The sequence below is a fragment of the Amblyomma maculatum genome, unplaced genomic scaffold (genome assembly GCF_055883805.1).
Source record: "Amblyomma maculatum isolate TAMU_Amacu unplaced genomic scaffold, ASM5588380v1 scaffold_20, whole genome shotgun sequence".
NCBI lineage: Eukaryota > Metazoa > Arthropoda > Arachnida > Ixodida > Ixodidae > Amblyomma > Amblyomma maculatum.
This window is the reverse complement of record NW_028146745.1, coordinates 1,762,772-1,834,627: the sequence shown is the minus strand read 5'-3', so window position 1 is coordinate 1,834,627 and position 71,856 is coordinate 1,762,772. Positions and strand designations below refer to the sequence as shown.

At 46.2% G+C, this 71,856-nt stretch overlaps 10 non-coding genes across 10 annotated transcripts; 3 read left to right on the top strand and 7 right to left on the bottom strand.

Annotated features, from left to right (window-relative positions):
- Positions 1-48,490: 48,490 nt before the first annotated feature.
- On the bottom strand, positions 48,491-48,563 carry TRNAS-CGA (transfer RNA serine (anticodon CGA)). The gene has a single exon. It is a non-coding gene; the product is annotated as a tRNA-Ser (tRNA).
- A 429-nt stretch (positions 48,564-48,992) lies between these two features.
- TRNAS-CGA (transfer RNA serine (anticodon CGA)) lies at positions 48,993-49,065 on the bottom strand. The gene has a single exon. It is a non-coding gene; the product is annotated as a tRNA-Ser (tRNA).
- A 927-nt stretch (positions 49,066-49,992) lies between these two features.
- TRNAS-CGA (transfer RNA serine (anticodon CGA)) lies at positions 49,993-50,065 on the bottom strand. Its single transcript has one exon. It is a non-coding gene; the product is annotated as a tRNA-Ser (tRNA).
- Positions 50,066-50,493: 428 nt separating this feature from the next.
- On the bottom strand, positions 50,494-50,566 carry TRNAS-CGA (transfer RNA serine (anticodon CGA)). Its single transcript has one exon. It is a non-coding gene; the product is annotated as a tRNA-Ser (tRNA).
- Positions 50,567-50,993: 427 nt separating this feature from the next.
- TRNAS-CGA (transfer RNA serine (anticodon CGA)) lies at positions 50,994-51,066 on the bottom strand. The gene has a single exon. It is a non-coding gene; the product is annotated as a tRNA-Ser (tRNA).
- A 1,427-nt stretch (positions 51,067-52,493) lies between these two features.
- TRNAS-CGA (transfer RNA serine (anticodon CGA)) lies at positions 52,494-52,566 on the bottom strand. The gene has a single exon. It is a non-coding gene; the product is annotated as a tRNA-Ser (tRNA).
- Positions 52,567-53,495: 929 nt separating this feature from the next.
- On the bottom strand, positions 53,496-53,568 carry TRNAS-CGA (transfer RNA serine (anticodon CGA)). Its single transcript has one exon. It is a non-coding gene; the product is annotated as a tRNA-Ser (tRNA).
- Positions 53,569-54,388: 820 nt separating this feature from the next.
- Positions 54,389-54,461, top strand: TRNAS-CGA (transfer RNA serine (anticodon CGA)). The gene has a single exon. It is a non-coding gene; the product is annotated as a tRNA-Ser (tRNA).
- A 429-nt stretch (positions 54,462-54,890) lies between these two features.
- Positions 54,891-54,963, top strand: TRNAS-CGA (transfer RNA serine (anticodon CGA)). Its single transcript has one exon. It is a non-coding gene; the product is annotated as a tRNA-Ser (tRNA).
- A 428-nt stretch (positions 54,964-55,391) lies between these two features.
- Positions 55,392-55,464, top strand: TRNAS-CGA (transfer RNA serine (anticodon CGA)). Its single transcript has one exon. It is a non-coding gene; the product is annotated as a tRNA-Ser (tRNA).
- Positions 55,465-71,856: the final 16,392 nt, after the last annotated feature.

Here is a 71,856-nt window from a genome sequence, read left to right as displayed (position 1 = left end):
CTGCTGGGCGAGTATGGCACCAATACCGTGACCACTGGCGTCGGTGCGTACCTCCGTTGGTGCCGAAGGATTGAAGTGTGCCAGGACGGGCAGGATGGTGAGGGCTGCAATTAGCGCAGAAAAGGCTTGGGATTGTTCTTGGTCCCAGCAAAATGGAGCGTCGTTCTTCAAAAGATTGGTGAGTGGACGAGCCGTCTCCGCAAAGTTAGGTACAAACCGCCGAAAATAGGAGCAATGCCCAAGAAAGCTACGCACGTCATTAGTACAACGGGGTGTAGGAAATGCACTTACAGCACGTATTTTGTCTGGATCTGGTTGAACGCCACGGGCGTCGACCACGTGACCGAGCACCTTGAGTTCACGTCGGCCGAAGCTACATGTCTTCGAGTTCAGCTGAAGGCCAGCTCTTCGGAAGACGCCAAGAATGGCATCAAGGCGATGGAAATGGCTCTCGAATGTAGAAGAAAATACAATGACGCCATCGAGATAGCAGAAGCACGTCGTCCATTTCAAGCCGCGCAGGAGAGAGTCCATCATGCGTTCGAATGTTGCGGGCGCATTACAAAAGCCGAAAGACGTCACCTTGAATTGATACAGGCCGTCAGGAGTGACAAAGGCGGTCTTCTGCCGGTTCCGTTCGTCGACTGCGATCTGCCAATAACCGGAATGAAGATCAATGGAAGAGAAATAGCTAGCACAGTGCAAGCAGTCGAGGGCATCATCTATCCTGGGGAGTGGGTAAACGTCTTTATTTGTAATTTTGTTGAGGTGTCGGTAATCAACGCAGAATCCCCAGGTATTGTTCTTCTGTTTGACAAGCGCGACAGGGGACGCCCAGGGTCTGCTCGAAGGCTCTATAATGTTTTTTGCTAACATCTTGTATGACGCGTCGTTCAGAAATGGCGACTCGATAAGGTCTTCTGTGAATTGGGCGGGCGTCTCCAGTGTGGATACGATGTGTAATGAGGGACGTTTGTCCTAACGGGCGGTCACCAAAATCGAAAATATTGCTGTACGAATTCAGAAGACTCGTAAGTGCCGTAGCACGGTTAGGGCGCAAATTAGGTGCGACCATTCGTGATATGCGAGCCTCCGGACATGGGGTCGGTGCAGGTCGTGTCGACACTTTAGCAGTAGGGTCAGGCAAAGAGCGGCAACGGTGACATCAGACAGGGGGGTCAGTTCGGCGAGAGTAATGCCCTCAGGTAGAGCGTGCACAAAAAGGCCGAAGTTCAAGATTGGAATATAAGCGTTGTTATTTTCTACGTGCACGATGTTATGAGGGAGAGCGATTCTACGCTGCAGTGTCACGTCGGTTATGGGGCAAACAACGTAGTCGCCGTCAGGAAAGGAGGGAAAAAGCGACATGAGCACATACACTGCAGCTTCTGGTGGCAGACGAGTAAATGTAGAGGAGCGGAGACGGAGCGTTGAAGTATCAGAGGCCTGTTTGTCAGGACAGAGTGGCAGGTCCAGATGAAGCAGTCCAGAACAGTCAATGAGCGCGGAATGTGCAGTTAAAAAGTCGAGTCCTAATATAACGTCGTGAGGGCAACTGGTGAGGACTGTAAATAGGACAGGAATATGGCGGTCGGCAATGGTAATTCTTGCAGTACACATACCAATCACAGTAGCTGTATTGCCATCAGCAACACGAACGGTAGATGAGAAAGCGGGTGTGGGGACTTTGTTGAGGCGTTGACGGAGCGAGGAACTGAGGACGGAAATGTGGGCGCCAGTGTCAATAAAGGCAGAAACTGAGACTCGGTCCACAAAAATGTCAATGAGGTTATGCCTGGGTGCGAGGGTCAGTTCCGAGTTGACAGTCCGGGTCGGTAATGCAGCGTCACTCCCGGGCGCTGCACTCGCTAGTTTCCCGAGTGGGCGCCGGCGTATGATGTGGAGGAGTTGTGACGAGACAGCGGTGAACGAGATCGACGAAACCGTGGAGATGGAGATCGGCTGGAGTGACGGACACTTGAGACGGCTTCGGTGTGAGGCTCATCTGGGTGACCAGGGAAATGTCCAGGTTCATCATATACGGGGCGGATCTGTTCAGGTTGGGCAGGGAAGCGTCGAAGTCCTTAGTAGTACCGGTAGTCAGCGTTGTAATAAGAACGATGTGTGGGGAAGGTGCGACTGCGGCAATAACGGGAAGTGTGGCCGGCTCGACAGCAAATAAAACAAATTGGCCTGTCATCTGAGGTGCGCCACTCTGCAGGATTACGATTAACGTAGCGACGTGGGGGGGCTTGGCTAGTGGTTGCAGCAGGCGCTACAGGGACAGGATGCGATGGTGACGAGAGCGATACGGGGTTGGAGGAAAGACCGACGTTGGCAAGTTCCTGTCGGACAACAGCCTGTATCATGGCCATGGTGTCAGGCACTGGAGATGGGAATGGTGCAGGAGCTAATGCCTCGAGTTCTCGCCTAACGATCCGAGTCATTGCTGCGGACTTAGAAGGCTATTGCAGAGGAGCCATATCATCACAGGCTGATGTAACTGCCGTGTTCGGAAGGCGCTCAAAGCGATTTAACATTCGTCGTTGCTTAGCCTGCTCGAATCTTCGGCAAACTTGAAGCACCAACTCGACGGTAGAGCAAGCCATGCAGATGAGGATGTTAAACGCGTCATCTGCGATGCCCTTGAGGATGTGCCCTACCTTTTCACTTTCCAGCATGGAGCTGTTCGCCTTGCGACACGACGCGAGCACGTCTTAGATGTAGGCCAGGTAGGACTCCGTGGTGGATTTGGCGCCAGACGAAAGTTCGATTTTGGCTGCGAGAGCCCGTCCAATGGGCTTCCCGAACAAGTCGTGAAATTTCCCAGGTTACCAGCTCATGCTTGTGATTTTGAAACCATGTGCGAGCGGTTCCCTCCAAATAGAATGTCAGATTGGCCAGCATGACGGTCGCGTCCCAATTATTGTTCCGGCTGCATCGCTCGTATTCATCCAGCCAGTCGTCCACATCTGTCTTGTCTTCGCCATTGAAGATGGGAGGGTGGTGGATTTTTGTGAGGACGAGTGGTTGCGCCGATGTGGTTGTGGTGGTAGGAGCTGCCTCAGAGGTCATAGTGGCCGTTGTTGACGTTGTGATCCCAGGTAGGTGGCGGCCACTGCGCAAATCCAGCTTTCGGCTGCCTAAATGGATTTATGTGTGCACACGGGGACCTTTTGTCACCTCCACCAAGATGATACGTGGCAAGAATAGTGCACGAAGGTTAGTCCAGGTTGACGCAGCACACAAATCACAGAATCACAACAGCGTTAACCTTGTTCTAGCACTAAACGTGGCTACCACTTTGTCGTCTTCTGTGTCACTGTTTCTGATCGTTATCTTCTTTAACGTCCAGCGATGCAGGGTATATATTTCACAATATACACACAGATACCATGCTCAAAAGTACTGCAAGCGATTCTGCAAGCGATTTCCCTCTTCACAGAAAATCAGGCTTTAGCAGCACCCGTTATTTACCTTCTAGAATGCTGCTTCTGTTATAAACAATACATTGGGGAGAGGATAATCAAGAAATATAAGGCTAAATGACGATCAGGCAGACATGGGCTAAAACCTCCTGAAAGCAGTTTCGCAGGCAGCATTGCAGCCAGAATGACCATAAGTGTGATGAAATTAATAGATTTATCCTCAGGGACAGAAAATATAGGGAGGCATACTTAATTCATGAGTTTAGAACTCTGGAACCAACAGGAATAAATATTTCGAAATGACCATTAGAATCCCTTAAATATATTCCCTCTGTGTAATAGTCGGGAAAAACCATTGCATATAGCGTAACATGTACAGTTTATTCACTGCACAGGTAACCCCCCCCCCCCCGCCTCAGAAAGAGCATAAACTGAATGTGTTCTTTGAAACATGCGCAATTCTTATAACTTTACTTTGACCTGCCATGATGGTGCAGTGGTTAGAGCACTCGGCTTCTGTGTCCAAAGATACGGGAGCAAATTCTGGCTGCAGCGGCCGCTTTTTCAGGGAGACAAAAAGCCAGTCCCTGTGTTCTTTGTGATGCAAGTGCACATTGAAGGACCCCAGTTGGTCGAAATTTCTTTACAATGTGCAGTTTAAAATAAGGTGACTGTTTTACAACTGATGTGATCATAAAATCGCAACATTATGGATAAAAAAGTAGTACGAATCAATGACAGCACTGTGAATTCTAATTTTACAATTATGACACAAAATAAATAATGTTATGCTGCATCTACTCGTTAATTGTAGCTAAATTTAAATTCGTTAATTAAATTCCAATTCCCCCTTACTCAGACGAAGCCCTCTGGGCGTGCTCGTGAGTCGTGCGAGGCTGACACGGCTTCAAGCGGGCAACATGACATAGTTCGGTTTTGGCAAACCGGCGACCCGATGCTGTCAGGCGGGCTATTCCATAAGTTAAATCGCTAATGCGTTTGACAACCACATATGGGCCGTCATAGTGGGCCAAGAGTTTTTGATGTAGGCCACGGCGCCGAATTGGACGCCATAGCCAGACTAAATCACCTACAGAGTACGTGACCAGCCGGTGAATGGCATCGTATCGCATTTTCGAACGTTCTTGTGAAGCACCAGACCGTAATCGGGCGATTCTCCGAGCTTCTTCGGCGAGACAGAGGGTCTCAGCCAGGCAGAAGTCTTCACGGCTTGTGAAGGGCAGGATAGTACCTACAGAGTAGCGTGGCGGTCTGGCATAGAGCAGAAAAAATGGACTGTACCCAGTCGTCTCATGCGTGGCGGTATTAAACGCATATGTGATGAAGGGCAGTATGGTGTCCCATTTCTTATGCCCTGCGTCCACATACATGGCTAGCATGTTGATAAACGTTCTGTTGATGCGCTCAGTCAAGCCATTTGTCTGGGTATGGTATGGCGTCGAGTGTCGGAAAGTTACGGCGCATAAACGCATGAGCTCTTCAGCAACATCAGCAGTGAGTTGTCGGCCCCGATCAGTGACGACAATTCGTGGCGGCCCGTGTCGTAGGATGACTGAGTGCAGCAAGAAAAGCGACACCTGATGTGCCGTAGCAGATGGAAGAGCGGCGGTTTAACAGCAGCGTGTGGGATAGTCCACGCAGATTACAATCCAGCGATTTTCATCCACGGACTTCGCAAACGGACCTACGAGGTCAATGCCTACTTGATCAAACGGAGCTGTCGGGGTCTTCACAGGGTGCAGCAAGCCAGACGGAGCTGCAGGTGGACGTTTGTGGCGCTGACATTGCTTGCAACTGGCAATGTATTGTTCAATCGTCGAGCGCATTCTGGGCCAGTGAAATCTTTCTTGAGCACGGTGGAATGTTCAAACCGATCCCAAATGCCCAGAAGTTGGATCACCATGCATAGCACGCAATACGTCTGTGCACAACGTCTTGGGAACTACCAGTAGGTATCGCTGGCTGACAGGCGAATAACTCTTTTTCCATAGGAGGCCATCATGCACACAAAAACGGCTTGTAGGTACGTTGGCTTGGGCAAAGATAGGCTGCAAACTGCTATCATTTTGCTGTTTCGTTTTGAAAACATTCGTGTCGGGGAACGCTGGCTCGAGAGTCGATATATAATTGTCGAAATCGTCGCTTTCAGGTCCAGTCGTGGCCATTGGCATCCTAGAAAGACAACCTGCGTCTGCATGACGCCTCCCGCTTTTGTACACCACGGCAAAGTCATATTCCTGTAACCGGAGGGCCCAGCGTGCGAGGCGACCACATGGGTCTCGAAGGTTCCGCAGCCAACAGAGTGAATGATGGTCAGTTACGATAGTAAACGAACGTCCGTACAAATATGAACGGAAACGCTGTACAGCGAAAACTACAGCTAGGCATTCCTGTTCGGTGACTGTGTAGTTCCGCTCCGGCTTGCTCAGGGTACGACTTGCGTACGCGATAACATGCTCTCGTTCATCATGCCGTTGGACAAGGACTGCACCGAGACTGATTCCACTAACGTCCGTGTGTACTTCTGTCAATGCAGTAGAATCGAAGTGACGTAGGATGGGTTTCGATATTAAAAGAAACTTCAGTTGACGGAATGACGCGCCGCCGTTTGGTGTCCAGTCAAAAGTAGAGTTTTTGTGGAGAAGGCACGTCAATGAATAAGCAACGTCAGCAAAGCGATGTATAAAGCGTCTAAAATAGGAACACAATCCTAGAAAACTGCGCAACTCCTTCACTGTCTGCGGGGGTTTAAAAGACTCAACAGCGGCAGTTTTCTGGGCATCCGGCATTACACCATCACCATTGACAAGGTGTCCTAGCACCAGCGCTTGGCGCTCTCCAAAGCGGCACTTTTTAGAGTTCAGAAGTAGGGCGGCGTTGTGCAGACAATTCAAGACACGTACTAGACGGTCATTGTGTTCTTGGAAGGATTTCCCAGATATGACGACATCGTCCAGATAGCAAAGACAAATGTCCCATTTTAAGCCACGCAAAAATGTGTGCATAAAGCGTTCAAATGTGGCTGGCGCATTACACAGCCCGAATGGCATAACATTAAACTCATAAAGGTCATCTGGCGTTACGAAGGCTGTTTTTTTCTTATCCGCAAGGTCCATTGGAATTTGCCAGTAGCCAGATCTGAGATCAAGGCAAGAAAAATAGGATGCACCAGAGAGGCAGTCGAGGGCATCGTCTATGCGAGGAAGAGGATAGACGTCCTTTTTCGTAACAGAATTTAGACGCCGATAATCGACGCAGAATCGCCACAAACCGTCTTTCTTACGTACAAGAATAACAGGGGCAGCCTAGGGGCTAGATGACTCCTGTATCACCTTCTTCCGTAGCATGTCCTCCACTTGCTCATGAATGACTTTGCGCTCAGATGGGGACATGCGATATGGCTTTTGACGAATGGGACGAGCCGAACCAGTGTCGATGCTATGATGGGTCCGACGTGCAGGGCGAGAGGTTGGTCCATCTGTTTGAGAAAAGTCAAACATAGGCGAAAAAGGCAGAAGAATATCCACAAGAGTACGGTGTTCAGGTGAGCTGAGATCGGCGCTGATCATGCGGATGATCGAAGTTTCATCAGTAGGCAGAGGTGCGGTGGCACTCGTAGCATCTGTGACCAAAGCAACGACGTGGGGCGCATCGGGTCCACAGGAGGCAAGCTTCAATCCCGTTGGTAAAACAGCGGGCTCGGATGATGGATTGATGGTCCATAACGAGGCACTACCGTGATACACGGAGATCATACAGAGAGGGATAATTACATTTTTCTTCAGGCATGCTGAGTGAACTGGGTGCACCACGGCCTGAAATGAAACCTTCTCAAGAAGTGGAACGGATACGGGGACGAACATGGCAGACAAGGGTGGAACTACGGTGCCTTCGGTAATACTAAAAACTGTTTCTTCATCACGGCCACTTTCAAAAAGTGTCGGCAGATGCGAGCCATCAAAATGAACCTCTTGACTTCGGCAGTCCACGGTAGCGCCACAAAATTTCAAGAAAACCATTCCTAAAATGATGTGATGCGTAGAGTGGGGCAAGACTACGAATTCGGCTTGAAAACTTGCACCACCCACAGACACTTGCGCACTACACACACCCAGTGGTCGCAACGCATCTCCACTCACACCACAAAACGTTGAAGCACGGTCATATTCAAACATCACTTTGCGTCCCAACAAGCGCCTAAACAATCACAGACACAGTCGCACCCGTATCTGCCAAGGCTAATGTACACACACCATCAATGAACACACGAATTTTGTTTTTGAGCATTGCAGTTGGAGGGATGCTGGCACACAGCACATTTCCAGCGGCCTCACCCCCATCGGTCGCGCTAGTTAGTTTTCCGGATGGGGCGACATGGGGCGCCGCCGCGGTGATGGAGAACGACGTGCACGGAAGGCGGGTGGAGGAGTAACACTTCGCTCAGATGCTGGGGAATGGTCGCGGAGATTCCCGTTCTGGATGTTGCCGAAGTACCCACGGGGAGTATTGGATTGCTGGAAAACGGGGCTGTATTGCCGATTGTTGGGTACTGCTGGAGGCACCGGGCGGTTATAGCGTGGCGGGAACCTACTGCGGCGGTACCTGGCGATGTGACCTTCAACGCCGCAGCGGTAGCATATCGGTGGGGAATATATAAAATGCTGTTGTGGATACGAGCCAGGCACACCAGGCCGCATCGCAGGTCTGGCTGAATGCTCACACTGCACAGGAATCCTTGTAGATCGAATAGAAGATCTAGGTGCACTTCAGGTGGCGTCATACCTTGGGGCTTCAAGCATCGACGCAGTCGGGTTGGCAAAATGCATTGGCGGATAGTCAATAGAAGCTGCAATTTCAGGAGCTTGAGAGAAAGGCAGCACTTGAATCGCTTGTGGTGGTGAAGCCGGTCGTCTAGAGGCCCTCTGGACTGAAACCTCAGCAGATTCATGGAGGGGCAGCGTGTTGATCCGTAGAAGTTCTTCGCGCACGATTTGCCGGATAGTTGACGGAAGATCTAGTTGGGCATGGTCATCAAGACTGGCCACGGTAGGCACGTTGGCCAGCCGCCCAAATTTCGGCGCAATACGACGTGTTTTAAAAGCTTGAAACGCGCGGATGTGTCTAATGACATCGGAGACAGTGTCAAGGCTGTCTTTGGCGATTAAGAAGTTGTACACGTCCGCCGCGATACCCTTCAAAATGTGACCGACTCTGTCTTCCTCGGGCATGTTGGAATTGACACATTTGCATAACTTGAGGATCTCTTCTGTGTAAGTTGTACAAGTTTCATCGGGCAATTGAGCTCTTTGTGCAAGGGTCTGCTCAGCCCGCTTTTTGCTGGGAATAGAGTCGCCAAAGTCGTTAAGTTATCCTCGTTATTCTCAAACCAGGTCATAGCCGTGTTAGTGAGATAGAAAACGACGTTTGTTAGCATGGTAAGAGGGTCCCACCGGTTGTACCGACTAACTCGTTGATAATCAAGTAGCCACTTCTCAACATCCTCACCTTCTTCTCCGGCAAAGGTCGTGGTTCCCGGTAAGGCTGGGACGGAATTGGGTTGGAGTGGGCATCGTCGTCATTAGCGTCATCATCGTCGTCATTAGCGTGACAATATGTTTTTCTGGGATAAATCACAAAATAAACGCGTTAAGATAGTGTACCAGGATAAGAGAGTAGATCAGCAGGACAAAGCATGACGAGAAGTGCAAGATCAGAACAAACGTTAGCGCATAATAAACATCAACTCACGTAGTTTAGTTAATAAGACAGACATGTTCGAATTAGAGCTGTTACACCATGATCCGCACGTTGCAGTAATTACTGAGACCTGGCTTCACTGTGATGTGAATGATGAGGACGTTTTCCCTCCCTCTTATACTGTATTTCGAAAAGACAGGGAATCTAGGGGTGGTGGAGTGGCTGTCCTAATTAAGAAACAAATTGAAGCTGTTTTCCAAGATGACGTACATGATATTAAATGCCTGTGTGTGAAACTGTCCTGTTGGGGACAAAACTTTGTTTTATATGCTGTTTATAGACCCCCTAGTTCTGGAACTGACTACTTAACTAAACTAGAAAATCATCTCTTACAGTACCAAAACAGTAAAATTTTATTGATTGGTGACTTCAACCTACCAGGTGTGGATTGGGAACTTCTTGAGTGTCTGGGTGCTTGCACAAAGCAAGCTAGCATATTGTTTAAAATAATGCTTACCCACAGCCTGACGCAAATAGTTCATGAACTAACCTGTATTGTCGGTCCCACGAATTCATTGTTAGATTTGCTGTTCGTCCCTCGCGGCATTGTGAATTTTACGGTTTCTGTGGAACAAGGCCTGTCTGAGCACCACTTGGTTAGTGCTTGCTTTCTTCTAGTACGGCAAACAAAAAAGAAACGCTTATCTTCACGTTACTTTAAAGATTATTCGCGTGCAAATGACGCGTCTATCATTGAACATCTCGAAACTTCCCTTGTTGATTTCGATGACGCCGATGTCTGCGCACTCTGGGACAGTTTCAAAAAAATCTGTTTGTATTGTATCAATACTTTTGTACCTAACAGGCACAAAAAAGGAAGAAAGGAAACGCCATGGATGACACGCAGTATAATTCAAATGAGGCGAAGGGTAAAGCGGTACAAGAAAAAACGCGCAGATCCTGATGTGCTAAAGGAATTACTGGACAATCTAGCACGTGCCTTACGTGATTCAAAAGATTATTTCTACAACACATTCCTTCAAAACTTTATAAAAACCGAGCCAAGTAAGTTTTGGAATTACATTAGTGAAAAAAAGAAAGCAGTCACACAAGTATTGGTGGACAACACTACAGTATGTGATCCAAAGGCTATTACTGAACATTTTAATAGTTATTTTCAAAGTGTATTTTCTGCCCCGAGCACAGGTACCGACAATAGCCGAGTGTATTACCCCGCCGAAGTGAATTTTATTACTTATCCTGGTATCCTTTCAATGTTGCTGAACTTGAAAACCAAAACGTCATGTGGCCCTGACAACGTTCCAAACGCATTTCTGTGGCGCTATGCCGAAACTCTGGCTCAATTCTTCGTAATAATGTTTCGCGCCTCAATATCATTGGGTAAAATACCCGATGACTGGAAGACAGCCCGAATTTTTCCCGTTTATAAAAAAGGAGACCGTCTTCTCTTGCAGAACTACCGTCCCATATCACTGACGTCCCCATGCTGTAAACTATTAGAACATATAGTTGCAGAAAAAAATCGCGTGCTATCTAGCTTCCAGCACGGGTTCAGAAAAGGACTTTTGACGGTAACACAGCTAATTACAGTAATAAATTCATTTGCTTCCTCTATAGATAATAAAGGCCAAATCGATGCAATATTTTTGGATTTTAGCAAGGCATTTGACAAAGTTCCTCATGATAAACTAATTTTTAAAATGAAAGAAATTGGCATTCCTGATATTTTAGTAACATGGATTAATGCATACTTAAAAGATCTCAAACAGTATGTTGAAGTAGGGGGACAACGTTCGGGCTCTCTCCCAGTTTCATCCGGTCTTCCCCAAGGAAGTGTTCTGTGCCCTCTGCTTTTCCTTTTGTATGTCAATGATATTGTTGAAGTTGTTAACCCACCAGTGCAAATTCGATTGTTTGCTGACGATTGTATTCTATACAGAGAACTTACAAATAGGGAAGATCAATGTGACCTGGACAGTGCCTTGAACAACGTTTTCGAATGGTGCGACCGATGGGGCATGATTCTGAATGCTAATAAAGGTGTTTATATGCCGATAACCCAAAAAAACCATACGTCATAGCTACACATATAAATTAGGCTCTCTCCCTCTTCAACAAGTATCCAACTACAAATACCTAGGAGTAACCATAAGTAGCAATCTCTCGTGGAACTTGCACATAAACAATATCTGCTCTGCTGCATTTAGAAAATTGTGCTGCTTAAGACATAAACTAAAAAATGCTCCTTCTAACATTAAGCTACTTTGTTATTCTTCATTAACTAGACCTAAACTCGAATATGCATGCATAGTGTGGGACCCGTATACTAAATCTAACGTAAAAAATCTGGAAAGAATACAGAGAAGAGCTGTCAGGTTTATTTTTAATAAATATGCAAGGTCTGACTCCCCAACCACTTTAATGGAGACAAATAAAATTGAACCCCTTGAACACCGAAGAAGAAAGCTTAGATTAAAGTTTATTTATCAGTTATTACATAACAAACTCGGTTTGGATCCGTCATCATACCTAACGCCGGCACCAACCAGACAAACTCGTCAACACCATCCCAGTCCTCTAACCCCTATATTCGCTAGAACAGACACTTACAAATTTTCGTTCTTTCCACGCACAATAACAGATTGGAATCAGCTAGTTAATCCATTGTCCCATGAGTTTTAACCAATTCCTGCTATACTGTATTGTCTTTTTTTTGAAGTGTTGTGTTTTCTTTTGTACCTTGATTGACTTGTTCACCCACCCTGCTTGGACTCAGCGTCTGAAGTATTTTTTAAAAAAATAAATAAAATAAAAAATTATTAAAAGAAACCATAGCATATGGTGTAAACTACAGGGAACATACTGATTGCACTGAAACATTTTTCACACTTCAAATAATTGCCAAGAGGCTTCAGTTCTGCCTATTATGTCTGTGAATGAGCTACATATAAGCAGGGTTTGCACTGATGCCATGTACCAGTCTGCTGCAATTAGTTTACATAGGATGAAAAGTCCAGTTGTTAGCAGCCCATTCAAGTGACTGTGGTCATAATGCTGACACATGGTAACACTAGACAACATTACAGGCTGAGCAAAGTTTGGCAAGCACATTGTCTGAACTAAGAAACCGAGGTTCATATGAATCTGGCACATCATGCCTTGAAAGTTATAGTATTTTATTCCATTTTGGCATCATTACCTAAACACAATTTTCCAACATGTATAACTTGATGGCCATGAAATTAATTTTCTGAATTCGTGTTAACACCCCCAAACTGGATATTAGTCTTTTGATAAACCTCTAAATTTAAATGGAATTTTTTACAGCATTTTACCAAAGAATCAAGGCAGGGGCTTCGATGTTATGCATGACTACTCACTTCGTATGAGTATAAAACTTGGATTCGTCTCAATTTTAGCTGTAGAACTCACATTGAATTCTGTTCAGAATTACTGTTCATACACAACTAATCAGCCACACAGTGAAACTAAGTACCCATTTAAACATGCTGCTTTGGCCGAGCAGGGGCGGATTATAAAGAATGAATGCTCGAGGCTTATGTGCATAGCCCCCCCCCCCCTTCTCCCCCCTTTTTATTTGGTGGTCCCTCCACACGCGTAATGCCCAAGGCTTTCATTTGAACTTACACCAAATTAAAAAAAAAAAGTTAAATCGATGAGATTCCTGCAACAGAAATGCAACAGGGTTACTTTTAGAACAGAGAACACAAATGCAGCCATGAATCCACAGTTGAGATTACGAGGGACATTTGCATAAGGCAATGTGGTATGGATGTTTTTTCCCTCTCCCTCAGTGGGAGATATGGATCATTTAACTATTGGAGAGATGGAGAAGAATTGAAGAGACATTTTACTTTTCACACCATATATTGTCCACATTGCAATCTCTTGATGCCTCCCCCCCCCCCTTGGCTGGGTGGACAAGAAAAAAAAACTTCCACAAACTGTAAGCAAATGCATATCACTTCGCAAAGTAGCCCTGAAGTTGATGGGGAACACATGCTCGCAGAGCAAGGTCTTCCTGGTCAGCTAGCCATGCTAAACAAAGTCACATCAGGCAGGCCCCCACATCCCCATTCTGGTTGTCTTGTTTCAGATGTTGCCATTTGTCTCGAGAATTTCATAATCTGTTGTTCTATAATGAAGCAGGTTAGAATAAATGGGCCCATTCTCACGCTCTCAGAGATAAGGCTCTGGGCTAGTAACCCTTAGCCCTACCCTTAATCCAGCGCTGTGGCCGAGTAAAACAATAACAAAAAGCTGCGGTCCTCGTCTAGGGGGGCACTGGATGCATTTGGAGCAAATGGCATCGAGGACAACCACAAAAAAGTAAATAACTTTGTTCAAGGCCTGAAAATGCCAGAAACACCTTGCGGTATGCCTGAAAGTAAATGAGAAGAAATTCGAACTAATGGAAACTCTGAGTACTTTCACATCCATACCAGAGTACAGCTGAAAAATAAAAGTGATAGGGTGTTTGTTATTGAGCTTCAGTATAAGGCATTTCCAACATATGTACAAAGCTGAACTGCACATTGACAGACGCACTTAATAGTGCAATTAGTGGCAGTGCTGTCTAGCAGTAGTGCCTAACTGAGAAAACCTGCGCCCTAGACAGCTTTAAAGACTACAAGAATCGAAGTGGTGAAACTGAATGTAGGTAGGGTGTGTTGCTGGGCTAGTTGGTGCTTGTCGAACATCTTGGAATCGCAGCGCTTGTAGACGAGGGCAAAGAGAGGATACATAAACACACTTTGAACTTTATTTTCGGGCATGTTTTGATTTCTACTTTATATTTAGCATAACAGCATCAACGAACAAGTGCACCCTACGAGACAGATATAACAACCTCACAATCTCAGTAGCCAAAAAACCAGCCCCAAAAAAGCAGGAAGCAATGGCAAAGGCTGGGCCCGCAATACCAATGCCGCACAAAACACTAATGAGGCTAAAAACCACACATAAGACAAGAAAAAAAGACAAGGCATGATAACCAGTGAAGAAAGGCATGGATGAGCTAACAACCGACAAGGCGAAATTCATGAAGAGGTGAAGACGCGTAAAAAGAATGTAGGCGAACAAACAGCATGCCAAAAAACTTCAATAGCCAATACATAAAAGCAGGTAAAAGAAAATATTAAATGAGGCAATAATTAACAGCTAAAGCTCAATGAGTACAGCTAAAATCAGGTAGAGGGATGACGTAAGTAACGCAACAATAAACAGGTCAAAATGAATGACAGGGGCACAGAAATGGTTCTTTAACATAGCTTGCAATGTAGAGCAATCATATTGGCCCAGACAAGAATGTGATCGCTTTTTCCAGGCGAGCGACTTAAGGCATGCTGACGCAATCTGCTTTCAGGTTGTCACCATGCTTCAATTATTTCCAGCGTCAGCTGGTTCATGTTTTTTGCCAAAGTTTTGGTATTCGCAAAGTTTGAAGGTTGGCACTCGCAGAGTGAGCAGCAAAAGAATGGATGGACAAGTTGCTCGATTTTTCTCTTTTATGCTTAAGTTATCCTCCTGTAGTCTTGTTTATACCTGTCTGCCCAACGTAATCTTTGCCGAAAGAAAGAGGAATAGAATGCACGGCTCCTGTAGTGTATAAAGCAAACAGTTTTTTATGCCTTGTTATGCATTCTCTACTTCGCTGAGCTTTATTGTTCCATTTACACAGTCTGAAAAGGCGGTGAAGAGCAGAAAAAACTGATTTAACTCCTTTTTTTATATTGTATATAAATTGTGGGATACGACAGATACGCATTAGACAGTTGCTTTTTTTGCATGTAACCGAGTATTTTCTCGGATATGAAGAGGCAAGTGTTGCCGAGTGTCTGGATTGAGGGCATGATTCCGAAAACTTGTCTCTAAAGAGTGCTCACACGACTTGATTAACCTTGTGGGGGCCCACAGCCCCTTTTAGCGTTTCATACCGCACGCGCTTTTTTCTGTTTGTGTTGGTGTCCGCCCGGGCAGCGCGAGTACGCATGAGCGAGCTGCCCGTAGCGGGGGCGGCATGTTATCGGTGCGAGGCAGAGGGTAGATAAGCGCGTCGGAAGCATGGCTCGTGGCTTTTCCGCCGGGCGGCCGGCCACAGAAGGGGGGCGTGGCAGCGTCCCAAGCCGGCGGGATGTACACGGACGACGGAGCGGAGTCCTGCGAGGCAAAGACGGAAGCGGCGCCTACAAGAAAGCCTTAGGAGTGTTGGCGTGAGTGCTGTCACGCGAGTAGCAATGCTTTTGTACCGTAATCAACGCTTTGGCCCTATTACTCGCCCTATCTGCGCCGCACTGTGTTTTGTGTTGTCGCGGTAAAGCCCTGACCCATGTTCCGTTTTATTCTGCATAGTCCATTGTCGCGCACTATGACGGCATGTTTCCAGCGCAGTTTTGACCTGGCGGGGAATTCTGTAACGCTCTCAATACAAAACCAGTCTCAAACCGCTCAACTTGCCCTGCTCCTATTGGTCGGCGGCCATATTGAAATTTTGCGTCATCACTGATCTCACCGGTGACTGCGCTTACGTCATCAACAAGACTAAAGTGGTGACGTTGCCCATGAGCTGAATATTGACTGAAATTGTGAGCGAAACGAGGTAACACCAAAACCAGTCAACTGAGTAGAGCGAAAATGGCGGCTGTGTTCCTTGCGTTGCGCTGGCTGTGTGACAGTTGTGTCGGTGCGATCCACGGCGTAGAAGGGAGGACGAAGATACGTTTGACGTACCGGTCTAGTTGTTCCGACTGTGTTCAACTCGGAGAGCAGTAGAAAGTGGAGTGACTGTGCGGCGATTGCCGACGAACATCGATGAACGGGGGCTCACGCAGCTCACGGACGAGTGCGCAGCCACTGCGGCTGCATGCGCACCGCGTTTTTTTGCTATCGGGGGCTACCAGCTTGCGTCGGGAACGTAACATCGTTTGCATCGCATAGGCATCGATCAGCAGGTGCGTGCGCTGATAGCGGAAGCCATCGGGCGGAACGCTGATTGTCGTCAAGATGCCGCGGTGCGATATGGAAAGAAGTCGCTAGGCAAGGGGTTCTACGTTGTGAACATCACAGTAGTGGGTAAATGTTGGTTTTGACTGTGTGTGTTTGGCTACGACTTCGAAACGTCATTGTAAACTTGTATTGTGCCTATTTTATTACAGATCTGCGACGCGAACATACGCGCTTTTGACCCTCGTTGCCCCGTGGGACCAAGGACTCCAAACAACGCATTCGTCTAGCGGTACTCCTGCACGCCGAAATGTGAACGAAGGCCTGCTAAACGCCTGCGGCTTTTCTTGGGTAAGCTGTAAAAAACCCGCGTCGGTTATCGAACGATATTGATTATATGCATTAATATGTGCAATCGACCACTTGCTGTAAGTTGGCTTCTCTGCAAGTCTTGTTTTCTAACCAAAAGGACTCGTTCCCCCTCGCAATGTTAAAAAACGAACAGAGGAAAGATCTCTTTTCTTTCCAGCTGTTGTCTTCGAGATTACCCAGCGACACCTGACGAAAGTTCAATACCTGTATATACCTCAAAATACAGAACGAAGGGACTAGGGATTGTAGTGCCTTGCCCCCATTCGTTACGCTCCCTCCCTACGACACGTTCGCTACTCGAAAGTGTGAGTACGCTGCAAAAAGCGCCTGCTTCTTTTCATTTCAGCAAGAACTAGAAGTCTGTTGTGTGACAACGAGACCCTTTGGGTGGATTACGAGCCTTACAGAGAAGCTGACTTGTATTTCGGCGAGTGATCGATTGTCTGAATTCGCTGAAGCTGCATGCATAAGACGGACTATAGTTATGCATATGAATGCTTGTTAATGTACAAATTTAGTGTTATGGCACCAGGAACCAAATATTCAATGTTTTTAATCTCTTTACTGCCTAAGAAACCGTAGCGCTTGTGTTGTGCAGGTAATCTTAACACATTTTTGTTTATATCACTGTGAAGCTACAAGGCTATCCTTACAATGATGCTTGCTTGGACAGCCCTGTGACACGTTGCCAACATTCCTGTGAATGTTTACCACCTCACTGCGGGCTAGTTGGTATGGATCTTTGATTGTATACTAGAACATGCAAAAGGCGAACTTAAGTGGATGTCATTGTTTGGTTATGCAGGAGACAGTGACTACCCACTGGAGTCATGGCTGCTTACACCAATGCCAAGTCATCCCAGACCCAACTTGCTGTCCCTTCTCTGCTATCACCTTGCAGCCTGGCACAGTTGGCTGTGGTCACTAGCTGTGTGGTAAACATGCTTAAACCGAAAAGCGTAGCGTTACAGCAAGGTAATAAATATCCATGACGCTTATTGGAATCAGAAAATGGCACCAAAGATTTTTTACTGCCACATATACTCAGTAGAAGCACTTATTTCTTGGCCGCTGTATTTCACTCGAGTGTTTTTATTGAGAAAGAGACATCATACATACCAGCACACTTACCTTGATGTACAATGACCATACAACATTGACATGTATATTGCAGAATAATTATCGGGCTCAAAGAAGCCGCTCCCTTTCAACATATTGAAGCTACCTATACAAATAGGTACTGTATGCATGGTGCAGTGTGCAAAACGCTTACATATCAGAGGTAAAAATGCCAGCTGGATGGTATACTACTAGAGATCTTGCTCGCAGTGCTAAATGCTGTAACAGCTGTTAGGAGAATGGTGTACAAATACTAGGCTGCAGTGCCCACAATGATTGCTGAAGGATTACAAAATTCTAGTGAAAATAAAATAAGCATCACACATACATTGTTAAGGCAATGTGTGAGCAGATGTTATGTACACTAATAAAACGTGTAAAACTGCAAGGGGACTGCTGAGCAGCTTTAAGACAGTAGAGGCAGCTAAGACATGAGCGTTCAAAAATATTTTACACCATAAACATGGTAGAACGAGGGAAATAAGATGGCTACTCAATACAAAACAGCACTAAACAAGGGTAGAGGAGGAACCTTGGTTTGCTAGCCAAAATGCCTCGGCGGCAGCTTTTCGATGGAGGCGAAAAGCAAGACGCCCGTGTGCTGTGCGATGTCAGTGCACGTTAAAGAACCCCAGGTGGTCGAAATTTCCGGAGTCCTCACTACGGCGTCTCTCATAGCCTGAGTTGCTTTGGGACGTTAAACCCCACAAACCAACCAACCAACCAAAATCGAAATGTGGGCTCGGCTTTCAAACTGAGGCTCCCCTCAACCCGTGTTCAGCGCTCTTTCATACACCATAACCATGTGATAAGCACCTCTTTACTTAATTGTCACCTACTTTTGACCTTGGAATTTATTTTCCAAGTTGTTTTCACCAAATAATCAGAAAAAGCATCTTTTGTGCAAACTGGCTTTTCAATTGAAATGGTTTGTACATAATGCACACAACATGGAAAGGTAATAGAATGAGGAATGTATGTAAAATGAACATCTTTTTGAAACACTGCACAGACTCCATGATGACACTTCAAAACTAGCACACATTCTTCGCCTTCGAGGTAATCTGCACACCTCACTGGTGGGCCCCTTGTTTATAAGACTAGGGAAATTTAGCAGATTCACCAGCTCGCCTCCGGCATCGCGCACCAAGCTTGCGTGATGTGTTTGTCTTTCCCGTCGAAAAGGGGGGGGGGGGATACCGTTCATTATGAACAGACACTGACAACGTTTCAACAATGTGCCACTAACAAACACAGCCTGCAGCGCGAAATACAACATACTGCACATCCCTGTCCAGACCTGGCTGAACAAGCTCGTCCTCTCCTCGGTCACTATATCAAATTTCTGAATAAAGTATTTTATTTCTCTGAACACACCAAAGGAAGCATTAACATCACAGTTTGTGTACCTTATAGAGACTAAACAATCAACATCAAAACATCAACGGAATATCGGGAACGGAGCCCGATGTGGCCGAAGTCAACTGGCTGCGAAGCACAGGAGTGACTGTCACCGTGGCTTGCATGAGGAGTCCGCGGTGGAGGGTCGTGTGTCGGATCTCGTTTCCCGTACTGCAATTGCTAACTCTTGCATAGTAGCTGCCACCTGCCTTACTGTAAGTGCAAACGTTCCTCTGTCGGCAAACACAGTAATGCAGCCTTCATGATCTTCTTGTATTTTCTTTTAAACAAACAGAACAGCAGACCACATACCTCCCACTCGGCGCTCTTGCCATCGATAGTAAACACTGTTTGACAACGCTGACACTCTTCAATAAACTGATGACTTCGTCGATTTTCATGCCCAACGCTTTCACCACGCTGATCACTGCAGGTTCGTAGCCTTCATTGTTTTCAATCGGATTTTTCCAGCTGCTCACGACATCCGCACAGGACCTCGATTTCAGGCGACGCACGGAAAATAGCAACTAGCCGAGGAATCAGCTGTTTTCTGGCAAGCCGCCATGTGCCCTCTTTGACACCGTCAGCGTGCCCTCGCGGAGACAAAAAGTTACTAAAGAGCGAATTTAATTGCGAAGCATAAAACGTATCTCCTTATGCTTCATGTTAGTTGTAAATACAGTTCCTCAGCAGAATAAATATTTATTAATTTTATTTACTGCGTATTAACTGCGCCCTTTCATAAAAACTTAGGAGACGGTCCCTCGTCGGCCTCGGCTAGCGTTGCGACAAATGTGTAGCAGTAGGCACGACCGCGGAACGGGGACCTCAGGGGCGGAGTCATGCTACGAGTCGCTGGCAATTGGTCGATTCCGTAATCCGTCACGATTGACGTCTTAAGGTCACGTGAAAGCCGCGTCAATTTGACGTTACGCTCTACAACTTGAGAGCGAAATTGAGAGCGTTACAGAATTCCCCCCCCCCCAGTGCTGTTTCTTTTCTATTTTATACTTTTCTGTTGATCCGGAATAAACCGGTGTTTTTAAGAAAGACTTGGTTTTCACTCGTTGGGCGAGACCATCGCTCGCGGACCCGTATTCTAGAAGGCGGAGCCTTCAACCTGCATTTGAAAGCGCCTTGCGCAATGTTTCTCTTTATTAGCTTGGAATGTGCAGAGTCGTAAGGTAAGACTGACTTCTTGGCTCTTGGCTCAAAAAAACAGAAAACGTGTTCTGGAGAAAACCACAACCTAAGCTCAAGAAAGTGAACGAAGCCATCCTCCATGATCTCGTGTGTTAAAATCGGGGGTGATAAGCATTGATTGTAGACGTAGACGGTCAAAACACTGTCAACCTGGTGCAGGAAATCATCCATCGTGGCTGTCTAAAAGAACTACATAATCATCCACGTATCTGAAGATTTTGAGAACTGATGAACTATTCAGCTTTGTGTTGAGGGCTCAATCATGCCTGGCTAGGTGGAAGTTGCTCAAGATGGGGTGGTACATGACCCTATACAGATACCGTGTTTTTGGATGACGAGTGAGCCATTCCACTCTGTGTGGCTGGATTTGAGATAAGTAGATAGCATTTCCCAAAAGGTTGCAGTTTTCTTTAGAACATGTTTACTCGGCTTTAGGTCCAAGAGCCAACAAGCCTCTCTTATCTTATGACTCCACGTATTACAAGCAGGGCCAGATTATGAAGAATAAATACTAGAAGCTGATGTGCATGCACCGTCTGCTGGTTGATCCTCCCCACTCCTAAGCCCAAGGCTTCATTTGAACTACACCGTTGTGCAAGCCGCCTTCAGTAACGCGTTAGCGAACTCTTGTGAGCACTCCTCAGAGGCAAGATTTCGGAATCATGCCCTCAATCTAGACACTCGGCAACACTTGTCTCTTCAATAGCAGAGAAAATACTCAGTGCCATGCAAAAAAAAGCAACTGTCGAATGAAAGAGATCGGAACAAAAACTTACCATCATTCCATACATTCACCACGTAACCCACAGTATTAAAACAAATGGAAAAAAAGTTGGAGTTGAATCAGTTTTTTTCCGTTCTTCACTGCTTTTCCAGGCTGTTTAAATGCGACAATAAACGAGCCGAACAAAGTAAAAAATGCACAACAAGGTATAAAGAACTGTTTGCCTCATACACCACAGGAGCAGTCTATTCTATTCCTCTTTCCTGAGGCAAAGGTTATGTTGGGCAGACAGGTCACTGTGTAAACAAAAGACTACAGGAGCATAACTTGAACGTAAAAGAGAAAAATCAAGCAACTTGGCCATCCACACGTTTGACTGCTCACCCTGCGAGAGCCACCCTTCAAACTTTGTGAATACCAGAATCTTGGCAAAAAGCATAAACCAGCTGATGCTGGAAATAATTGAAGCATATTGATAACCTGAAAGGAGGTTGCATCAGCATGCCTCAAGTCACCCCCTTGGAAAAAGAGATCACATTCTTGCCCAGGCCAATATGATTGCTCTGCATTGCAAGCTATATTAAAAATATTTCTGTACCCCTCTCATTCTTTTTGAACTGTTTATTGTTGCCTGACTTACGTCATCCCTTGAACTGAGTTTAGCTATACCCATTGTGTTTTTCGGCTGTTAATCATTGCCTCATTTATTAATTTCTTCTACCTGCTTTTATTGAAGTTTTTTGGCGTGTTGTTTGTTGGCCTACATTCTTTTTATGCGTCTTCAGCTCTTCATGAATTTTGCCTTGTCAATTGTTGGCTCATCCTTGCCTTTCCTCACTGGTTATCATGCCTTGTCTTTTTTCTTGTTTTATGCATTGTTTTTAGCCTCATTAATGTTTTGTGCGGCATTGGTGTTGTGGACTCAGCCTTTGGCATTTCTTCCTGCTTTTTTCGGGCTGACTTTTGTGGCTACTAAGATTGTCATATCTGCCTTGGAGGTGTGCTTGTGTGTTGATGCCTTTATGCTAAATATAAAGTGTAAATAAAAACATGCCCAAAAATAAAGTTCAAAGTTCAGCGCAGTTGTGTTTGTGTATTCTTTCTTTGGCCTCTTCTGCCAGCCCTGCCATTCCGTGATGAATGTAGGCAAACAGCAAAAAAAGACCATTTAGACCTAACTTTTTCTGAACCAAAGAAAGCACCTGCAAAGTACGCCACATACAAGGAGAATCAAATAAAAGAGCTAAATGGCCAGAAAGTACAAATCAAAGCCAGGAGGCAAATTTGGGAGCAGCCATCAGTAGAAATAAAGATCATGTGTATGCTGCAGATCTGGCAATTACAGACCTCTCGTATGCAAGCACATCAACACAACGTATTAAAAGTGCACTAGAACAGGGTATTTGAAAAACTTGTTTTGCAGTGACAATGGAAAGAAGTAGTGCAGTCAACTGGTAAGCCACGTTAGTACCTGCACTTTTGTAGTCTCCCCTGAACCAAGCACCACACAGAGGAAAACACTGTACGCTGTTCCTGTGGGCACCTGGTGATCAAACATAGCACCTCTCAAATTCAAGGCAGATGCTTTGTTGGGTGCAATGATTGTGCAACGATCTCATGCCTCTCTTCTTAACACATCAGATGCGACCCATGTGCCTGATGGCTGTATATGTTATTAGCTCACTGTACGGTTCTCAAGGTATCCTCTATAAAGCCACTGGTTTGCTCGACAGTTACAAGAAAGTTATGAAGAAAAACGTCTGCATTAGTTTAGCCATAATCAGGTATCTGTTAGCATTATAATATAATTTATTATTGACTAAATGATAAAACATAAATTATTACAAGTAATTGATTGCTTGCAATGCATTAGGTAAACCTACTGACATGAGCAAGTTTTTAGTGTTACATGCTTCACAGACTACTTGCTGTGTTAAAGCTTTGTCCCAATCATAGGTGACAAGCACTGGCAAGCATATATTTAGTGAAGAGAAAGGAGTCCTTGCCCTGACTGCTTCAGCATTGCTCAGTCGAACTTAAAGCTAAAGTTTACTAATTGGAGTAAACTGCTCACTGAACACCAGCCAGGATCCTTTAAAAGAAATGCAGGTGCCATGAGCAAGTTAAACTGAAAGTAGCCTCACAAATCGAGCAAAGCCATAGGAATTGTTCAAGTCAATCTCAATCTGCAAAGGCTAGCAATGTCTAAAGCAAATGCGAAAGAACATAAAGGCAAAAAGGAAAGGCATAAAGGAAAGAGCATAAAGAGAAGTGCGGCAGTGGATAAAAGATGGATGGCCATTGAGTTTACGAGACAATGCTTTCCAGCCATTCTGGTAAAAAGATGATGAGCTCAGGATGGACAAGAATTGTCTGTAATGGAGAAACTGAATCGCTGTAGCACATCCTGCTCAGAATATCTCAGATCATTCACATGAAATGCTCTAGGTGGATGGTTGCTGTTAAATGTATGGCAAGGATTTTGGTTTGCAGCACAATAATCATGCTTGCTTACATTGTAGTAGTGTTGAAGGACAGGTCAGGAGTAGGCTGTGAAGTGCCGGAGGCCATGGACAAGGTTTCCTGAAAAGTAAATTTACTCTGAGACAGTTAGCTTATGATGTTATGTCCTGCACAGCCAAAGTCATGAATAGCAGTAAACACTACTTATTTGAGTTTCATAATGGTTTAGCACAAAATTTAATACACAAGAGAATTGAGGACACAGAACCCTGTTTTGCCCTGTTTCATTATGAATTCATATGAACCCCAAATCACATATAACTGCGGGGGCATAGAGGACTATATTTCCTTATAATGAGAACTTCGCACTGCGTTTCGTCTCCAGATTAAAGCTCCTCAGTACAGCACGTTTTGCCGACGAGATAAGAAAATGTACCCTGATGACGGTGGCTGAGAGAAGCCTTAATAGTCGCATGGCATAGACCAATTACAAAGCACTGAGCAGACAAGTTCAAAAATATCAAACTGCCAGCAAGCATACAAGTGGTTTGTCAAGACTATTCGCCTAAATGAGTGGCAAGATTCACCATATTTCACGTTGAAAAACAACTTTTGAACATCAAATTATTGAATACCAAATTGTTAAATTTGAAAGCCTCATTTTGTTCCAACATTGCTATACAAAACTTTGTACTTATGCATTACAAGGCGAGACCAACAGTATAAGCAAATTTCAGTAATAGCAACATGAATACAGCCTCAGTTAATATTGAATAACCACAAAGAGAATAAAGCTCAACCGACAGGCCCTATGTTTACGGCTAATTATGCAGGAAGAGTGCAAAAAGGACCATGACATAAGGAAGGACTATCATCACTTTAGGGTACTTTTCTGTTCCTGCTTCCTTCATATATTGGCAAAATAGTGTAGGTATAAATTCTGTTTTCTTATGCTGTAATTTCTTCAATAGGTGAACCTGCAGTCTTTGCTCATATTGCAATGTTCTAACATGGTCTACCAATATCAACTTGACTCCTCTTCTTATTCTGCTATATTGATCTCTCCTTTCATGCCATTGTATATTTCGCTCCCTTTAGTTATAATACAGAGATGCCGCTTTTTGTCATGTTCACAAGAATTCATCGGTAACAAGTGTATAGCAATGCATAAGCCTTCAGACACCATCTGAAGATCGGAAGAAAACATTGATACTGTGGCAACATATTATCACATGCAGCACTATGAGTACGGGATATTAAATACTTTAACAAGTAAGAAAAACACAATGCATTAGCACACTTTTTACCAGCACAGCAGGAAATATTCCACACCTGCAAGTCGTCAGTTGACGGAAAGCATGACCGCTTTAGAACACGATTTACAGACATGTCTGGGATGTCATCGCCATCTAACACATCTATATATTCCTTGAAGTCATTGTCCAGAATCTGCACAAAATAAAAAAGAAAAGATTAAGCACAATCTAAAATTTCATAACGTACAGCACAGGCAGGGTTGTGAACAGTATTAAAACAAGGGCTAGACTAACAAATAAATAGGTTATTTCATAAATTTTTCTCTGTTACACAAGCCACTTAAAAATAATTATAATGCTCAATCATTTAGTCACCTGCACGCATTTAAAGCAGATCGCTGTGCAGACGGGATCAATAAAAGGCACTGCAATGAGGTGGTTGAAAAGCCATGGCGCCAATATTTAACCTGTCCTCTCCAGCCGTTTTATCGGAGTTTGGCGCGTAGCCTTCCCAGCCGTCACCTTGAGGGCGCAGAGACAGCCGCGTGCATTTTGCGTCGCATATATCCATTGGCCTTTTGCCGCTAATCGGTTTGCTTATTGCCCGACAGCAAGTGCTTCGGATCTATTGCGTTACTTGAGCGCGAACTGGCATTCACAGATCCTAAGCTGGCCTCACACATGTACGCGTGGTACGCGAAGCGCCGAGCCGCCTGATGCGCGCAGCCCGCATTCTTTTCTCCACTTGCTCGCTGCTGCTCCAGCAGCGCTAATCTCCTCACTCTCAACTCTCCTCCCTCTTTGCCATTTATGCCAACAATAGCTTTCTCTCCCGCCTTCTCGCCGCATTCAACGTGCAGCTACTCCTTCGCTCTTTGTTCTCCCTCTCACTTTTTGGGGTTCCAGACACACATGAAAAGCCCGCTCGGTTTAAATACGGACCTTCAGCACACTGTGTGCCCACTTGTCAGTTCGTTCACCAAATTACTACGGACCCGAATGCTCATGCAGTTTGCACCTGATTAAAAAAAAGAAACAGGACGGGACGGGATTGACTGTCATTTTAGTGTAATAGCAAAGCTTTTACTAAGCATCTGCTTTTTCCCCAACAACCTGACACGAGAACAAACTAAACTAAGAAATGTTGCAGTGCCATGATTATTTCATTTCAGAATTTTTGCAAGCATGAAGTACGAGGCAAAGTGCTATCATGTGTGGAAAGGACACATATAGTGTCCCCAGGCTTAATTCCCACTCAGCTTATCGTAGCGTCATTAGCATACGTGAATGACTCTGCGCACCCAGAATTTCAGACCCACTGAAAGTGTGTTGGCAGGGGAGACTGCACGGCAAAACACATCTGAAATATTTAAGGTCTTGAAAATTCACCCATGCCAACTAACCGATGGACGCGCGTGAACCAAGCTGCGAACAGAACCTCCAAGTGCTAAAAATAAAGTCAATATTCCATATCTTTGCACTGAACCCTGTCTAAAAATTTGACGGCACTATCCGCGACATTATGTCGAACAGGAGGACCATTCACAGCACGTCGTGCTGATAAAAGGACGCGACGCAACAATCCTTAGGCGAAATTTACTACGATATATACAATTCCCAGCAGAAAGTTCAGTTTTTATTGTTTAGCGCCAAGCAGACATGCATTGGTCTGCAATTTTGCAATTTTTTTTAATTGGGGTCTACAATACGTAGTCTTTAAAGATAATTTCTTTACAATGGTTCAGTTCCGAAGATATTCTCAGGAAGACGAATCACAAAAATTATTGCCAGTGATGAAATTTTTTTGCGAAAGCAGATTAAGAATCTCATTGAAATTGTTCAGCGTGACCTTAGTGAGACGAAAAGTTGCCGTCTGCAGCAATGACTTGACTTAGTCGTCTTTGCATAGAGTCGTATAGTGCCGCCACTCGGTCTGGACGTCGGCGCAGGGCTTCCCATTCCTCTCTGACGGCATGCCAGAGCTGGTCAGCTGTGCCACCACAAAGGCGCCGTGAGGAAAGATCCTTCTTCATGAGTCCCCAGATGTTTGCGATGGGGTTGAGGTCAGCCCCGTTAGGTGGCCACGGGAGCTGACGCACGGCGACTTGCTCCCCCGAAAAGTCGGAGTTGCTGGTACTACACAGCTCCCGCCAACGCAGACCCACTGTTGAAGTCAACCTCAAAGGAAACCCAATACCACAGAAGGACACCATCAGGGTTCTAGGGCTTTACATCAACGACAAGGGCAGAAATGTGTACGCCCTCACTCGGCTCAAAAACACCAGTCTGCAGGTTGCGCGTATAATAGCCAGGGTCACTACCAACGACAGGGGTATGCTCGAACAAGACACACTGCGCCTGGTTCAAGCATTCATCATTAATAGAATTGTATATTCGACACCGTATCTGCACCTCAAAACGGGAGACTATAAGCAAATCGACTTCATTATACGAAACGCAGTTAAAAAGGCGCTAGGCCTGCCCCAAAGCAGAACGTCTTTTGCAATTAGGGGTGCACAATACAGCCGAAGAACTCCTTGCCGCCCAACGCGCCACCCAGATAAATCGACTAGCAGCAACCCGCACGGGCCAGACCGTTCTTATGGACCTTAACCTCAATAGCCCGCAAGGTCGCGTACAAAAACAGGCTATACCGCCCGGGTGGTCAGACTCGTTCATAGCCAATCCCCTACCCCGCAATATGCATCCTCTGTTCCACCAAGGGCGCCGGAAGGCGCGGGCCAAATATATCCAGGAAAAGTACGGGACGGACACTGAATCCTACTACGTAGACGCAGCAAATTCAGAAGCGGGGTACACGGTACCGGTTGTGATTCAGCAACGACAACTGGTTGATGCCCTTACCATCTGCGATGACAATATAGAAATGGCGGAGGAGGTGGCCATTGCTTTAGCCGCCACGCATACCACCTGCGCCTATATAATAACAGACTCTATGGCTGCCTACCGCAACTACATCAAAGGGCAAATATGTCCCCCGGCTGCCAGAATATTGAAAAATTATGGACACCCCGAACAAGACAAATGCCTCGTCTGGACACCGGGACATCAAGGCGTGGAAGGGGACGAGTGCGCCCATGCCGCTGCCCGAGCTCTCCTCCCCCGGGACTCGACCCTTCCATCTTCCTCACCGCCCTATCCCGGCCCTCTGGCGACGTATGCGGAGAGGTTACAGCACTGCAGCCTCTCTCGCAGAAAATATTCCCCCCCAGCCAAGGGGCTCTCCAAAGCGGAGGAAGTTAGATGGCGACGCCTACAGACAGGTACATATAACACACCAGCCCATTTAAACACAATACACCCCGGATTCTGCGACCCCAAATGCAAATATTGCGGGGAAAAGGCAGGCCTGCACCACATGGTGTAGACCTGCCCACACAATCCTCCAGTGATCCGAATGCAGTCCCAACAATTGAGGGGTGGGAGGCTGCCCTATCCAGCTCTGGACTAGAGGCACAACGGGCCCTCGTGACACGTGCGCGGGTAGCAGCGGCAGCTGCTGGAGTCCCGGACTAGGGTCCCCACCTACACATCGTGGGCTGAGGCCGTCCCTACTGATGGCGCCCCAGACGCTGCCTGAACACCGGCCACTGCTGAGTACGTTGTGGGTGTAGTCAGGGAGATACCTGTGCATAGGATAGCAAAGATGTTCCAACAAATATTAGCATATGTCGTCTCCCAAACTTAATTCAATTAGCGCTAACATAACAAATCCAACACTCTGCTGAAGCTTCTGCTCGGCAGGAGAGAATAACCTACTTCGTATTCGATACTGAATCTACGTCAAATCAAACAGAAGGGAAAAACGAGGCTGCACTATATTCTCAATACTACGATGTGTTGCAAAGCATACTTCATTAGCTGTAAGAATTACAGGTCATACCTGCTGTTGAGCGGGCGCCACACACGTTGTTGCTGGTCCCAGCGAGTGCAGAATGTGGACTCATCCGAGAAAATCACTTCCCGCCACTCCTCTGGGGACCACTGCTGAAAGGTTCTGGCAAAACCGAGTCTTTCTTCTCTTTGGTTTCTTGTGAGGTGCAGCTTTTGAGCTGCAACTTCGTTCATTAGACCTGCTTCTCGCCACCTTGATTTAATAGTGTCGTAGGAGCAACTCATCCCAAGTTCGTCACGAACCTCCAGGGCGTTCAAGAAGGGGTCTACAGCTACTGCAGCAACGATTAACTCTTCTTCAAGCGTAGTACTCCTTGGCCGTCCACTGGGCTCAGCATCGAAAATTCTGCCGTGTACGTCCCTGTATGCTCTAAGAATACGGCTCACTAATTCTCTCAAATAAATGCAAAACGAGTATTTAGTTACGAATGAGTTGAGTAAGGCGTGTCGTAGAAAACGTCTTTGGATTCTCGCTCAACAACGACTCATCTTACGTTAGCCATTCAAGACAAAGGAAGAGAACATCAATCGCATTATAACATCTTGCATATTACTGCACAACGTCATGGTGTCTGAAGAGAAACCAGCTTCCCATGCAATCTACAGCCCCCCCCCCCCTTCCAGCACCACATACTATGCAGAATGGCAAGGGCAGCTGATCCAGGGAACATGGAGGCAGGAGAAAGAAGGAAACGCAAGGCTAACTCCTCTTCCAGCCTTAGGTTGTCACCCCGCCATGTAATCATACTGTTGGCAAATAAGCTTAGAGAAACTGATTGCTGGTTACTTTAACTCATCGAAATAGCTTATAACTAGGAGTCAATGCTGTCTGGTTGATGATTTGGAAAAAGAGCCCTTTCTCTCTGATATTCCATGTTCTCTCCTTTCAGGCTTGCACATGCTACCAGGGACAAGTTGTGCGAGTACTTCATCAGAAGCAGTCAAGCAAAGTTTCATGGCAGGAGAAAATGATCAGAGACAACCAAATGAAGACAATGTAGCATTTATTTTTACTTAGCACTTACTGCATACTTTGTAGTTCACAGATAATATTGTCCTGAAAACGTGCTTGCTGTCCTGTATGCAGATAAGAAAAAAAAAATAGACATGACATATAGTATTGCCTTAGGTATTTCCTGTCAGTAATTTGAAAATTGCATGGCAATGTCGTCAATTTGTTGGAGCTTTTCTTTGGCCTTGGCCTTTAAGAAAATAGAATGCTTGTGAAGAGAAAATAAATTCACTTCAGAAGCAAGCACCGCAGTCACTAGCTGGGTTCAATTAAACATGCATTACAAGAGAGATGAACGACGGGATATCATAATGCAGATTTATCTTTCGACATCAGAATCGCAGTCCTCTGCTCTGTTTTCTAGTTGGCTGCAAATATTAGGCAGACGACGTGCACTAAATTTCAATGACTTAAAGTACACACCTTACTTTTTCAGATAGCTACATTTCAGTTGTAGCTGTGTGTAGAGTGGATGGCCCATCTGACTGAAAAGGACAATCCAGATATTCCTGGCGCTGCAGGCTCTGGAATGGCCACTTGAGTGGGGGCATCTGGCTGATCTTTAGATCTATTTCCAATCAATAAATAACCAATACCATGAATTGAACAGGATTTTTTTTATCATTTTATCTCAATCCTCACATGAGTTCTTTGAACCAGGGCCCGCTTGCACAAAACAATCGTAAGACTGTCTTAGCTAAGTCCAGACATAACTGGAGTCTAAAAAATAGGCCACTAGCATGGCTGCTTAAGACTGGAGTCAAGACTGGGCAACAGTCCTGACTTGAATAAGTCGCTTGTATGATTACGACTCTAGTGCTGTTTTGGTTAAGACACAAGGACGCCAGGTGTCGAAGTAGAGAAATTAGGGAAATACAGGGATGCGCTGGCACTGTCCCTGCTGTAAGATGTACACATTCCGTCAATTTTGCATTGTGTAAAATCCGTGCCATTGCTTTTTGCGGCTTAAGATTGTGTTACGAGGAAAAATGCCCCAAGTGGTTGCTGACGCCGTTCTAGAAGCCACTCTGGTGAACATGAACCCGAAGAGTTTGACGTTCGGAACACGAGCCGTCTTAAATAAGCTTGGTCTTTCTAAAGACACCATTTAAGTCTGGACTTAGCTCGGACTTTATCGTGCAAGCCGGCCCAGGTTTTCTAGGCATGGATCATGGGCAGTGAACTTAAAACCTGTGAAGAATGAAAAGATGCACACTGTTTTAAAACTTACTCTTGAGACGGGGGGCTATGAACGCTTAAAAAACCTTTATTTATTTATTTATTTATTAAATTATTTATTTATTTATTTATTGTACCCTCAGGGCCAAAGGCATTACAGAGGGGAGTGGATTAATTAGGATACAGAACAATGAATGTAATACAGTGAAAACAAGTAGTACAAAATAAAAGTCCTCCAGAATAAAACAAACAACATTCACAAAGCGTAAATAACATAAAATCAATGTACACAACACAGTGGAAACAGATATAACATATGACCAAATTCTTTCAGAATAAACATTGTTAGCTATTGCGTCGTGAAAGGTTTTGTTATCTGAAATGGCTGCAATATCGGGGGGAAGGCGGTTCCATTCCACAGATGTGCGGGGAAGATATGACTGAAAAGAAGATTTGGTGTGGCATGTTCGGATGCCAACCTTGTGGCGGTGATCGATGCGATGTGAAATGTATTCTGGAGGTGATATGAAACTTTAGTGAAGCGCAACGTGATTATATAGCTTGTGAAATAGCGTTAGGCGGCCAATTTTACGGCGAGATTGTAACGGTGGGAGTGAAACGTTAGATTTCATGGCTGTGATGCTTGCCGTAGAATTGTAATTTGAAAGAACGAAGCGGACGGAATTATTTTGGACTAGTTCTAAGAAATATATGAGGTTTTCATGTGTAGGGTCCCATATTGATGCTGCGTATTCAAGTTTAGGACGTATAGGCGTTTTGTACAGTAAGAACTTGAGAGATGAGGGAGCGGCAGAGAAATTCCGAAGTAACTATCTGTTGGAAAGGCGCAGTCAATGGGAACGAGACTGTTGGAAAGGCGTAGTCAATGGGAACGCCGCTCCCGAGTGATGCATCTGACAGCGTAGCCAGGCCAGAAGTACGCCGCTTTATTTCCAGATCAAGGGGTATTATATAGTCAGAGAGGTGAGGGTAAAGAAGGAAAGAAACAATGAAAGATTGGTGCCGTTGCCGGTTCATAGATGGCGATAGCACAATCCTAACATGCGGTTAGCTTTATTAATAACGTAGTCAATATGAATAGACCACGTTAAATTTTGAGTGATATGAATACCTAGATACTTGTATGTTTTTACCCAGTCAAGAGGAGTGCCATTAAGATAATATGAAGGAAGAGCGTTAGATGCACGGGAAACGCGCAAAGCTTTACATTGATTAATGTTTAATACCACATTCCATGCATTGCACCAGTCTGACACCAAATTGAGGTCTGACTGGAGAGTGTCAGTATCGTTAACATTATTTCCCGAAATATTAATCGTCAGCAAAAAGGTCAATGTTAGAGGATATGGCAGAAGGAAGGTCATTAATATAGGTTAAGAATAGGAGGGGTCCAATTACGATCCCTGTGGAACACCAGATAGCACGTTAGTAATCGGTGAATTAGTGTCAGTAGCATGTACAAATTGCCGACGGTTAAGAAGGAAAGATTTAATCCAGTCGAAGACGTTAGGATTGAAGTTAAGATTGCTCAATTTGTGTGGCAGCTATTTATGACATACCTTATCAAAAGCTTTGAAAAAATAAAAAAAAATGCAGTCAGCAAACGGTGAGTTGTCAAGTATGCGGTATAGCTTATCAGTAAAGTCAAGTAATGGAGTTGCACATGAGTATGTTTGACGAAAACCATGTTGCGCAGGTGTGAAAATGAATTCTCATCGAGAAAGGTAACGACATGCTTGAAAATGATATGTTCTAGTAATTTGCAGCATGTCCTTGAGAGCGAAATGGGACGAAAGTTTTAGGGAAGTGCTTACCACCGGACTTGTGAATTGGAACCACCTTCCCATTTTCTAGTCTTTAGGAAGGCTTGCTGTGTCGAGTGACTGTTGAAAAAGTTTGGTTAGTATAACTGAAATAAAAGCACAAGTATGTTTTAGGAATTTAGCGCTTATCGCATCAAAACCAGGTGAAGAATCATTTTTAAAGAGCCAAATAATTTGGCTACGCCAGGTGGATCGATTGTTATAGGGGGCATTGTTGGGAACCTGTGGTGCTGTATGTAAGGCAGATTAACGCTTGAAGGGGAGGAAAAGATTTCAACGAATGTGTCATTCAGCACGGAAGCAAAACGATTACTGGGGATAAGTTTACCGGAGGAATCTTGTAGTCTAATTATTGGGTCATTCGCCGGGTGCATAACGCACAAGAATTTCTTAACACTCGTTTTCAAAATAGTTGGTAATGTGGTAAACAAAACGTTATTTTTTGTTAGTTTAATCGCGTTGACGTAAGCGTCCGAAGCAGGCTTGTACTTCGTCCATCGCGTGTTAGATGGTGAAAGCTTCGCGCGGCGGTATAAACGTTTCTTTTTGTTAGATAGTCGTCTGATGTAAGAGTTGTGCCAAGGTGATTGTGGATTAGAGGTGACGATGCGCTTAGGAATGTACTTATCAGTTAGTTCATGAACCTTCGTTTTGAATGATATCCAGTTTTCCTCGAAAGAGCAGTAGTCAAATTTTGCAATAAAGTAAGCAACAAATATGCCCAGTTCATGGTTAATAGCGGCAAAGTTGGCACGATTGTAATCTAGGATGGATATTTTTAATTTTTTTCGCTTTTGGACGTGGTATATTAATGAGAAAATTAAGCGGAACATGATCACTGATGCCTGGAAGATATGTTATATACGTAGCTAACTCTGGATTAGTTGCTAGAATTAGATCAAGAATGTTCGAAGCGTTAATTAGCATCCTAGTGGCTTTTGTTACTGAGTTAGTAAAAATATGGTGCATAGTTTAAGAATTCTTTAGCTTGATACGAGGGGGGAGATGAAGAAGGCGGCTGAGCAGTCCATAAAATAGTTGGAAAATTAAAGTCCCCAAGTAGAAAAAGTGGTGGTGAAGGAAATCGTGCGCGAACAAGATTTAGATCATCGTGAAGGTCGTTAGTAAATGTAGAGGAATAAGTGAGAGAACAGTAACAGACGCCAATAACCAATTTAAGATTATCACTATTGACGCAAAAATTAGTTCTAATTCGCTGAAGACTGGGATACATGAAGATGGAATGTCTTTAGAAATCGCAAGTAAATCACCGCCGCCACGTTTGGCTGTTCTATCGCAACGATATACCGAGTAGCTATGAGCGTTGTGGAAAATTTCGGAATCTGAAACATGCGTTGGGAGCCAGGTTTCCGTTAGCGCTATGATGTCAGCTGAGCATGTGTCTATGGCAGAGGATAAAGAAGTATGCTCGTTAAGTAGGCTGCGGACGTTAGTATAAAGAACAGATATCGACTGTCCACTAACCCTCGCGATTCCCTACTGTGAAGCGAAAGATCGAGCCACAAGATCCGATCCGGACGATTCGCCACGTGCCACGATTTCTTCATTTTCTTCACGATTCTTCGTGATTTCTTCAACGGTGTCCGTGGTAGGGTTATACATGAAGCATTTTTTATTGATGTGAAGCTTGTTATAGCGTATATTAACAGAGCGAGGGCCAGCATGATAATTTCCGAAATCAAAAAGTTTTTTCCGAGCATGGCGCATAGCCGGTGAGAAATCTTCACTGATAGTGATGTTATCCGTTTTAAACTGGTTACGAAGGGTTAATATTCAAAATATTCAGCCACATATAAAAAACAACACTATATCGCATTTTTATTATTACACCTAAAAGTTTATATTGTGCTTGATACTACAATCATGGAATGAGCACTCTGAAAGTGCACTCTAATACATACTGAGAAAATATGCAACTTACATTGGTTCTCTCGACACATGCTTCATTATGCGCTGCATTTGATTGAAGTGTTTCCGCTCCACAGTAGGAACGTTGGCAGCTCCAGCTTCACTAATCATGCAGGACCTAATTTGGTTTTTAATTTTGAATAAAATGTGTCTTTTAAGTTCTTAAAATATTTTTCTGATAGATGGCTCCTACAAGAAAAACAAGACCGGTTATCGAGTAGATTAAACAAGAATTTGCGTTTGCTTATTTTCTGATCACATAATCTATCGGTCTCTTCAGCGTTGCCACTGTAAACTATTTAATCTTACTTGCACGGCTTTCCAGCACAGCAGAGCCACTCCAATATTAGTTTTTAAATGCGCGAAATATGTAGGCCACTATTGTAAGAGGTGAAACATTCGGCATTAGCAATTCGCCACACGAAAACACGAAATAAGTCTCTAAAAACGCATCACGCTCACGGTCCGCCCTAGAGCTTGTCACAAAGCACACAGCGCCGCTACCGTGATACTATACGCTCCAACATATTCGTATGAGCTGAATATTCACAGCAGAGGAACCCGCAGCGGCACATGTAAATTAAAAGAAGTATGTAGTGCATACTCGCTCTAGCTGCACTGCATGCGATAGGTGAAAATAGCGAGAATGAGCGAGATCATTAGTGTCATCACTTCGCAGCACGTAATACATGTGTCGTACACGATCGCGCGAAGTCCGCTTGCATGGGATATAAGAAATTTAGCAGCAGCGTGAACACAGCCAACCGTCCCGTTTCAGGCTAGATACGCGAAGCATACCGCACTGGGACTGAAAAATGAAAAAAAAAAAGAACAGTTCTCAAACAGCGGCATGAGCCAAATGGTCGTCAATGCGGTGGTTTCGAAGTACGTTGCATCGTACCCGATCGCGCGAGGTACGCATGTATACGATAAAGCTAACAGCGGCGCGAGAACAGAGCGAAACGTACTCTACCGGTATCTGAAAAGTTCTCGCAAAGAGTTTTATTAGTCTGGACCTCCATATTAGCGCTTTCGCACTGATGACAAAATAATGCAGATACCATGTTACCCAAAACGTTTACCATTAACACAGTATCGACTGTTATGAAGCAGCTTATTTGCTGCACATTAGACAAGACGCGAGCTACAAGAGAGCTATATCTTTGGTATCTAAGCATTAGGTCTGCCTGATCTTTCACTATGTCGCATGCACTCTCGAATATGTCGTTTTAATAGAATAAACTACCTCAATCATTTCCTGAAAGAAAATCTTTTCACCAGTATACGTTACATCTCATCTCTCATCGATCGTCAACACATAGTTGAAATGCAATCTTGCTGCACTAATTTATACCGTTTTACCTTCTTACCAAGAACCGCCTTCCTTCCTCCGCAGTCATCATCTGTGGCAGCACCAATTTTAGGCTCGCTGTTCAAAGTGCCTTATCAGTTCAGTTCAGTTCAGGCGTTCAGTCGTGTCCGACTCTTCGTGACCCTATGGACCATGTCACGCCACGCTTTCCGGTCTCTCACTATCTTCTTAACATCATATAGCTTCATCTGCAATGCCTCGAGAATGCCATCTAACCATCGCGTTCGCTGCCTACTCCTTCTCCGGCGACCCTCAACCTTTCCCAACATCAAATCTTTCTCCAGCGACTCCTCTCTTCTCATCAGATGACCAAAGTAGCTGAGCTTTAACTTTAGAATTTGACCCTCAAATGAGCAGTCAGGGTTTATGGTCGACAATATCGACTGATTTGATCTTCTGGCAGTCCAAGGAACTCTTAAGAGTCTTCGCCAGCACCACAATTCAAACGCGTCAATTCTTCGGCGGTCAGCCTTTTTCACAGTCCAACTCTCGCATCCATACATCACAACTGGAAAGACCATAGCACGGGTTATACGGATCTTGGTTGGCAGACTAATGTCTCTGCTCTTTACTAGGCGGTAAAGGCTAACCATTCCTCTCTTTCCCAGAAGCAGGCGTCTCCTAATTTCATGGCTGCAGTCTCCTTCCGAGGTAATCTTGGCGCCCAAGAACAGAAAATCAGTCACAGCTTCCACTTCTTGTCCATTGATGCTCCAGGACTTGATAGGGCATGACGCCATGATCTTCGTCTTTTTAATGTTCAGTTTAAGCCCAAACTTCTCACTCTCTTCTTGTACGCGCATCAGAAGTCTCTTGAGTTCCACTTCACTTTCTGCCATTAAAGTGGTATCATCCGCATATCTAAGGTTGTTGATACGTTTTCCAGCAATCTTCACTCCAGCTGAAGACTCGTCCAGACCGGCCTTCCTCATGATGCACTCTGCATATAGGTTAAATAGGCAGGGCGACAGTATGCAGCCTTGCCTCACCCCTTTCTCAATCGGAAACCAATCAGTAAGACCATGCCCAGTTCTGACTGTGGCCTCTTGCCCTTCATAAAGGTTCCTGAGGAGACAGATGAGGTGAATTGGAACTCCCATCTCTTGGAGAGCTTGCCACAATCTGCTGTGATCTACGTAGTCAAACGCTTTCGCATAATCAATAAAGCAGAAGTAAATGGGTTTCTGGAACTCTCTTGCTTTTTCCATGATCCAGCGAAGGTTGGCAATTCGGTCTCTAGTTCCTCTGCCCTTGCGAAACCCAGCTTGCACGTCCGGAAGCTCCCGATCCACATACTGCTGCAGCCTACCTTGCAGGATTTTTAACATCACCTTGCTAGCATGCGAAATAAGCGCGATCGTGCGGTAGTTGGAACAATCTTTGGCACTGCCTTTCTTTGGAATGGGGATGTAAACTGACCTCCTCCAATCCTGTGGCCACTGCAGGGTTGTCCAAATCTTTCGACATAATGTATGCAGTGTGCTAACAGCGTCGTGGTTGAGGTTTTGAAGCAACTCAGCTGGAATACCATCAATTCCGCTAGCTTTGTTCTTAGCAAGGCTGGCTAAGGCCCATTCAACTTCACTCTTAAGGATTCCCGGCTCGAGACCAGTAATCACTACCGTCCTATGTTGGGTTTGCACATCCGGGTCCTTCTTGTACAGTTCTTCTGTGTATTCCTGCCACCTCTTCTTTATCGCTGAGGCTTCAGTGAGGTCCTTGCCTCGTTTGTCCTTTATCACGCCCAGCTTAGCACAGAAGCTTCCTTTTATATCTTTGATTGTCTTATACAGAGCTCTTGTGTTCCTTAATTGGCTGTTGTCCTCAACTGCTTGACATTGTATGTTCAGGAAGGCATTCTTATCTCTCCTTGCTATTTTCTGAAAATCCGCATTGAGAACCTTGTATCTTTCTCTTTCCCCCATACCTTCTGCCATCCTCCTTTCCTCAGCTATTTGCAAAGCCTCGTCAGATAACCAGTTTGCTTTTTTGCATTTCTTTTGCTTGGAACTACCTTAGTAGCAACTTCTTGTATTATATCACGAACATCAGTCCACATCTCTTCGGGCTCTGTCTTCTAGATCTAATTCTTGAAATCGATTCCTCACTTCCACAGCATATTCTAATGGAATCTGATCCAGATCATACCTGAAAGGCCTTCTAGTTTTCTGCGTTTTCCTCAATCGAAGCTTAATTTTGGCAACAAGAAGCTGATGATCGGTGCCACAATCGGCCCCAGGCCTTGTTTTTACTGCTTGTATAGCGCTTCTCCATCTCTGCCGGCAAATAATATAATCGATCTGATTCCTGTACAGACCGTCCGGTGAAATCCATGTGTACAGGCGCCTCTTGTGCTGTTGAAAATGAGTATTCGCTATGGTCAGGTTGTTTTCTTGACAGAACTCTACTAGCCTCTGCCCAGCTTCATTTGGCTCACCAAGACCGAACTTGCCTGTAATTCCGGATATTTCTTCACTCCCGACCTTAGCATTCCAGTCTCCTATGAGAAAAACGACGTCTGATGATGGGGTGCGGTCTAAAAGGCATTGTAGGTCCGCATAAAATCTCTCAACGTCAGCTTCTTCAGCAGCAGTGGTCGGTGCATAGACTTGGATATCTGTTATGTTGAAAGGGTGACCTTGGATCCGAAGTGAAATGCCTTATAGTTCATTCATTATTTTTCCATTCTGGAAATATAACTTCACTCCTTTCTGTTCTTCCTACGGGCTTGGAAAAATATGTACAATAAGCAAATAAATAAATTGTGCACAGGCTGGGGTCAACTTATTGTAAGATAAGATAGCTGTTTGCAGGTACAAGATTTTTATTTCCGCCGTTACTCTCAACCAACTGTACAAAGTGCCTGAGAAAGGGCGGCGGCCCCTATGATGCCTTTTTTTATAGGTATGTAGCGGCTGGCACAGGGACAACACAGATGGTAAATCGTTTTTGTAAGTGAGGTTTAAGCGCGGAACAACGCGACACAAGGAACAGAGTAGACAGGACAAGACGCCTGTCCTGTCTACTCTGTTCCTGGTGTCCCCTCCTTCAGCGCTTGAAACGTACTTTAAGAAATGCGCTAACTAGCTTGCAATAGCCTCCTTGCAAGTTACGTAAATATTTTTTTCCAACAGGGGATTTCTACTTACACAATATTTAAAACATAAACACCTGGTTCTTTAATTTTATCAGACATTTCTAGAGCCGCTTAGAATCGAATATGAGCAGTGTTCAGGTAATGCACTTAATACAATCTTTTGTGGCTCCAAACAAGAGCAAAAAAAAAGTAATTTTTTTATTTAGTTTTGGCGCAAAGCTCACCGCCAGCTTAAAATACACACTAAAAATCAAAACAAAGCTATGCTTCCTTCATAAATTTTTATTCTTGATATAAATGATTATACAATAGGTTTCATTACTTTTATTACCTTCGTTTGTAAGCATCTTGTTTAACAAGATCTATAATGATAAGGGGGGAGCGGGAGGGTTTCTCTTTTCTAGCTGGTGAAGAGCTGATGTTTATGGTTAAAGCTGAAGCTTTTCAGGATTCGATTAATTGTGTGCGTTGTAACGGCCTCTGCGGTCGCAATGTCTTCCTAGCAAGAAGCGTAAGTAGAAGAATTAAATGGCTGTCCTTTCAATAAATCTCAGCTTCACCGGCCTTTCAGGTTTGGCTGTAAGCAATGTTCGGTATCCAATGTCTTGGCGCTGGTTTTCCACTTTGTATCTCTCCAAGACCTGTGAAAAGATTGAGATGCAGGAGTGTTTATTAGAACACTGGAAGAGATGCTGGTTTCGTTCACACGTGTTTCCTTTGTGCAAAATGAAATCGTAAATTGCAAATTTGGTTTATTTGTACGTGACTGTAACATTCGCACTTGTGTTAAAAAAACTGAATACAATATTCAAAAGTTTCAAAGACCTTCATACAGTGTGTTTCGCTAGGGGACGGATTCTCAGCCAACATATGATCATTTTACACTATGATTTGTTTGTTGTTAATACCATTCCTATCAAAACGCAGCATTACACACACACACACACACACACACACACACACACACACACACACACACACACACACACACACACATATATATATATATATATATATATATATATATATATATATATATATATATATATATATATATATATATATATATATATATATTGTGGAAGAAGGCCAGGTCGAGACGACAAGGTCGAGACGGCAAAGCAAGGGATGCCGTGTCTGGCGTTTTACTCCGATGACAAAGCCCAGGCGCGCGCCTGAGCCGGCGCCGCGGGACGATGATGATGGTATGTACAAATGAAAGAGGAAGATCATGGAATAAATAAATTAAAGAACATCCACGGAAGGCTCACAATATATATATATATATATATATATATATATATATATATATATATATATATATATATATATATATATATATATATATATATATATATATATATTGTAGGGGGTGTGTTTATTCAGTCCACGCAGAAGGATTCAACTGCTCAGGATGAATTCGCAGCGGAGCGTCAGGCGTACCAAATCACGAAGACAACGAACAACTTCGTCCTCGAGAGTGCCAGCACGCGATATGTATGTCCGTGGCAATAACGATGAAAATTGCCACACTACAGTTTCCCCCCGGGTACAGAAGGAGCCATCCTAGCGACTCATGGAGTCGAAAGGACAGACGGATCGTAGTATGGCTTGATTCGGTTCACATGAACTATTTCGCGTCCACGGCGACGCAAGTCCGCAGAGGTCGTAACGGGCCCAACTACGTAGTTGACAGGAGATCTTTTTGAAGGACTCGGTATGAACGTGATACCGAGCAAGAAGCTTCTTTGAAAGGCCGACGTTGTGACAGGAACCCAGAGCCACACTAAGGAGTTGGGCGCATAAGAAGCAGCCTCACCATTGTCACGATGGTGTTTTTGTTGCCGCTGGTTTTCCTTTGTAAGCGAGCGAGCTAGCTGGCGGCATTCTTCTGCGTACTGGGCGGCGTCCGAGAGTGGCATTGATTCAGAAACATCAGGGCGGTAGGGCGAAAGCGCGTCCATTGGGCTGGTTGGCACGCGCCCGTAAAGAAGAAAGAAGGGAGATAATCCAGTGGTGGTCTGTATCGCAGTGTTATACGCGTAGGTTACGAAGGGAAGAACCTGGTCCCAGTTGGAATGAGCGTCGTTAACGTACATGGCCAGCATGTCACTCAGAGTACGGTTCAAACGTTCTGTCAGGCCATTCGTCTGAGGGTGGTAAGAAGTAGCGGTGCGATGAATGATGCGGCATTCTTTCATTAGGGCCTCAAGAGCGTCGGACAAGAAAACGCATCCGCGGTCACTGAGCAGCTCCTTTGGAGTCCCGTGGCGAAGAATCAAGTTGTGGGGAAGGAACAAAGCAACGTCTCTTGCTGATATAGAGCGAAACGATGATGTTTCAGTATAGCGAGTAAGATGGTTTACTGCCACGATAATCCAACGGTTTCCAGAGACAGTAGTAGGAAGAGGGCCATAGAGATCTATGCCAACGCGGTCAAACGGAGGAGCAGGACAGGGTAACGGCTGCAACGAAATAGTGGACTTCTGAGGAGTTTTTCGGCGTTGACAAGATTCGCAAGCGCGCACGAAATATCGCACAAAGCGGTACATTCCACGCAAGTAAAATCGCAGACGTAGGCGCGTGTAGGTTTTCAATACGCCACCGTGAGCACACTGTGATTCTTCATGGCACGCAGCACAAATTTCGGAGATGACGCGGGATGACCAGAAGCCACTTTCATCCATCAAGCAAATAATTGCGGCGATAGAGAAGACCGTCACGAATGTAGAAGTGGTGGGATTGCCGGACGAGAGCTTTGGATGAATGACCAGGAGTAGGACTTGTGAGAAAATCCAAAACTGCCCTGATCCAGGGGTCATTCCGCTGTTCGGTAGCCATGTCGATAGTGGCAAGAGTAGACAAATCGTAAGCACAGAAGTGGTCAGACGAGGTATCACTTGGCAATGGCGAGCGGGAAATAGTATCCGCGTCCGTATGCTTCATACCTGACCAATAAATGACATGACTGTCATACTCCTGGAGACGGAGAGCCCAGTGAGCAAGGCGACCACATGGGTCTTTCAAAGAGGCGAGCCAGCACAAAGCGTGATGATCGGTCACAACATAAAACGGTCGGCCATACACATAGGGACGAAATTTCCCGATGGTACAAATAATGGCCAAGCATTCCTTTTCTGTGACTGAATAATTATACTCTGCTTTGGTCAATGTTCGGCTGGCGTATGCCACAACATACTCGCTGAAACCAGGCTTACGTTGGGTAAGGACGGCACCAAGCCCAATACCGCTGACGTCAGTGTGGGTCTCCGTAGGCGCAGCCGGATCAAAGTGGCGTAGAATGGGAGGCGAAAACAAAAGGCGGCGTAAAGTGTTAAAGGCTTTGTCGCAGGCTGGAGTCCAGGAGGAAAGGTCGGAGCTGCCGGCAAGGAGCTGGTTCAGAGGCGCGATGACAGAGGCGAAGCTCAAGATGAAGCGTCGAAAGTAGGAGCAGAGGCCGATAAAGCTTAGGAGCTGCTTCATGGAGGTTGGCTTCGGAAACTCTGCAACTGCGCGAAGTTTGGTGGGATCAGGCAGAATGCCGTCCTTAGAGACTACGTGGCCTTGAATTGTGAGTTTTCGAGCGGCAAAGGGGTACTTCTTCAAATTCAACTGAAGCCCAGCGTCGGCGAGACACGTGAGGACATGCTATAGGCGAAGAAGGTGAGAAGAAAAGTCGGTAGAGAAAACAACGATGTCATCCAGATAACAAAGACAGGTCTGCCACTTGAGTCCACGAAGAACAGTGTTCATCAGGCACTCGAAAGTAGCTGGGGCAGTGCAAAGGCCAAAGGGCCTAACGTTGAACTCGTATAAGCCGTCCGGTGTTATAAAGGCAGTTTTCGAGCGGTTATCATCAGCCATCGGTACCTGCCAGTAGCCAGAGCGCAAATTCAGTGAGGAGAAATACTCGGCTTCCTGTAAACAGTCCAAGGCGTCGTCGATTCGCGGCAGAGGATAGACATCTTTGCGCGTGATCTTGTTTAGTCTACGGTAATCGACGCAAAACCGGATGGAACCATCTTTCTTGGTGACCAAAACAATCGGAAAAGCCCATGGACTGTTAGATGGCTGTATGACGCCCCGGCGAAGCATGTCGTCCACGTTATCAGCAATGACTTGGCGCTCAGAGGCCGACACGCGATAAGGACGCTGGCGCAAAGGTGCGTTTGTACCAGTGTCGATTGTGTGCGTAACGACAGACGTCGACCCAGAGCAGTGTGAGGAAGGTCGAAGGAAGAAGTGATGCTTTGTAGGTGGGCAGCGTGTTGATCGCGTTGCGCGAGTAGAATATCTGCGTCAATAGCCTGTTGAAATACATCGCGTGTTGTTGAAGCGGTGGTTATATCACAAGAACTGAGAACTCTAACGTCGTATGAAGTAGGCGTGGCGGGAAGGGTATTTACAAGCGCAGGATCACCTTCTTCAATACGGCCGCGACACTCGCCGCGTAGCAGGACGGACGGGTAAGAAAATGGGTTCGAGACGTATATTGCGCCAAGGCCATCTTCGAACTTGAGAACAGCAAATGGAAGCAGGAGGCAGGGATGGCGTAAAGAGGCGTCGCAAGGTGCGAAGAACACAGTCGAAATAATAACGCTTTTACAGGATAGTGGAACGAGGGCAGCAGAAAATGGAGGAATGTCTGTTTCATTGGCGACGAGTTTTGCAGGCAGGGTAGGGACGTCACACAAGACGGTATCACAAAGAGGTAAAAGGAAACTTCCACTCGGGCGCAGTCAATAACGGCATGATGAGTGGAAAGGAAATCGTAGCCCAGGATGATGTCGTGTGAGCAGCGAGACAGTACAATAAACTCGATGGCGTATAAGACGTCTTCGATGAGAACACGGGCCGTGCACGCCGCTGAGGGATGAATGCGCTGTGATGAGGCGGTGCGAAGCGAAAAGTCGGAAAACGCGGTGGTCACCTTACGAAGACGACGGCAAAGAGCTTTACTGATGACGGATACGGCAGCATCCGTGTCGACAAGAGCGAGTATTGCGACGCCGTCGACAAACACTAGTATTACGTTAGTGGGAGAACACCGAGGGCTTGAAGAGTTCGAACCAAGCGCAAGTCTTGCCCTGGGAACTGCGACTGTTAGTTTTCCTCAACACTGCCGGTAGAACGTCGAAGTGGGGACGGGGAACGGCGACAAGGGGAAGGTGATCAGCGAGCTGTATACGTTTGATTGCCGCAAGATACAAAGTTGGAACCGGGCGGAGTTCTCTGCGAAGGCTGGTCCGTATCGTAGGAGTAGTTCCAGAGGTCAGCTCGAGAAGGTGGAAGGCGTTGGCGGCAAAGGCTTGCGACATGGCCCGGTAGCCCGCAAGTGTAGCAAATTGGCCGGTTGTCGGCGGTTCGCCGAGGGTTTGTAGGGCGCTGGCGTACCCTTGGAATAGGGACATGGAATGAAGACCCAGGCAAAGGCGAAAGAAGGTTGGAAGCAGCGGCCTAGTAGGAAAGAGATGCCGATGGCATTAGCGGCCTGGCCGCAACTTGGGCATAAGTCAGTGGTGCCGTTACTTGCGCCGGCACGGGACTGGGCGGCAGCACAGGGCTGGGCGGGAGCATGGAGCTGGGCGGAAGAACATCAGCGATGTGATCTTGCACGGCACGCCGTATGGTAGGGGCCAAAGACGGAGCCATCTCAGGAACAAGGCGGCCAGTATCTTGTAACTGAGGGATCAGTGATAGCTGGCGGGTGACCTCTTCACGAACGAACGCTTTGATTTGTTGAAGCAAAGGGCTTTTCTCTGATGGAGTAGAACCAACCAGCGCTAGTGAAGAGATGGCGTCGTCTCTACCACTGGACCGCCGGGTAGAAGCGCGCTTTTTATGAAGCTCGTCATAGCTCTGGCAAAATTTGATCACGTCACTGACCCTGCCAGGACTTCTCACCCACAGCATCTGGCACGCGTCCTGAGAGATGCCCTTTAGGATGGTTTCGATCTTATCCGCTTCGGACATTAGGGGGTCGACACGCTTGCAGAGGTCAACGATGTCTTCTATATAACTGGTGAACGACTCTTCGGCCTGCTGAGTGCACTCGCGCAAGCGTTGTTCTGCTTGGAGCTTGCGAACTGCAGGGTGGCGGAACAGTTCCGAACAATTATTCTTAAATGCCGACCAAGATGGCAGGTCTGCCTCATGGTTGCGAAACCAGAGGTTCGCCACGTCAGTCAGATAAAAGATTACGTTACTTAGTTTGGTAGTGTCGTCCCTCGTCCCATCTGTTGTTTATATATATATATATATATATATATATATATATATATATATATATATATATATATATGTATATATATTGTGAAACAGCAGGACGTAACAGGGAATTTACCTTTCTATTTCAGTTAAGCCGAAGCAGCAGCTACCAACTATAGCCACAGCTCGTCATCAACACTTTGTCTTCTTCCCACGACACGATGACCGATGGTGATTACGCTTAGATGAAGATGAAGTTCACTCACAGTGCTTGCAACCTTCCCCCTCCCGAAAGAAAGTGACCATCCTGGTCGCAAATTATATCTCAAGGTCTGCGGTTAAAGCGTTTCAAACACGCCACGTGCATAATCTCAGTGCCGCGAAACCAGATGTGATGAGACAATTTACAGGGGAAGTTTGTTCTAGAACCGTGTACGGCCGAATAAAACGGTTAAGAAACTTTTCACACAGACCGGGGATGCGAGTAGGTGTCCAGAGTAGCACTTCCTCTCCAGGACGGAAAGACACTGAGCGATGGGTCGTATCACGCGTGATTTTCCTGGTAGCTTGAGTGGCTTCAGTTTGAAGGCGGGCACGATCACAGCAGTGGGCGATACGAGACACGAACGGTTTGTTGGAAGACGCGGCAGAAGTGGGGAGCTCAGACGAAACATGCTTCGAGTGAGAAGGTAGGGTGGTAGAGTGAGAAGGTAGGTAGGGAGGTAGGGAGAAGGTTTTAGGCGAAGGTGATTAAAGGGAGTGAAGATTCTCAGTTGCTGTGCTGAGGGTGAATGTAGGTGGATAGCATATTAGAAAAGGTGCGATGAAAGCCTTCTGTGAGGCCATTTGTCTGAGGGTGGTAAGGAGATGTATTGTGAACCGTGCCTGAAGCATGAAGTGCTGCAGCGAGGGCGGCGGAGAGGAACGACTTGCTACGATCGCTAAGGAGGAGGCGAGAGGTGCTATTACGAGGAAGTATGGTGTGGAAGCAGAAGTTAGGGATTTCGAAAGCGGAGCCGGAAGGAAGTGCTGCGGTTTTAAGCGCATCGGGTGAGGTGGTCAACGACACTGACAACCCAGTGGTTGTAAGCTGGATTCAAGGGCAGGGGTCCATACAAGTCGGTACCGATGGCTTAGAAAGGCGTGAAAGGACATGGGAGAGATTGCAAAAGACTGACAGGAGGTGACGTAGGCCGCATGCGTTTTTGACTAGGGATGCAAGACGCTACATATTTCAGTACTGAGGTCGAAAGGCCAAGACAGAAGAAACGACTTTTGATGCGGTCGTAGGTTTTGTGGTATCCAAGGTGACTTACGGTGGGGTCGTCCTGAAAGGCTTGTAGAATTTGAGGACGCAGGGAAGAAGGAATTACGGGAACCCAGATGTAGTCCAGTCGGTTGTAGTTGTGCCAAAATAATGTGCAATCAATCTTGCAACTGGAAAGTTTTGATCCGGCGACGGAGACGAGCATTTGGAGGTCTAATAACACCGGTGAGACTGTGAATCAGCTTTCGACAGCAGGGGTCAGTACTCTCATTGTGAGCAAGATTACAGTTTATTTCTGACGTGGGAGCAATAGAGGCAGCGCTCAAAGACTCGATAACTGTAGGGCTTAAATGGAGTGACTATGCTGGGACTGGTGAGGAATGCGAGGACATGTGTTGCGACGGCGAAGCAATAGAGCAACGAGCGAGAACGTCGTCGTTTTTGTGCTTCTTGCCCGATTTGTAAGTGACAATGAAGTCGTACTCTTTAAGGCGGAGGATCCATCGGCTGAGATGACCCGACAAATTTTCCAAAGAAGATAACTAGCATAGAAGCAAAGCATAGATAACTAGCAAAGAAGGTGGTGACCGTGACGTGGCGGCCGTATAGGTAAGGACAAATCTTCTGAACAGCCCAGATGGCGGCGAGACATTCTTGCTAGGGAATAGTGTAGTTTTGTTCTGCAGGAGTCAGATTTCAGCTTGCATAGGCAAGATTTTCTTTAGAGATGTCTTTGTGTTGCAGAAGGACAGCGCAATGCCAAGACTACTGGCGTCAGTGTGCAAAATAGTCGGAGCTTTGTCATCAAAATGACAGAGGACGAGACCGAAGTCAGAGCACGCTTCTGAGTTTCAAATGCTTTTTTACGAGCAGGAGACGAGTCGACAAGCGTGTCGGTATGAAAAAGCGCATGTAAAGGTGAGGCAATAGAAGCGACATTGCGGATGAATCTGCGGATGTATGATGCCGAGCCGAGGAAACTGCGGCGATCTTTAACCGGAGTCAGGCGGAGAAATTGCAGCATCGCAGTGGTTTTTTCAGGGTCAGGCTTAATTCCTTTGCTGCTTATTCGATGGCCGAGAACTTTATTAGATTTTGATGCAAAACGGCATTGCTTCGTGTTTAACTGTAAGTAAGCGCTGGAAAGGGCTGTCAAACCTTTTTTGAGAAGAGTAAGGTGATTAGAAAATGACAAAGAAAAAATGACAATGTCATCTAAGTAACCGAGACACGTTTTCATTTCAGGCCGCGGAGAACTGTGTCCATCATGCGCTCGAATGTAGAAGAAGTGTTGCACAGTCCAAATTGCATTTCATTGAATTCGTATAAACCGCCCGGAGTTGCAAAGACAGTCTTCGCTTTATCATTTTCATGCATGGGGATCTGTCACTAGCCTGATCTTAAGTCAAGACTGGGGAGAAATTGGGCACCTTGTAAACAATTGAGGGCGCCGTCAATTCGACGGAGCGGATACACATCCTTGCGAGTAATTTTAATTGGAGCACGGTAATCTACTGAACTGAATCCACACAAAAAAGAACCGAACTGTCTTTTTTGCCCTAGCCCAACAGGCAAGGACCAGGAACTGGACGATGGGCGTATGATATTGGTTTCAAGCATGTTAATAACATTTTCTTGAATTACCCTGTGCTCGGTTGAAGACACGGTATCGCCAGCGTCTAACCATGCCTGATCCGTCGGTGTGGATGGACGTCGAACCAATATCGAAGAATGTCTCGCCGTCATCTGGTTTGTTTTAAAGGTTTGACCTTACCTGTTCGGATCTATATATATATATATATGTATATATATATATATATATATATATATATATATATATATGAAGGAAAGAAGCCAACAGTCGGCGAGGCCAAGGAAAGCGTTGGGGATGGTCCTCTTACGTCTTTTTTTTTTCGTGTTTGCTTAGATAATCACAGAAATTAGTAACGAATCTGTTTAGGGAAAAGATAATTGAACGCAAAGTAGAAGGAAGAACAACGTGCCGATGGTGGGAACCGAACCCACGACCTCCGAATATCGCGTCCGGTGCTCTACCAACTGAGCTACATCGGCCGCTGTCCCCTCTGCTACTTGCTTGGGTATTTGTGTTGTCTGTATACGAACCTTGAGAGTGTTCACCAGCGCCACCCTCAGCCATAGCGGCGGACGTAGAACGTCCTTTGTTACCGCTAGCGTCACGTAGAACGTGATCAAGAGTGAGGGCGAACGCTGTGCTAGAACCCTCTTACGCTACCTATGGCTTCAAGACTGCCAGAACCGAGACCCCCGTAAGCTACAAGCAGATCAATTAAGGGGAATGAGAGTGCTCGTTATAATACATGAAGGAAAGAAGCCAACAGTCGGCGAGGCCAAGGAAAGCGTTGGGGATGGTCCTCTTACGTCTTTTTTTTTTTCAATGTTTGCTTAGATAATCACAGAAATTAGTAACGAATCTGTTTAGGGGAAAGATAATTAAACGCAAAGTAGAAGAAAAAAACAACGTGCCGATGGTGGGAACCGAACCCACGACCTCCGAATATCGCGTCCGGTGCTCTACCAACTGAGCTACATCGGCCGCTGTCCCCTCTGCTACTTGCTTGGGTATTTGTGTTGTCTGTATACGAACCTTGAGAGTGTTCACCAGAGCCACCCTCAGCCATAGCGGCGGACGTAGAACGTCCTTTGTTACCGCTAGCGTCACGTAGAACGTGATCAAGAGTGAGGGCGAACGCTGTGCTAGAACCCTCTTACGCTACCTATGGCTTCAAGACTGCCAGAACCGAGACCCCCGTAAGCTACAAGCAGATCACTTAAGGGGAAATGAGGGTGCTCGTTATAATAAATGAAGGAAAGAAGCCAACAGTCGGCGAGGCCAAGGAAAGCATTGGGGATGGTCCTCTTACGTCTTTTTTTTTCAATGTTTGCTTAGATAATCACAGAAATTAGTAACGAATCTGTTTAGGGGAAAGATAATTAAACGCAAAGTAGAAGAAAAAACAACGTGCCGATGGTGGGAACCGAACCCACGACCTCCGAATATCGCGTCCGGTGCTCTACCAACTGAGCTACATAGGCCGCTGTCCCCTCTGCTACTTGCTTGGGTATTTGTGTTGTCTGTATACGAACCTTGAGAGTGTTCACCAGCGCCACCCTCAGCCATAGCGGCGGACGTAGAACGTCCTTTGTTACCGCTAGCGTCACGTAGAACGTGATCAAGAGTGAGGGCGAACGCTGTGCTAGAACCCTCTTACGCTACCTATGGCTTCAAGACTGCCAGAACCGAGACCCCCGTAAGCTACAAGCAGATCAATTAAGGGGAAATGAGGGTGCTCGTTATAATACATGAAAAAAAGAAGCCAACAGTCGGCGAGGCCAAGGAAAGCGTTGGGGATGGTCCTCTTACGTCTTTTTTTTTCAATGTTTGCTTAGATAATCACAGAAATTAGTAACGAATCTGTTTAGGGGAAAGATAATTAAACGCAAAGTAGAAGAAAAAACAACGTGCCGATGGTGGGAACCGAACCCACGACCTCCGAATATCGCGTCCGGTGCTCTACCAACTGAGCTACATCGGCCGCTGTCCCCTCTGCTACTTGCTTGGGTATTTGTGTTGTCTGTATACGAACCTTGAGAGTGTTCACCAGCGCCACCCTCAGCCATAGCGGCGGACGTAGAACGTCCTTTGTTACCGCTAGCGTCACGTAGAACGTGATCAAGAGTGAGGGCGAACGCTGTGCTAGAACCCTCTTACGCTACCTATGGCTTCAAGACTGCCAGAACCGAGACCCCCCGTAAGCTACAAGCAGATCAATTAAGGGGAAATGAGGGTGCTCGTTATAATACATGAAGAAAAGAAGCCAACAGTCGGCGAGGCCAAGGAAAGCATTGGGGATGGTCCTCTTACGTCTTTTTTTTTCAATGTTTGCTTAGATAATCACAGAAATTAGTAACGAATCTGTTTAGGGGAAAGATAATTAAACGCAAAGTAGAAGAAAAAACAACGTGCCGATGGTGGGAACCGAACCCACGACCTCCGAATATCGCGTCCGGTGCTCTACCAACTGAGCTACATCGGCCGCTGTCCCCTCTGCTACTTGCTTGGATATTTGTGTTGTCTGTATACGAACCTTGAGAGTGTTCACCAGCGCCACCCTCAGCCATAGCGGCGGACGTAGAACGTCCTTTGTTACCGCTAGCGTCACGTAGAACGTGATCAAGAGTGAGGGCGAACGCTGTGCTAGAACCCTCTTACGCTACCTATGGCTTCAAGACTGCCAGAACCGAGACCCCCGTAAGCTACAAGCAGATCAATTAAGGGGAATGAGAGTGCTCGTTATAATACATGAAGGAAAGAAGCCAACAGTCGGCGAGGCCAAGGAAAGCGTTGGGGATGGTCCTCTTACGTCTTTTTTTTTTCAATGTTTGCTTAGATAATCACAGAAATTAGTAACGAATCTGTTTAGGGGAAAGATAATTAAACGCAAAGTAGAAGAAAAAACAACGTGCCGATGGTGGGAACCGAACCCACGACCTCCGAATATCGCGTCCGGTGCTCTACCAACTGAGCTACATCGGCCGCTGTCCCCTCTGCTACTTGCTTGGATATTTGTGTTGTCTGTATACGAACCTTGAGAGTGTTCACCAGCGCCACCCTCAGCCATAGCGGCGGACGTAGAACGTCCTTTGTTACCGCTAGCGTCACGTAGAACGTGATCAAGAGTGAGGGCGAACGCTGTGCTAGAACCCTCTTACGCTACCTATGGCTTCAAGACTGCCAGAACCGAGACCCCCGTAAGCTACAAGCAGATCAATTAAGGGGAATGAGAGTGCTCGTTATAATACATGAAGGAAAGAAGCCAACAGTCGGCGAGGCCAAGGAAAGCGTTGGGGATGGTCCTCTTACGTCTTTTTTTTTTCAATGTTTGCTTAGATAATCACAGAAATTAGTAACGAATCTGTTTAGGGGAAAGATAATTAAACGCAAAGTAGAAGAAAAAACAACGTGCCGATGGTGGGAGCCGAACCCACGACCTCCGAATATCGCGTCCGGTGCTCTACCAACTGAGCTACATCGGCCGCTGTCCCCTCTGCTACTTGCTTGGGTATTTGTGTTGTCTGTATACGAACCTTGAGAGTGTTCACCAGAGCCACCCTCAGCCATAGCGGCGGACGTAGAACGTCCTTTGTTACCGCTAGCGTCACGTAGAACGTGATCAAGAGTGAGGGCGAACGCTGTGCTAGAACCCTCTTACGCTACCTATGGCTTCAAGACTGCCAGAACCGAGACCCCCGTAAGCTACAAGCAGATCACTTAAGGGGAAATGAGGGTGCTCGTTATAATACATGAAGGAAAGAAGCCAACAGTCGGCGAGGCCAAGGAAAGCATTGGGGATGGTCCTCTTACGTCTTTTTTTTTTCAATGTTTGCTTAGATAATCACAGAAATTAGTAACGAATCTGTTTAGGGGAAAGATAATTAAACGCAAAGTAGAAGAAAAAACAACGTGCCGATGGTGGGAACCGAACCCACGACCTCCGAATATCGCGTCCGGTGCTCTACCAACTGAGCTACATAGGCCGCTGTCCCCTCTGCTACTTGCTTGGGTATTTGTGTTGTCTGTATACGAACCTTGAGAGTGTTCACCAGCGCCACCCTCAGCCATAGCGGCGGACGTAGAACGTCCTTTGTTACCGCTAGCGTCACGTAGAACGTGATCAAGAGTGAGGGCGAACGCTGTGCTAGAACCCTCTTACGCTACCTATGGCTTCAAGACTGCCAGAACCGAGACCCCCGTAAGCTACAAGCAGATCAATTAAGGGGAAATGAGGGTGCTCGTTATAATACATGAAAAAAAGAAGCCAACAGTCGGCGAGGCCAAGGAAAGCGTTGGGGATGGTCCTCTTACGTCTTTTTTTTCAATGTTTGCTTAGATAATCACAGAAATTAGTAACGAATCTGTTTAGGGGAAAGATAATTAAACGCAAAGTAGAAGAAAAAACAACGTGCCGATGGTGGGAACCGAACCCACGACCTCCGAATATCGCGTCCGGTGCTCTACCAACTGAGCTACATCGGCCGCTGTCCCCTCTGCTACTTGCTTGGGTATTTGTGTTGTCTGTATACGAACCTTGAGAGTGTTCACCAGCGCCACCCTCAGCCATAGCGGCGGACGTAGAACGTCCTTTGTTACCGCTAGCGTCACGTAGAACGTGATCAAGAGTGAGGGCGAACGCTGTGCTAGAGCCCTCTTACGCTACCTATGGCTTCAAGACTGCCAGAACAGAGACCCCCGTAAGCTACAAGCAGATCAATTAAGGGGAAATGAGGGTGCTCGTTATAATACATGAAGGAAAGAAGCCAACAGTCGGCGAGGCCAAGGAAAGCGTTGGGGATGGTCCTCTTACGTCTTTTTTTTTTCAATGTTTGCTTAGATAATCACAGAAATTAGTAACGAATATGTTTAGGGGAAAGATAATTAAACGCAAAGTAGAAGAAAAAACAACGTGCCGATGGTGGGAAGCGAATCCACGACCTCCGAATATCGCGTCCGGTGCTCTACCAACTGAGCTACATCGGCCGCTGTCCCCTCTGCTACTTGCTTGGGTATTTGTGTTGTCTGTATGCGAACCTTCAGAGTGTTCACCAGCGCCACCCTCAGCCATAGCGGCATACGTAGAACGTCCTTTGTTACCGCTAGCGTCGCGTAGAACGTGATCAAGAGTGAGGGCGAACGCTGTGCTAGAACCCTCTTACGCTACCTAGGGCTTCAAGACTGCCAGAACCGAGACCCCCGTAAGCTACAAGCAGATCAATTAAGGGGAAATGAGGGTGCTCGTTATAATACATGAAGGAAAGAAGCCAAAAGTCGGCGAGGCCAAGGAAAGCGTTGGGGATGGTCCTCTTACGTCTTTTTTTTTTCAATGTTTGCTTAGATAATCGCAGAAATTAGTAACGAATCTGTTTAGGGGAAAGATAAATAAACGCAAAGTAGAAGAAAAAACAACGTGCCGATGGTGGGAACCGAACCCACGACCTCCGAATATCGCGTCCGGTGCTCTACCAACTGAGCTACATCGGCCGCTCTCCCCTCTGCTTGGGTATTTGTGTTGTCTGTATACGAACCTTGAGAGTGTTCACCAGCGCCACCCTCAGCCATAGCGGCGGACGTAGAACGTCCTTTGTTACCGCTAGCGTCACGTAGAACGTGATCAAGAGTGAGGGCGAACGCTGTGCTAGAACCCTCTTACGCTACCTATGGCTTCAAGACTGCCAGAACCGAGACCCCCGTAAGCTACAAGCAGATCAATTAAGGGGAAATGAGGGTGCTCGTTATAATACATCAAGGAAAGAAGCCAACAGTCGGCGAGGCCAAGGAAAGCGTTGGGGATGGTCCTCTTACGTCTTTTTTTTTCAATGTTTGCTTCGATAATCACAGAAATTAGTAACGAATCTCTTTAGGGGAAAGATAATAAAACGCAAAGTAGAAGAAAAAACAACGTGCCGATGGTGTGAACCGAACCCACGACCTCCGAATATCGCGTCCGGTGCTCTACCAACTGAGCTACATCGGCCGCTGTCCCCTCTGCTACTTGCTTGGGTATTTGTGTTGTCTGTATACGAACCTTGAGAGTGTTCACCAGCGCCACCCTCAGCCATAGCGGCGGACGTAGAACGTCCTTTGTTACCACTAGCGTCACGTAGAACGTGATCAAGAGTGAGGGCGAACGCTGTGCTACAACCCTCTTACGCTACCTATGGCTTCAAGACTGCCAGAACCGAGACCCCCGTAAGCTACAAGGCGATCAATTAAGGGGAAATGAGGGTGCTCGCTGGTGAACACTCTCAAGGTTCGTATACAGACAAAACAAATACCCAAGCAAGTAGCAGAGGGGACAGCGGCCGATGTAGCTCAGTTGGTAGAGCACCGGACGCGATATTCGGAGGTCGTGGGTTCGGTTCCCACCATCGGCACGTTGTTTTTTCTTCTACTTTGCGTTTAATTATCTTTCCCCTAAACAGATTCGTTACTAATTTCTGTGATTATCTAAGCAAACATTGAAAAAAAAAAAGACGTAAGAGGACCATCCCCAACGCTTTACTTGGCCTCGCCGACTGTTGGCTTCTTTCCTTCATGTATTATAAAGAGCACCCTCATTTCCCCTTAATTGATCTGCTTGTAGCTTACGGGGGTCTCGGTTCTGGCAGTCTTGAAGCCATAGGTAGCGTAAGAGGGTTCTAGCACAGCGTTCGCCCTCACTCTTGATCACGTTCTACGTGACGCTAGCGGTAACAAAGGGCGTTCTACGTCCGCCGCTATGGCTGAGGGTGGCGCTGTTGAACACTCTCAAGGTTCGTATACAGACAACACAAATACCCAAGCAAGTAGCAGAGGGGACAGCGGCCGATGTAGCTCAGTTGGTAGAGCACCGGACGCGATATTCGGAGGTCGTGGGTTCGGTTCCCACCATCGGCACGTTGTTTTTTCTTCTACTTTGCGTTTAATTATCTTTCCCCTAAACAGATTCGTTACTAATTTCTGTGATTATCTAAGAAAACATTGAAAAAAAAAAGACGTAAGAGGACCATCCCCAACGCTTTCCTTGGCCTCGCCGACTGTTGGCTTCTTTCCTTCATGTATTATAACGAGCACCCTCATTTCCCCTTAATTGATCTGCTTGTAGCTTACGGGGGTCACGTTTCTGGCAGTCTTGAAGCCATAGGTAGCGTAAAAGGGTTCTAGCACAGCGTTCGCCCTCACTCTTGATCACGTTCTACGTGACGCTAGCGGTAACAATGGACGTTCTACGTCCGCCGCTATGGCTGAGGGTGGCGCTGGTGAACACTCTCAAGGTTCGTATACAGACAACACAAATACCCAAGCAAGTAGCAGAGGGGACAGCGGCCGATGTAGCTCAGTTGGTAGAGCACCGGACGCGATATTCGGAGGTCGTGGGTTCGGTTCCCACCATCGGCACGTTGTTTTTTCTTCTACTTTGCGTTTATTATCTTTCCCCTAAACAGATTCGTTACTAATTTCTGTGATTATTTAAGCAAACATTGAAAAAAAAAGACGTAAGAGGACCATCCTCAACGCTTTCCTTGGCCTCGCCGACTGTTGGCTTCTTTCCTTCATGTATTATAACGAGCACCCTCATTTCCCCTTAATTGATCTGCTTGTAGCTTACGGGGGTCTCGGTTCTGGCAGTCTTGAAGCCATAGGTAGCGTAAGATGGTTCTAGCACAGCATTCGCCCTCACTCTTGATCACGTTCTACGTGACGCTAGCGGTAACAAAGGACGTTCTACGTCCGCCGCTATGGCTGAGGGTGGCGCTGGTGAACACTCTCAAGGTTCGTATACAGACAACACAAATACCCAAGCAAGTAGCAGAGGGGAATGCGGCCGATGTAGCTCAGTGGGTAGAGCACCGGACGCGATATTCGGAGGTCGTGGGTTCGGTTCCCACCATCGGCATGTTGTTTTTTCTTCTACTTTGCGTTTAATTATCTTTCCCCTAAACAGATTCGTTACTAATTTCTGTGATTATCTAAGCAAACATTGAAAAAAAAAGAAAGACGTAAGAGGACCATCCCCAACGCTTTCCTTGGCCTCGCCGACTGTTGGCTTCTTTCCTTCATGTATTATAAAGAGCACCCTAATTTCCCCTAATTGATCTGCTTATATATATATATATATATACTTTGACCAGAGAGAATTGGCAGAGATATCAAAGCTAATCAATAAGCTGAAAGTGGCCGATATCAGGAAGTATATCATGGAGAAAAATGAGGAGGCTGTACAATGCGGTGTAGCCTTAAAGCAATGAAGAAGAAATGGGGCATAGGCAAAAATCAGATGTATGTGGTAAGAGACAAGGCGGGCGACATCATCACGAATATGGACGAGATAGTCAAAGTAGCTGAGGAGACTTATACTGATCTCTGCAGCAGCCAAATTAGTCAGGACCGTAATAAGATTGGCGGTAGGGAAGAACAGTCACGTTCCAACAGTGATGAAGGACGAGGTTAAGAAAGCAATAGAAGCTATGAAAAAGGGGGATAGCAGCTCGAGAGGATCAGATCTCTATAGATTTGTTGAAGGACGGGGGGGGGGGGATATCGTGCTAGAAAATCTGGCCACCCTGTATACGCAGTGCCTGGCGTCCTCGAAGGTACCGGAATCATGGAAGATCGCAAACATTATCCTCATTGATAAGAAAGGGGACGCTTAGGACCACAAACTTTACAGGCCAATCAGCTTACTGTCTGTTACGTATAAGGGATTTACTAAGCTAATCGTTCGGAAACACTACTATCGATCATATCCATACCGTCAACCAGGTGATAGAAAAATGCTTGTAATATAACCAGCCTTTGTACATAGCGTTCATTGATTGCGAAAAAGCGTTTGACTCAAACCTGGGCGGTGATGCAGGCTTTGCGAAATCAGGGGGTAGACGAGCCGTACGTGAAAGTGCACAGCAACCATAGTTCTGCATAAAGAAAGTAACAAAATTCCCCTATAGAAAGGTGTTAGGCAAGGAGACACCATCTCCCAGTACTATTCAGGACTTGCTTAGAGGATGTTCAGAGATTCAGTTAGAGGTAAGAACAGATGGAGAATGCCTCAGTAATCTGCGATTTGCTGATGACATTGCCTTGCTAATTAACTCAGGAGATAAACTGCAAAGAACGATTGGCGACCTAGGCAGGAAAAGTAGAAAGATAGGCTTGATGATCAATAAGACTGAGGTAATGTTCAACATGCTCGGGAAGGAACAGCAGTTTACATTAGGTAGCGAAGTACTGGAAGTAGTAGGCGAATATGTCTGCTTAGGACAGGTAGTAATCGCAGATCCGGACCATGAAAAGGAAATAAAAATACTAAGATTGGGATGGAGTGATTTGGCAAGTACTCGAAGATTATGACTAGCAGCTTACCGGTGTCGCTCACGAGGAATGTATTCAACAGTTGCATCTTACCTGTACACGCCTATGGGGCTGAAACGTGGAGGCTAACCAAGAGGGTTCTACATAAGTTGAGAACAACGCAGAGGGCTATGGAACGAAAAATGGTATAGGTAACATTAAGAAATAGGAAGCGAGCAGAGTGGGTCAAAGAAATTACTCAAGTTACTGACATTCCAGTGGAAATCAACAGCAATTATTGGGCATAGTCTTCTGCATATTGATTTTCAAGCCTACCTTTCTACATTTTCTGTCTAGGTCATCAATCATTATTTGCAGTTCATCCCGAGTTGCTTAGCAAGGCAATGTCATCAGCAAATCGCAGATTACTGAGGTATTCTCCATCTACCCTTATCCCTAACTGCTCCCATTCCAAGTCTCTGAATACTTCCTCTAAACAAGCTGTGAATAGTACTGGGGAGATTGTGTCTCCTTGCCTAACACCTTTCTTTAAAATAACTCAAGTTACCGACATTCTAGTGGAAATTAAGAAGAAATGGACATGGGCAGGACATGTAGTGCGAAGAGAGGATAACCGATGGTCGCTGAGGGTAACAAACTGGATTCCAAGGGAAGAAAAGCGTAGCAGGGGGCGGCAGAAAGTTAGGTGGGCGGAGGAGATTAAGAAGTTCGCAGGGGTCAAGTGGATGCAGCTAGCACAGAACCGGGTTAAGTGGAGAAATGTGGGAGAGGCCTTCGCCCTGCAGTGGGTATAATCAGGCTGATGATGATGATGATGAATGGGCATAGGCAGGACATGTATTGCGAAGCGAGGATAACCAATGGTCGCTTAGGGTAACAAACTTGATCCTAAGGGAAGGAAAGCATAGCAGGGGGCGGGAGAAAATTAGGTGACGGATGAGTTCAAGAACTCCGCAGGGGTCAAGTGGATGCAGCTAGCACAGAACCGGGTCAATTGAAGAAAAATGGGAGAGGCCTTCGCCTTGAAGTGGGTATAGTAAGGCTGATGATATATATAAATATATATATATATATATATATATATATATATATATATATATAAGCAGATCAATTAAGGGGAAATGAGGGTGCTCGTTAGAATACGTGAAGGAAAGAAGCCAACAGTCGGCGAGGCCAAGGAAAGCGTTGGGGATGGTACTTTTATGTCTTTTTTTTTAATGTTTGCTTAGATAATCACAGAAATCAGTAATGTAATCTGTTTAGGGCAAAGATAATTAAACACAAAGTAGAAGAAAAACAACGTGCCGATGGTGGGATCCGAACCCACGACCTCCGAATATCGCGTCCGGTGCTCTTCCAACTGAGCTACATCGGACGCTGTTCCCCCTGCTATATGCTTGGGTATTTATGTTGTCTGTATACTAACCTTGAGAGTGTTCACCAGCGCCTCCCTCAGCCATAGCGGCGGACATAGAACGTCCTTTGTTACCGCCAGCGTCACGTAGAACGTGATCAAGAGCGAGGGCGAAAGCTGTGCTAGAACCCTCTTACGCTACCTATGGCTTCAAGACAGCCAGAACCGAGACCCCCGTAAGCTACAAGCAGATCAATTAAGGGGAAATGAGGGTGCTCGTTAGAATACATGAAGGAAAGAAGCCAACAGTCGGCGAGGCCAAGGAAAGCATTGGGGATGGTACTTTTATGTCTTTTTTTAATGTTTGCTTAGATAATCACAGAAATCAGTAATGTAATCTGTTTAGGGGAAAGATAATTAAACACAAAGTAGAAGAAAAAACAACGTGCCGATGGTGGGATCCGAACCCACGACCTCCGAGTATCGCGTCCGGTGCTCTTCCAACTGAGCTACATCGGCCGCTGTTCCCCCTGCTACTTGCTTGGGTATTTATGTTGTCTGTATACTAACCTTGAGAGTGTTCACCAGTGCCTCCCTCAGCCATAGCGGCGGACATAGAATGTCCTTTGTTACCGCCAGCGTCACGTAGAACGTGATCAAGAGCGAGGGCGAAAGCTGTGCTAGAACCCTCTTACGCTACCTATGGCTTCAAGACAGCCAGAACCGAGACCCCCGTAAGCTACATGCAGATCAATTAAGGGGAAATGAGGGTGCTCGTTAGAATACATGAAGGAAAGAAGCCAACAGTCGGCGAGGCCAAGGAAAGCGTTGGGGATGGTACTTTTATGTCTTTTTTTAATGTTTGCTTAGATAATCACAGAAATCAGTAATGTAATCTGTTTAGGGGAAAGATAATTAAACACAAAGTAGAAGAAAAAACAACGTGCCGATGGTGGGATCCGAACCCACGACTTCCGAGTATCGCGTCCGGTGCTCTTCCAACTGAGCTACATCGGCCGCTGTTCCCCCTGCTACTTGCTTGGGTATTTATGTTGTCTGTATACTAACCTTGAGAGTGTTCACCAGTGCCTCCCTCAGCCATAGCGGCGGACGTAGAACGTCCTTTGTTACCGCCAGCGTCACGTAGAACGTGATCAAGAGCGAGGGCGAAAGCTGTGCTAGAACCCTCTTACGCTACCTATGGCTTCAAGACTGCCAGAACCGAGACCCCCGTAAGCTACAAGCAGATCAATTAAGGGGAAATGAATGTGCTCGTTAGAATACATGAAGGAAAGAAGCCAACAGTCGGCGAGGCCAAGGAAAGCGTTGGGGATGGTACTTTTATGTCTTTTTTTTTAATGATTGCTTAGATAATCACAGAAATCAGTAATGTAATCTGTTTAGGGGAAAGATAATTAAACACAAAGTAGAAGAAAAAACAACGTGCCGATGGTGGGATCCGAACCCACGACCTCCGAATATCGCGTCCGGTGCTCTTAAAACTGAGCTACATCGGCTGCTGTTCCCCCTGCTACTTGCTTGGGTATTTATGTGTTCTGTATACTAACCTTGAGAGTGTTCACCAGCGCCTCCCTCAGCCATAGCGGCGGACGTAGAACGTCCTTTGTTACCGCCAGCGTCACGTAGAACGTGATCAAGAGCGAGGGCGAAAGCTGTGCTAGAACCCTCTTACGCTACCTATGGCTTCGAGACTGCCAGAACCGAGACCCCCGTAAGCTACAAGCAGATCAATTAAGGGGAAATGAGGGTGCTCGTTAGAATACATGAAGGAAAGAAGCCAACAGTCGGCGAGGCCAAGGAAAGCGTTGGGGATGGTACTTTTATGTCTTTTTTTTTAATGTTTGCTTAGATAATCACAGAAATCAGTAATGTAATCTGTTTAGGGGAAAGATAATTAAACACAAAGTAGAAGAAAAAACAACGTGCCGATGGTGGGATCCGAACCCACGACCTCCAAATATCGCGTCCAATGCTCTTCCAACTGAGCTACATCGGCCGCTGTTCCCCCTGCTACTTGCTTGGGTATTTATGTTGTCTGTATACTAACCTTGAGAGTGTTCACCAGCGCCTCCCTCAGCCATAGCGGCGGACGTAGAACGTCCTTTGTTACCGCCAGCGTCACGTAGAACGTGATCAAGAGCGAGGGCGAAAGCTGTGCTAGAACCCTCTTACGCTACCTATGGCTTCAAGACTGCCAGAACCGAGACCCCCGTAAGCTACAAGCAGATCAATTAAGGGGAAATGAGGGTGCTCGTTGAATACATGAAGGAAAGAAGCCAACAGCCGGCGAGGCCAAGGAAAGCGTTGGGGATGGTACTTTTATGTCTTTTTTTTTAATGTTTGCTTAGATAATCACAGAAATCAGTAATGTATTCTGTTTAGGGGAAAGACAATTAAACACAAAGTAGAAGAAAAAACAACGTGCCGATGGTGGGATCCGAACCCACGACCTCAAAATATCGCGTCCGGTGCTCTTCCAACTGAGCTACATCGGCCGCTGTTCCCCCTGCTACTTGCTTGGGTATTTATGTGTTCTGTATACTAACCTTGAGAGTGTTCACCAGCGCCTCCCTCAGCCATAGCGGCGGACGTAGAACGTCCTTTGTTACCGCCAGCGTCACGTAGAACGTGATCAAGAGCGAGGGCGAAAGCTGTGCTAGAACCCTCTTACGCTACCTTTGACTTCAAGACTGCCAGAACCGAGACCCCCGTAAGGTACAAGCAGATCAATTAAGGGGAAATGAGGGTGCTCGTTAGAATACATGAAGGAAAGAAGCCAACAGTCGGCGAGGCCAAGGAAAGCGTTGGGGATGGTACTTTTATGTCTTTTTTTTAATGTTTGCTTAGATAATCACAGAAATCAGTAATGTAATCTGTTTAGGGGAAAGATAATTAAACACAAAGTAGAAGAAAAAACAACGTGCCGATGGTGGGATCCGAACCCACGACCTCCGAATATCGCGTCCGGTGCTCTTCCAACTGAGCTACATCGGCCGCTGTTCCCCCTGATACTTGCTTGGGTATTTATGTTGTCTGTATACTAACCTTGAAAGTGTTCACCAGCGCCTCCCTCAGCCATAGCGGCGGACGTAGAACGTCCTTTGTTACCGCCGGCGTCACGTAGAACGTGATCAATAGCGAGGGCGAAAGCTGTGCTAGAACCCTCTTACGCTACCTATGGCTTCTAGAGTGCCAGAACCGAGACCCCCGTAAGCTACAAGCAGATCAATTAAGGGGAAATGAGGGTGCTCGTTAGAATACATGAAGGAAAGAAGCCAACAGTCGGCGAGGCCAAGGAAAGCGTTGGGGATGGTACTTTTATGTCTTTTTTTTAATGTTTGCTTAGATAATCACAGAAATCAGTAATGTAATCTGTTTAGGGGAAAGATAATTAAACACAAAGTAGAAGAAAAACAACGTGCCGATGGTGGGATCCGAACCCACGACCTCCGAATATCGCGTCCGGTGCTCTTCCAACTGAGCTACATCGGACGCTGTTCCCCCTGCTATATGCTTGGGTATTTATGTTGTCTGTATACTAACCTTGAGAGTGTTCACCAGCGCCTCCCTCAGCCATAGCGGCGGACATAGAACGTCCTTTGTTACCGACAGCGTCACGTAGAACGTGATCAAGAGCGAGGGCGAAAGCTGTGCTAGAACCCTCTTACGCTACCTATGGCTTCAAGACAGCCAGAACCGAGACCCCCGTAAGCTACAAGCAGATCAATTAAGGGGAAATGAGGGTGCTCGTTAGAATACATGAAGGAAAGAAGCCAACAGTCGGCGAGGCCAAGGAAAGCGTTGGGGATGGTACTTTTATGTCTTTTTTTTAATGTTTGCTTAGATAATCACAGAAATCAGTAATGTAATCTGTTTAGGGGAAAGATAATTAAACACAAAGTAGAAGAAAAAACAACGTGCCGATGGTGGGATCCGAACCCACGACCTCCAAATATCGCGTCCAATGCTCTTCCAACTGAGCTACATCGGCCGCTGTTCCCCCTGCTACTTGCTTGGGTATTTATGTTGTCTGTATACTAACCTTGAGAGTGTTCACCAGCGCCTCCCTCAGCCATAGCGTTGGACGTAGAACGTCCTTTGTTACCGCCAGCGTCACGTAGAACGTGATCAAGAGCGAGGGCGAAAGCTGTGCTAGAACCCTCTTACGCTACCTATGGCTTCAAGACTGCCAGAACCGAGACCCCCGTAAGCTACAAGCAGATCAATTAAGGGGAAATGAGGGTGCTCGTTGAATACATGAAGGAAAGAAGCCAACAGCCGGCGAGGCCAAGGAAAGCGTTGGGGATGGTACTTTTATGTCTTTTTTTTTAATGTTTGCTTAGATAATCACAGAAATCAGTAATGTATTCTGTTTAGGGGAAAGATAATTAAACACAAAGTAGAAGAAAAAACAACGTGCCGATGGTGGGATCCGAACCCACGACCTCAAAATATCGCGTCCGGTGCTCTTCCAACTGAGCTACATCGGCCGCTGTTCCCCCTGCTACTTGCTTGGGTATTTATGTGTTCTGTATACTAACCTTGAGAGTGTTCACCAGCGCCTCCCTCAGCCATAGCGGCGGACGTAGAACGTCCTTTGTTACCGCCAGCGTCACGTAGAACGTGATCAAGAGCGAGGGCGAAAGCTGTGCTAGAACCCTCTTACGCTACCTATGACTTCAAGACTGCCAGAACCGAGACCCCCGTAAGCTACAAGCAGATCAATTAAGGGGAAATGAGGGTGCTCGTTAGAATACATGAAGGAAAGAAGCCAACAGTCGGCGAGGCCAAGGAAAGCGTTGGGGATGGTACTTTTATGTCTTTTTTTTAATGTTTGCTTAGATAATCACAGAAATCAGTAATGTAATCTGTTTAGGGGAAAGATAATTAAACACAAAGTAGAAGAAAAACAACGTGCCGATGGTGGGATCCGAACCCACGACCTCCGAATATCGCGTCCGGTGCTCTTCCAACTGAGCTACATCGGACGCTGTTCCCCCTGCTATATGCTTGGGTATTTATGTTGTCTGTATACTAACCTTGAGAGTGTTCACCAGCGCCTCCCTCAGCCATAGCGGCGGACATAGAACGTCCTTTGTTACCGCCAGCGTCACGTAGAACGTGATCAAGAGCGAGGGCGAAAGCTGTGCTAGAACCCTCTTACGCTACCTATGGCTTCAAGACAGCCAGAACCGAGACCCCCGTAAGCTACAAGCAGATCAATTAAGGGGAAATGAGGGTGCTCGTTAGAATACATGAAGGAAAGAAGCCAACAGTCGGCGAGGCCAAGGAAAGCGTTGGGGATGGTACTTTTATGTCTTTTTTTAATGTTTGCTTAGATAATCACAGAAATCAGTAATGTAATCTGTTTAGGGGAAAGATAATTAAACACAAAGTAGAAGAAAAAACAACGTGCCGATGGTGGGATCCGAACCCACGACCTCCGAGTATCGCGTCCGGTGCTCTTCCAACTGAGCTACATCGGCCGCTGTTCCCCCTGCTACTTGCTTGGGTATTTATGTTGTCTGTATACTAACCTTGAGAGTGTTCACCAGTGCCTCCCTCAGCCATAGCGGCGGACGTAGAACGTCCTTTGTTACCGCCAGCGTCACGTAGAACGTGATCAAGAGCGAGGGCGAAAGCTGTGCTAGAACCCTCTTACGCTACCTATGGCTTCAAGACTGCCAGAACCGAGACCCCCGTAAGCTACAAGCAGATCAATTAAGGGGAAATGAATGTGCTCGTTAGAATACATGAAGGAAAGAAGCCAACAGTCGGCGAGGCCAAGGAAAGCGTTGGGGATGGTACTTTTATGTCTTTTTTTTTAATGATTGCTTAGATAATCACAGAAATCAGTAATGTAATCTGTTTAGGGGAAAGATAATTAAACACAAAGTAGAAGAAAAAACAACGTGCCGAAGGTGGGATCCGAACCCACGACCTCCGAATATCGCGTCCGGTGCTCTTAAAACTGAGCTACATCGGCTGCTGTTCCCCCTGCTACTTGCTTGGGTATTTATGTGTTCTGTATACTAACCTTGAGAGTGTTCACCAGCGCCTCCCTCAGCCATAGCGGCGGACGTAGAACGTCCTTTGTTACCGCCAGCGTCACGTAGAACGTGATCAAGAGCGAGGGCGAAAGGTGTGCTAGAACCCTCTTACGCTACCTATGGCTTCGAGACTGCCAGAACCGAGACCCCCGTAAGCTACAAGCAGATCAATTAAGGGGAAATGAGGGTGCTCGTTAGAATACATGAAGGAAAGAAGCCAACAGTCGGCGAGGCCAAGGAAAGCATTGGGGATGGTACTTTTATGTCTTTTTTTTAATGTTTGCTTAGATAATCACAGAAATCAGTAATGTAATCTGTTTAGGGGAAAGATAATTAAACACAAAGTAGAAGAAAAAACAACGTGCCGATGGTGGGATCCGAACCCACGACCTCCAAATATCGCGTCCAATGCTCTTCCAACTGAGCTACATCGGCCGCTGTTCCCCCTGCTACTTGCTTGGGTATTTATGTTGTCTGTATACTAACCTTGAGAGTGTTCACCAGCGCCTCCCTCAGCCATAGCGGTGGACGTAGAACGTCCTTTGTTACCGCCAGCGTCACGTAGAACGTGATCAAGAGCGAGGGCGAAAGCTGTGCTAGAACCCTCTTACGCTACCTATGGCTTCAAGACTGCCAGAACCGAGACCCCCGTAAGCTACAAGCAGATCAATTAAGGGGAAATGAGGGTGCTCGTTGAATACATGAAGGAAAGAAGCCAACAGCCGGCGAGGCCAAGGAAAGCGTTGGGGATGGTACTTTTATGTCTTTTTTTTTAATGTTTGCTTAGATAATCGCAGAAATCAGTAATGTATTCTGTTTAGGGGAAAGATAATTAAACACAAAGTAGAAGAAAAAACAACGTGCCGATGGTGGGATCCGAACCCACGACCTCAAAATATCGCGTCCGGTGCTCTTCCAACTGAGCTACATCGGCCGCCGTTCCCCCTGCTACTTGCTTGGGTATTTATGTGTTCTGTATACTAACCTTGAGAGTGTTCACCAGCGCCTCCCTCAGCCATAGCGGCGGACGTAGAACGTCCTTTGTTACCGCCAGCGTCACGTAGAACGTGATCAAGAGCGAGGGCGAAAGCTGTGCTAGAACCCTCTTACGCTACCTATGACTTCAAGACTGCCAGAACCGAGACCCCCGTAAGCTACAAGCAGATCAATTAAGGGGAAATGAGGGTGCTCGTTAGAATACATGAAGGAAAGAAGCCAACAGTCGGCGAGGCCAAGGAAAGCGTTGGGGATGGTACTTTTATGTCTTTTTTTTAATGTTTGCTTAGATAATCACAGAAATCAGTAATGTAATCTGTTTAGGGGAAAGATAATTAAACACAAAGTAGAAGAAAAAACAACGTGCCGATGGTGGGATCCGAACCCACGACCTCCGAATATCGCGTCCGGTGCTCTTCCAACTGAGCTACATCGGCCGCTGTTCCCCCTGATACTTGCTTGGGTATTTATGTTGTCTGTATACTAACCTTGAGAGTGTTCACCAGCGCCTCCCTCAGCCATAGCGGCGGACGTAGAACGTCCTTTGTTACCGCCAGCGTCACGTAGAACGTGATCAATAGCGAGGGCGAAAGCTGTGCTAGAACCCTCTTACGCTACCTATGGCTTCAAGAGTGCCAGAACCGAGACCCCCGTAAGCTACAAGCAGATCAATTAAGGGGAAATGAGGGTGCTCGTTAGAATACATGAAGGAAAGAAGCCAACAGTCGGCGAGGCCAAGGAAAGCGTTGGGGATGGTACTTTTATGTCTTTTTTTTAATGTTTGCTTAGATAATCACAGAAATCAGTAATGTAATCTGTTTAGGGTAAAGATAATTAAACACAAAGTAGAAGAAAAAACAACGTGCCGATGGTGGGATCCGAACCCACGACCTCCGAGTATCGCGTCCGGTGCTCTTCCAACTGAGCTACATCGGCCGCTGTTCCCCTTGCTACTTGCTTGGGTATTTATGTTGTCTGTATACTAACCTTGAGAGTGTTCACCAGTGCCTCCCTCAGCCATAGCGGCGGACGTAGAACGTCCTTTGTTACCGCCAGCGTCACGTAGAATGTGATCAAGAGCGAGGGCGAAAGCTGTGCTAGAACCCTCTTACGCTACCTATGGCTTCAAGACTGCCAGAACCGAGACCCCCGTAAGCTACAAGCAGATCAATTAAGGGGAAATGAATGCGCTCGTTAGAATACATGAAGGAAAGAAGCCAACAGTCGGCGAGGCCAAGGAAAGCGTTGGGGATGGTACTTTTATGTCTTTTTTTTTTAATGATTGCTTAGATAATCACAGAAATCAGTAATGTAATCTGTTTAGGGGAAAGATAATTAAACACAAAGTAGAAGAAAAAACAATGTGCCGATGGTGGGATCCGAACCCACGACCTCCGAATATCGCGTCCGGTGCTCTTAAAACTGAGCTACATCGGCTGCTGTTCCCCCTGCTACTTGCTTGGGTATTTATGTGTTCTGTATACTAACCTTGAGAGTGTTCACCAGCGCCTCCCTCAGCCATAGCGGCGGACGTAGAACGTCCTTTGTTACCGCCAGCGTCACGTAGAACGTGATCAAGAGCGAGGGCGAAAGCTGTGCTAGAACCCTCTTACGCTACCTATGGCTTCGAGACTGCCAGAACCGAGACCCCCGTAAGCTACAAGCAGATCAATTAAGGGGAAATGAGGGTGCTCGTTAGAATACATGAAGGAAAGAAGCCAACAGTCGGCGAGGCCAAGGAAAGCGTTGGGGATGGTACTTTTATGTCTTTTTTTTTAATGTTTGCTTAGATAATCACAGAAATCAGTAATGTAATCTGTTTAGGGGAAAGATAATTAAACACAAAGAAGAAAAAGCAACGTGCCGATGGTGGGATCCGAACCCACGACCTCCAAATATCGCGTCCAATGCTCTTCCAACTGAGCTACATCGGCCGCTGTTCCCCCTGCTACTTGCTTGGGTATTTATGTTGTCTGTATACTAACCTTGAGAGTGTTCACCAGCGCCTCCCTCAGCCATAGCGGTGGACGTAGAACGTCCTTTGTTACCGCCAGCGTCACGTAGAACGTGATCAAGAGCGAGGGCGAAAGCTGTGCTAGAACCCTCTTACGCTACCTACGGCTTCAAGACTGCCAGAACCGAGACCCCCGTAAGCTACAAGCAGATCAATTAAGGGGAAATGAGGGTGCTCGTTGAATACATGAAGGAAAGAAGCCAACAGCCGGCGAGGCCAAGGAAAGCGTTGGGGATGGTACTTTTATGTCTTTTTTTTAATGTTTGCTTAGATAATCACAGAAATCAGTAATGTATTCTGTTTAGGGGAAAGATAATTAAACACAAAGTAGAAGAAAAAACAACGTGTCGATGGTGGGATCCGAACCCATGACCTCAAAATATCGCGTCCGGTGCTCTTCCAACTGAGCTACATCGGCCGCTGTTCCCCCTGCTACTTGCTTGGGTATTTATGTGTTCTGTATACCTTGAGAGTGTTCTGAATACCTTGAGAGTGTTCACCAGCGCCTCCCTCAGCCATAGCGGCGGACGTAGAACGTCCTTTGTTACCGCCAGCGTCACGTAGAACGTGATCAAGAGCGAGGGCGAAAGCTGTGCTAGAACCCTCTTACGCTACCTATGACTTCAAGACTGCCAGAACCGAGACCCCCGTAAGCTACAAGCAGATCAATTAAGGGGAAATGAGGGTGCTCGTTAGAATACATGAAGGAAAGAAGCCAACAGTCGGCGAGGCCAAGGAAAGCGTTGGGGATGGTACTTTTATGTCTTTTTTTTAATGTTTGCTTAGATAATCACAGAAATCAGTAATGTAATCTGTTTAGGGGAAAGATAATTAAACACAAAGTAGAAGAAAAAACAACGTGCCGATGGTGGGATCCGAACCCACGACCTCCGAATATCGCGTCCGGTGCTCTTCCAACTGAGCTACATCGGCCGCTGTTCCCCCTGATACTTGCTTGGGTATTTATGTTGTCTGTATACTAACCTTGAGAGTGTTCACCAGCGCCTCCCTCAGCCATAGCGGCGGACGTAGAACGTCCTTTGTTACCGCCAGCGTCACGTAGAACGTGATCAATAGCGAGGGCGAAAGCTGTGCTAGAACCCTCTTACGCTACCTATGGCTTCAAGAGTGCCAGAACCGAGACCCCCGTAAGCTACAAGCAGATCAATTAAGGGGAAATGAGGGTGCTCGTTAGAATACATGAAGGAAAGAAGCCAACAGTCGGCGAGGCCAAGGAAAGCGTTGGGGATGGTACTTTTATGTCTTTTTTTTAATGTTTGCTTAGATAATCACAGAAATCAGTAATGTAATCTGTTTAGGGGAAAGATAATTAAACACAAAGTAGAAGAAAAAACAACGTGCCGATGGTGGGATCCGAACCCACGACCTCCGAATATCGCGTCCGGTGCTCTTCCAACTGAGCTACATCGGCCGCTGTTCCCCCTGCTACTTGCTTGGGTATTTATGTTGTCTGTATACTAACCTTGAGAGTGTTCACCAGCGCCTCCCTCAGCCATAGCGGCGGACGTAGAACGTCCTTTGTTACCCCCAGCGTCAAGTAGAACGTGATCAAGAGCGAGGGCGAAAGCTGTGCTAGAACCCTCTTACGCTACCTATGGCTTCAAGACTGCCAGAACCGAGACCCCCGTAAGCTACATGCAGATCAATTAAGGGGAAATGAGGGTGCTCGTTAGAATACATGAAGGAAAGAAGCCAACAGTCGGCGAGGCCAAGGAAAGCGTTGGGGATGGTACTTTTATGTCTTTTTTTTAATGTTTGCTTAGATAATCACAGAAATCAGTAATGTAATCTGTTTAGGGGAAAGATAATTAAACACAAAGTAGAAGAAAAAACAACGTGCCGATGGTGGGATCCGAACCCACGACCTCCAAATATCGCGTCCAATGCTCTTCCAACTGAGCTACATCGGCCGCTGTTCCCCCTGCTACTTGCTTGGGTATTTATGTTGTCTGCATACTAACCTTGAGAGTGTTCACCAGCGCCTCCCTCAGCCATAGCGGTGGACGTAGAACGTCCTTTGTTACCGCCAGCGTCACGTAGAACGTGATCAAGAGCGAGGGCGAAAGCTGTGCTAGAACCCTCTTACGCTACCTATGGCTTCAAGACTGCCAGAACCGAGACCCCCGTAAGCTACAAGCAGATCAATTAAGGGGAAATGAGGGTGCTCGTTGAATACATGAAGGAAAGAAGCCAACAGCCGGCGAGGCCAAGGAAAGCGTTGGGGATGGTACTTTTATGTCTTTTTTTTAATGTTTGCTTAGATAATCACAGAAATCAGTAATGTATTCTGTTTAGGGGAAAGATAATTAAACACAAAGTAGAAGAAAAAACAACGTGCCGATGGTGGGATCCGAACCCACGACCTCAAAATATCGCGTCCGGTGCTCTTCCAACTGAGCTACATCGGCCGCTGTTCCCCCTGCTACTTGCTTGGGTATTTATGTGTTCTGTATACTAACCTTGAGAGTGTTCACCAGCGCCTCCCTCAGCCATAGCGGCGGACGTAGAACGTCCTTTGTTACCGCCAGCGTCACGTAGAACGTGATCAAGAGCGAGGGCGAAAGCTGTGCTAGAACCCTCTTACGCTACCTATGACTTCAAGACTGCCAGAACCGAGACCCCCGTAAGCTACAAGCAGATCAATTAAGGGGAAATGAGGGTGCTCGTTAGAATACATGAAGGAAAGAAGCCAACAGTCGGCGAGGCCAAGGAAAGCGTTGGGGATGGTACTTTTATGTCTTTTTTTAATGTTTGCTTAGATAATCACAGAAATCAGTAATGTAATCTGTTTAGGGGAAAGATAATTAAACACAAAGTAGAAGAAAAAACAACGTGCCGATGGTGGGATCCGAACCCACGACCTCCGAATATCGCGTCCGGTGCTCTTCCAACTGAGCTACATCGGCCGCTGTTCCCTCTGATACTTGCTTGGATATTTATGTTGTCTGTATACTAACCTTGAGAGTGTTCACCAGCGCCTCCCTCAGCCATAGCGGCGGACGTAGAACGTCCTTTGTTACCGCCAGCGTCACGTAGAACGTGATCAATAGCGAGGGCGAAAGCTGTGCTAGAACCCTCTTACGCTACCTATGGCTTCAAGACTGCCAGAACCGAGACCCCCGTAAGCTACAAGCAGATCAATTAAGGGGAAATGAGGGTGCTCGTTAGAATACATGAAGGAAAGAAGCCAACAGTCGGCGAGGCCAAGGAAAGCGTTGGGGATGGTACTTTTATGTCTTTTTTAATGTTTGCTTAGATAATCACAGAAATCAGTAATGTAATCTGTTTAGGGGAAAGATAACTAAACACAAAGTAGAAGAAAAAACAACGTGCCGATGGTGGGATCCGAACCCACGACCTCCGAATATCGCGTCCGGTGCTCTTCCAACTGAGCTACATCGGCCGCTGTTCCCCCTGCTACTTGCTTGGGTATTTATGTTGTCTGTATACTAACCTTGAGAGTGTTCACCAGCGCCTCCCTCAGCCATAGCGGCGGACGTAGAACGTCCTTTGTTACCCCCAGCGTCACGTAGAACGTGATCAAGAGCGAGGGCGAAAGCTGTGCTAGAACCCTCTTACGCTACCTATGGCTTCAAGACTGCCAGAACCGAGACCCCCGTAAGCTACATGCAGATCAATTAAGGGGAAATGAGGGTGCTCGTTGAATACATGAAGGAAAGAAGCCAACAGCCGGCGAGGCCAAGGAAAGCGTTGGGGATGGTACTTTTATGTCTTTTTTTTTAATGTTTGCTTAGATAATCACAGAAATCAGTAATGTATTCTGTTTAGGGGAAAGATAATTAAACACAAAGTAGAAGAAAAAACAACGTGCCGATGGTGGGATCCGAACCCACGACCTCCGAATATCGCGTCCGGTGCTCTTCCAACTGAGCTACATCGGCCGCTGTTCCCTCTGATACTTGCTTGGATATTTATGTTGTCTGTATACTAACCTTGAGAGTGTTCACCAGCGCCTCCCTCAGCCATAGCGGTGGACGTAGAACGTCCTTTGTTACCGCCAG